General features: G+C 47.4%; 2 protein-coding genes and 2 pseudogenes across 3 annotated transcripts; all 4 read left to right on the forward strand.

Moving 5' to 3' along the window:
• Positions 1 to 8148: 8148 nt before the first annotated feature.
• Positions 8149 to 18082, forward strand: LOC132245650 (olfactory receptor 6N1-like). Of its 2 annotated transcripts, none has more exons than XM_059718338.1 (3): positions 8149 to 8228; positions 11585 to 11825; positions 14670 to 18082. In XM_059718338.1, the coding sequence occupies exon 3, from the start codon at positions 14827 to 14829 to the stop codon at positions 15793 to 15795; it is 969 nt and encodes a 322-aa protein (XP_059574321.1). In that variant the 5' UTR covers positions 8149 to 8228; positions 11585 to 11825; positions 14670 to 14826; the 3' UTR covers positions 15796 to 18082. The 2 variants fall into 2 exon arrangements, with proteins under 2 accessions (XP_059574321.1, XP_059574322.1); XM_059718339.1 differs by having other exon boundaries at positions 11585 to 11721.
• A 38-nt stretch (positions 18083 to 18120) lies between these two features.
• LOC132245543 (olfactory receptor 6B1-like) lies at positions 18121 to 23417 on the forward strand (annotated as a pseudogene).
• A 17004-nt stretch (positions 23418 to 40421) lies between these two features.
• On the forward strand, positions 40422 to 46810 carry LOC132245670 (olfactory receptor 6N1-like). Its single transcript, XM_059718355.1, has 2 exons — positions 40422 to 40553; positions 43398 to 46810. The coding sequence occupies exon 2, from the start codon at positions 43555 to 43557 to the stop codon at positions 44521 to 44523; it is 969 nt and encodes a 322-aa protein (XP_059574338.1). The 5' UTR covers positions 40422 to 40553; positions 43398 to 43554; the 3' UTR covers positions 44524 to 46810.
• A 38-nt stretch (positions 46811 to 46848) lies between these two features.
• LOC132245544 (olfactory receptor 6B1-like) lies at positions 46849 to 52146 on the forward strand (annotated as a pseudogene).
• Positions 52147 to 71585: the final 19439 nt, after the last annotated feature.

Here is a 71585-nt window from a genome sequence, read left to right on the forward strand (position 1 = left end):
GAACATCCATCAAGCAAAGTGGCTACCCCAGAGGGATCTTCAGAGGTCGACCCCTCCACTGGTATTACATTCAAAGTTGTGGCAGGTGAGTTCAGGGGTGGCCTCCGAGGTGATCAAGGTCCTTCTCAGTGGTCACACAAAGCTTCAGCACATCCACCACCCACCGCGCAAGCCAAGGTGGCATGTGAATGGGAGTTCAAAGTCACGCAGGCATACTGTTTTCAGTTTTGAGCCCCCCGCTACAAAAAGGATGCAGACAAATTGGAGAAGGTTTAGCAGAGGGCAACAAAAATGGTTTGGGATGGAACAATCCCATGCATCAGTACAGGCTTGGGGCTGACTGGCTGGGCAGCAGATCTGCACATAAAGACTTGGGTGTTACAGTGGACAAAAGGCTGAATATGAGTGAGTAGTGTGCCCTTGTTGCCAAGAAGACCAATGGCATACTGGGCTGCATTGGTAGGAGTGTTGCCAGCAGGTCAAAGGAAGTGATTCTTCCCCTCTATTCAGCACTGTTGAGGCCACATCTGAAGTATTGTGTTCAGTTTTGGGCCTCCCACTACAAAAAGGATGTGGACAAATTGGAGAGGGTCAAGCAGAGGGCAACAAAAATTGTTTGGGTGCTAGGGCACATGACTTATGAGGAGAAGCTGAGGGAACTGGGCTTATTTAATCTGGAAAAGAGAAGACTGAGAGGAGATTGAATAGCAGCCTTCAACTCCCTGAATGGGGGTTCTAAAGACAATAGAGTTAGACTGTTCTCAGTGGTGGCAGATGACAGAACAAGGAGCAGCTGTCTCAGGTTGCATCCTGGGAAGTTTAGGCTAAATATTAGGAAGAATTTTCTCACTAGGAGGGTAGTAAAAAATTGGAACAGGTTCCCCAGAGAGGTGGTGGAAGCTCCATTCTTGGAAGTTTTTAAGACCCAGATAGACAAAGCCTTGGTTTGGATTCTCTAGTTGGGGGTGCTCCTGCTTCCAGCAGGAAGTTGGATTAGATGACCTCCCAAGGTCCTTTCTGTTAGGGTGACAGTATTTGAATCTTGGGGAGCACTGGATTTGCAGCTGAATAAAGGCTTTTTTCTGTCTCTCAGCAAAATTGCTGACCACAAGGCAAAATGATATATTAAAAATAACCTTGCAAATGCTTAGGCAAGTAGGTTCCTAACAATGGGATAGTGTGTAGAGTATATGGTGTAAGAAGAACAAGATGCAGCCCACCAGCTATCATCAGAGATAAAGTAGAAGCGAAACCTTGGAGAGGCTGTTGAAGTCAGCAAGAAACCAGAAAGTACCAGCAAGTGACTGGGAGAAGCTGAGTTCATGGCCTTACACATGCGCTCTTAGCAGAGAGACACGTAAATGATTGAAATGCCTAGACAATTCCATGTTAATGAAGTAAACAGTAAACAAATGCAGAGTTTGAAATCGGACGAGAAATGGGTGAAATGCAATTCCATGTTAATGAAGTAAACAGTAAACAGAGGTGGAGCTGGAAGTGGGAGGAGAAATGGGTGGGACAGAAGGAGGGACAAAGGTGGAATGAATGGTAATGAGCATGAGCCAAGATGTATAAAATGTGAAAAGAACTAATGTTCAGTGCAGATCCCTGGTTTGTTGGTTTTTTTGGGACCTTTGCCCAAAGCTGTCTCCATCCTGAATAATGCTGTTGCGAGCAATGGGTGCAAGTAGCGCTTGCTCCCTGCTTGTTCTGGCTAATGAGGAACAGGCTCCATGAGCAATTGGATCGTCATCTCCCTAGACAATGGGCACCGGATGAAGTCGGGGTCTAACACCGTCCAACCCTATTTTTTTATGATTCTATTATTTGGGAATAAAAATAGGTTAATGGGAACTGAGTGTTAAAATATTCTGGTGCACAGGCTTCCAGCCTAAACAAATTAAGTTCTCCCGTACCCATAAGAATGTTTGTACTGTCCTAGTCATCGGCGTTCCAGACTGGTGTAAAAGCAGTGGAGAAATAAAGATGCATGACAGGCATGAATGCTACCGAGTAGTATGTAACCAACTGTGATAAAAGGTGCCTTGCATGTTGCACTGCCTCTCAGGTGTGTAGCCCTTCCCCTCAACTCGTCTGCCACGACTTGATACTATTTTTTTAAGGAGAGAGGGTTCAATGGAGATCTTCTTGCCAGAAGACCAATTGCCCAGGAAACGGCAGTACTCACAATTTAGGCACGATGTTCCACGGGGCTCCACCTCCCCTACACCCCGTCCACTCACCAACCAGATGGGCGTCAGCACAATGGCGGTTCAGTCTTGCTGGCTTGACCACAGCTTGCCTCAAGGGGAATCCCACGTCTGAGTGGGCTCAGTTGATATTTGTCCCTCCTGCCTTGATGCATAGCCTTCCCTCCCTCGAGGCTGTCAGGCTATCTAGACGTAATGTCACGCCCACTGCAATGCCTCTGAGGAGGGCACTTTGTTCTTACGCCTCTTCTCCCTCGCTCTTTTTTGTTTCTTTTTCTTTTTTTTCAAAAGAAATAGACTCGTGAGGAGGAGAGGGATGTGGAGTTGCCTCCTTTGCCCCAGCCTCCTACAGGGGGCTCAAATGTTTCCCCTGCTCTGCCTTCTACAAGGGGCTGAAAAGCCTCCCCTGCTCTGCCTTCTCGTGCTGCACCAGCTGGGCTGCTCCTCTCCCATGCAGAAGCCTCAGCACATCTGGCGTGCTGCACACCAGCGCATTCGCTCTCCAGCTCCCTTCTTGCCCGGGTTCTGGTGGGGCTTTTAAAACTTCCCACAGTGACCAGCATGGACACTACAATTGGTCCAGTTGTTCCCCACCTGGGAAACAGCTGATTAAACAGCCAGTATAAAACTGGCTCGCACGGCCGCGGCCGCAGCCACGGTTCCTGCTCCTGCTCTGGCTGCCCTGCGGGAGGTAATTTTCCACACTGGGGGGCACTGTTTCTGGGGTTTGGGGCCCATGGGGATTATACTCTCCCCTTCAGGAGCCTGTGGAGGTGCCTCGCCGCCACACCAACAGTTCACATTTTGTATTCCAGTTTTCTTCTGGGGAGTAAGAGTGAGTCTACAGTCTTGTGGATAGAGAGTTGACTTGAGAAAGAAATGTGGCTTTTGGTTCCAGCTCCAAATTGGACATGAAATTACAGGCCAATTACTGAGACCTCAATCCCTGGTAACATTGTGGAGAATATTATCAAAGAATACATTACACACAGGCTAACTGATTAGTATTCTAATTGATAGCCAACATGGCTTCATAATGGGCAGGTCATGCCAGACCAATCTCATTTCCTTCTGCAATCAGGGAACTTGCCACCTGGATAGGGGAAATGAGGATAATGTCATATATTTGGACTCGAAAAAGGCCTTTGAGCTGGTCTCCCATGATGTCCTCATGGTCAAACTGGAAGAATGCAGCCTCAACTACTTTATGGTCCAGTGGCTAGGCAACTGGCAATGCGGTAGGACACAAAGGGCGTTGATTGACAGACTTGAGTCATCATGGTGGAAGGTGAGCAGTGACACCTCACAGGGCTCAGTACTCAGACCAGTGCTCTTCAACATGTTCATTGACCATTTGGATTCAGGTATCATAAGCAAACTTGCAAAGTTCACTGACAACGCCAAGACATTTTGTGAAAGAGATATTGAAGTACGTGATTTGGGGTCAAACTGGCATCTATTCAGTAAAGATCTGGAATCAGTTCTAACGCCAGGAGGAGGAGCAGACGACCACACAGTGGCTGCTGCAGGGCTCTCACATTTTCTGTTGGAGCTTCTCACCATTGGTATGATGATATGAACAGCACAAAACTGACCTTCAGTCTGGCTCAATATGACAGCATTTCTTCCTTTCTTCCCTGCCTACCCTTCACCTCTATTTCCTTTTCTCTCTCTCTCTCACTCCCTAATTAGTATGGTGTCTTTTTCTACTGCTTACAATCTGCAGGCATTCTCTCTCTGTCTCTCTCTTTTTCAAGGTAATATAGTCTCCTATGAAGCTACATCATGCAAAAAAACAGTTTTGAGGGAAGATTGGGTTATTTCATCACTTCTGAAGTTTCCCTGGAGCTTCAGTCTCCAAAGAACTTCCCAGGAATGCTGAAAATTACCATGGGCAATTTACCATGGGCAAATTACCATGATCAGAGACTTGCAAGACAAATCATATGAGGAAAGGCTGAGGGACCTGTGACTCTTCAGCCTGAAAAAAAGAAGGCTGAGAGGGGACTTGGTAGCAACAAGTGCCCCCCCAGCAGCCAGTCATCGATGGGAGGTGGGGTCCCCGCACTGTCAATTACGCTGACCTGGCAGTGGCAGCGGCACCACCACTCCTGCCTGCCCCCTGTGCCCAGAACGCTGGTGTCAGAGGGTGCACGTGCACCCCCATGCATCCCCGATGCATTGCCACTGACCTACCCTGGGAATCTTCAAGAGCAGACTGGACGGTCACCTTGCTGGAGTCACATGACTCCAGTTGTCTTTCATGTCTAGTGCAGGGGGCTGGACCCGATGATCTCACGAGGCCCCTTCCAGCCCTTACAGTCTATGAACGTCCAGATTTTTATTTACATTGTTGTTGTTATTAGACTTTCATTAATGGAACAAATATCAGCATGGGGATGCTGATTTTTTACACGAGCCAAGGATGACAATCACTGCGATGATGAAAGCTGCTGTCCCAACTATGTGCGTGTCTGTGCAAGACAGGATTATTCAGGAATCTATATGGCACCAGAAATTGTTAATGATATTAGGACCACAGAAGGACAACTTGCCAATTAGAAATGCTATTATTGAGATAACCAGGAAACCACCCACCCAACATGCAATGGCCATCTGAGTAGATAAGGTGTTATTCATAATAGAGCTATAGCACAGTGGGTGGCAAATGGCTAACTAGCGATCATAGGCCATGACAGCCAAGAGGAAATGTTCTGTGCAGCCAAAGGAAAACATAAGGTACATCTGCAGGAGGCAGCCATGGAAGGAAATAGTCCTGCTTTTCCCTAAGAAAAGGGCAAGGGTCTTGGGAACAGAAGCTGTTGTGTACCATAGTTCTAGAAAAGAGGTTGCAGAGAAAAAGTACATGGGGGTGTGAAGCCGGTGGTTGGTCATCACAAGGGTTACGATAGCCATGTTTCTGGTGACAGTTAGGATGTACACAAGAAAGAAGAACATGAAGATGGAGATCTGCAAAGAGAAGGATCCAGGGAAGCCCAGAACAATGAATTCCATCACAGTGGTTACATTTTGTTTTCCCATTTGGTCCTTTTACCTGATGAAACCAATAAAGTATAAAGGGAGAGATTACCAGATATGACAAGCCATTGTTTCCAGGTCAGCTAAGGGGTCATTTCTGGCAGATACTTGTCCAGAAAAATTGCATCACTCGAAAACTAGACCAAAACTAGACCAAAACATGCAGGCTGGCAAAGAATGAGGGAGAGGGTCTTTTCCAATTCTTAGTATTCTATACTTTGTCTGATGCAGCTGAATTGTTGGGACGTTCATCCTGGAAGCCTGAGGACCTAGGTTTTAGGCCCCGTCATGCAGAGAATATTGGATTTTGGTCTCTCTGACTTCCAAGTATAGTACTGTAAGCACAAATCCAGCATTCCCACAAACCTTTCCTGGCCCACCTTTTCAAAGTAAGCCACAAACATAATAATTAAAGAAAAAAGAAAAAGGGTAGAGGGGGTAATTTGTGCCTCCCTAGGAAGAAAAAATAAGTCTATGTAAAAAACCTAGGCTTTTCTCCCTCCAAGTCAGCAGTCACTTTACGAAGCTATTCACTCTCAGACTTAATTTAGTGTGCTCTGACCATCCAAGATCTTCAATATACCTTGTGCCCGTGGCTGCCCAGTGGGCCAGCTTTAGAAGGAGTGCCAGCGAGACAGGGAAAAATGCCTTACCTGTGCTGTGCTGATTAGAGCTTGGCTGTAGGAAATCAGTTGAAATCCAAATTGAAGACTCTGCTAGGTGAGGGAGGAGCAGAAACCTGGTCCTTAGTCTACACGGCGAGTGTCTGCATATTTGATTGTCCACAAGTGCAGAACTATCTGTCCAGGAAGATAATTCCTCGGGTCACGTAAATTCTGATGAAAGAAATGACTATTTACAGAGTCAGGAAGGGAAAGGAATGCTAGTTTAAATGTCTCTTACTTTCCTTTCAAACAGCATTGATTCTGCTTGGTCCTATCTTCAATAGTAAATCAGATGGCACAAAGCTGAGATTAGAAACCATACATTCATAGTCCTAATTTCATAGTTAAAAGAGTAGAAACTGCTCCCTCTGGAAAGCGGAATAGAGTCCTGGCCTGGCATTCTCTAAGAAGCACTGTTATGTAACCAGGTCCTTCGTGTTAGGAGTAAGAGTTGGAAAATTAACTTCCTAGGTTTCCTTTGGCCATCCAAGCTGCTAGGAACAGCTAAAGCCCATTTATAGAACAAGGAGTTAGAGACAAGACTCTTGACTTGCAGTGTGAGAAGTGGAAGAAATATGTTCACATCTTCACATTTGCTTTGTGCCGTGGCTATATTTTTAATGTTTAGAAATCAAAAATAGTGTTCTACACAAATGCAGACTTGTGTCCTTTTGTGCAAGCAGCAGGGGACAAAATACTTGAGACCAGTAAGTCATTGAGGCAGAGAATTACAAAGCAGCCCCTTACAAGCTGCTGTTATAAGCTAGTTCCCAGAAAAGCAGCTCATGAGACTGAATTCATCAATATAGCAGTAGTTACAGACATTAGACCTTGTGTCATTCCACTGTTTTCAGATTATGATCTCATGACACTATTACAAAACCCATTACATTTAGCATGTATAATTGCTTGAAGCATGGGACATAGTTTGCCAACACTGCCTTCGCTCTGTTGAATTCCTAGGGACAATAGAAATGACAATTTTTGAACTTTTTCCCCTCTACAATTCCTCACTTGTAAGTCTGACTAGCTATTGAGAGCAAATAAGAGGAGGGAGAGGGGAACGATTTATATCTTCACTGTTAGACCCCGACTCCATGAGTCGCCCAATGACTAGGGAGACGAAGATCCAATTGCTCAGGGGTCCAGTTGCTCAGGGAGCAAACAGGGACCAAACACCAGCACACATTGCTGGACAACAGCTTTATTGAGAATGGAGACAGCTTCAGGCCAGGTCCAAGTAACTGAGGATCTGCGCTAAACATGAGTTTTTTTCCATATTCATGCACTTTGGTTTATACTCATTAACATTTACTCTACCTTTGCCCCTCCTTTGTTCCACACATATCTCCTCCTATCTGAAGCTCCACCTTTGTTTACTTCATTAGCATGGAATTGCCTATGCATTTCACTAATTTACATGACTTCTTGCTAAGTGCGCATGCTTAAAACCGTGAACCCGGCTTCTCCCGGTCAATTGCCTTTCCTTCGTGACTCCTTCTTCATCTCCAAGGTCTTGCTTCTGCTTTATCTCCTGAGGATAGCTGGTGGGCTGCATCTTGTTCTTCTTACACAACAGGCTATAAATCTACCACACTACTATATTGTTAGGAAAATGCTTGCCTAAGAGACTTGCAATGTTACTGTTAATATATCATTTTGCCTTGTGTTCAGCAGCTTTGCTGAGAGGCAGAGTAAAGCCTTTATTCAGCTGCAAAACCAGTGCTCCCCAAGATCCAAATATTGTTACCCTAACACTTCCTAAAATGATCCCTTACTTTGTTAAAACTGACACATTGTATCTGATATCATGCACTATAATGAACTAAGCAAGGACTTTTGTGGTACAAGAAGCTCTTTAGGAAAATCCAGGGTTATATTATGAATGCATTTACTCTAGTATAAATAGACATTACAGCATAGCCTGGGAAGGAAACCCATATCTTAGAGAATGTAGTCACATTTGGTTGGGTTTGCTGAGCAGTAGTAACATCTTGAACTTGAAAGGTATTTAATTTGACAAAAAATATGTAAAGAGCTGATCTGCCAGATTTAATCATGAGTAGATAAGATTATTTTTAAACAAAGTGTTTGATTCATAAATATACTAAACTTTAAATTAGACAGAAACCTTGGTGTGGCAGAGCACAGGGTGTCTCTGCCACTTTAAGGGCCTGGAGCTGGCAGCCTCCAGGTGCCTGATTAGGGCAGCCATTTTAGAGACATGGGCTGCCTATATAAACAAGGCAGTTTGGCTGCAGGAAGCCAGGCAGCAACATTGCCTGGCTGTAGGGCTGCTGTGAGCAAACTGGAGGTAAGGGGGAGCTGCAAGGGGTTGGCAGGAGGGTCCTGGTCCTGGTCCTGGTCCTGGTCCTGGTCCTGGTCCTGGTCCTGGTCCTGGTCCTGGTCCTGGTCCTGGTCCTGGTCCTGACCTGAAACTGCACCCTGCCGGGAGCGGGTGGCCTGGTGGGGCTCTCAGTGGTGCAGGAGCCCCCAGGAAATGCCAGGCCAGTGATCACCCCAGTGAAAGGTGGGTTGGGGCGCCTTAACCCCTAGCTCCCACCACCACCAGGTGGGTGACCCATGCGTATGTTGGAGGGCCTAGAGGGCCAGTGTTGTGAGGGGCCCAGAGAGGGCGGACCCCGAGAGTGGAAGTGATGTGGGCATGGTGCTGCGGTTGCCCCTGGGAGGACGGGGAGTAGTGGCACAGTGAGGCCCAAGGAGATAGAGTGAGCGGCTAGAGAGACCCAGCCCGACTGGCCCATGCTGGGGCCAGGACCAGAGGGGGTCAAAAGGGCCGGGGGCCCACCGCGAGGGATGCCCAAGAGCTGGGGGCCTGGGGTCCCGACTGGCCTGGAGGTGGGCCGGGGCAAGTGGCCAAAGGTTCTGGGGGAACCACACCCGAGAGGGGAACATGGCTTCAGGGGGGGGAAGGTAGCTCAGATGAAGGTGGAGAGGCCGCCTGATCAGGAGGGATCATAGTGGGGTTGTGTGGGATGATTCTGGGGCCCAGTGTGGGGCCGGTGATGAGGAACACCATGATGCCTTCTGCGAGGCTTGGGCTGTGGTATTAGGGGAGGTCGGAGCCGCAGAGCGCCCCTGGCATCGGGGCACTACAATGGGTAGCCTCCCGCTTAACTGACATTGATATATGAATGAATTATCATCAAAGGCGTGGTGGGCCAGATAAGCGGGCGGTTGCCCAGAGACAGGTGGGCGGGCCACGAGTAGGCTCTGAGTAGGCCTGCTGTCACGGTGACAGGCGGGCGGGCTGCAGAGCTCGGCCCCGGGAGGCCCCCTGTCACACTTGGGCTCTTGACATATTTAGTATCATACTACTCCTTTTCTTACTTAGTAAAAAAAGATAGGACAAATTAAAATTTCTCTCTCCCTCTCTTTCGCTCTTTCCATGTGTTACTGTGTGTATTTTTTAGGCTTGTGCGAATAAGCAGTTATTCAATTTGGATTTTGGATTTGGCCAATTTGGATTCGGCCAATTCAATTCAGAGATTTGAATTGCTTTTCCAATTCAATTAGGCCGAATCGATTCCAAAAACATTCAGAGTCTATTCTGAGAGATTTGGAGATCCGGCCATAGGGTATAATGGGGAATCAGTTAAATTTCTGTAACTTTGTTGTTTTTTTGTTTGATTGAGGTGAAACTCACAGGGGTGCTAGTTTCAAGGCGATAGGTGCAGGGGTTTCTGAGGAACAGCACCTTAAATTCCTGAAAGCAAAACGTGTGTGTGTGTGTTAAGCTACAGCAGAGTGAAAACTGCAGGGATGGTAGCTCATGCTGAGGCAACAAAGTCTGCCAAGTTTCAAGGAGATAGATGCAGGGGTTTCTGGGAAATTGCACCTCAACCTGCTGACAAGCCAAACTCATGACATAGGTGACACTGTGTGTGTTAAGGCACAGGGGTGGTGAAAACTGCAGGCCTCCTAGAGCCTGCTGTGACCACAGAGCCTGCCAGCTGTCAAGGAGGAGTCTGGGTTCTGGGTGTTTCTGGGACTGTGTGTGTGCTCAGGTGCACCCTTCCTGGCACTGGGGCCTCTGCACAACATGGCAGTGTGCCCCAATGAGGGCTCCTCCTCCCCTACATCCTTGGTCCAGTCCACCACTGTAAATGATGGCAGGTCAAAATAACTCAGCTGGCTCAACACCAATAGCACCAGCAGCTTCACAGGTACCCAGGCAGAACTGTCACAGCCTTTCTTCTGATAAAGGAATTGCCAGCAAGAAGTAAAGATGTTGTGTTGGATATATGTTACTGTCAGCAGTACATATGCGTGCCAGGCCAGCCTCTGGCTTCTTTACTGTTCCTGCCATCCAGGACCAGCAGACAACCAACTGCAGGTGTTTCCTCAGCCTGACAAAGGGTTTTTCAACCCAAAAGCTTCCTAAGATATATTTTTATAACTATGTTGGGGTTTTTTCATAATAAACCTATAAACATAAAAATGGAAGATAAGCCATCACACACCATGAGTGTGGCAATGGACAGGCGGAGCAGGCAGGAGCACCTGTGCCCCCCGTGCAAGAGCCACCCAATCTCTGCAACCACACCCTGAAGCGGCTGCAGGGATCAGCCACAGCAAATTGGTTGAAGGAACACCTTCATCTGAACCCTTATGTAACAAGGGTTCAGCTTGCCATGGGATCTGGCCCTTTTAAAGTACTCTGAAGCCATGCTCTTCTGTAAGGGAATAGCTGTCAGTCACGGGAAAAAAAATGGTCACTTGTGTCAGCACCCAGAGTTGGTGCAGGGCCTGATCTGATGCAGAGAACTGGCAATGGCTGATGAAGCTGAGTGAGGTGAACCAGACATCAAGTGTAATGAACTGGAAGACACCACTCTATTGCAATCAAACTTGAAAATACATCTGATTAAATAGACTCCTGCATCCCCCGATGATTTGAGCATCCAAAGCCATCAGAGGGGGTTCTCTGAGCACTATTTATCATTCAAGATATTCTGAAAGCATTTATCAAGATGGCATGAAAATGCTGTATAAATACCCAATGCTGACTAAGACCTTAGTCCTGATTACCCTTAACTTGAGTTCAATTTAAATTGTCCTGGCAGTGCTATGATAAAGGAAAGTGGGACCAAATATTACTTTGGAGTAAAGGGGCCTTCCGTGTGAATGAGAAATGGCCCCCTATATCTTGATTTCAGCTCTCATATCCATGTATTGGTATTTCCCATGTTTCGCATGTATCATGAAATAATATTTAAAAAATGATGTGCAACCCGGTCCAGGGGAGATTCCCGTTCCATGGAAATGTGGAGATCTGGGTTCTACTTCTGGATCTGCCACTGACTTCACGGGTGCTCATTGTCAAAGCACTTTGCAGTTTTTGTGCTCCAGTTTCCCAATCTGTAAAATGGGGCTGATACTTATCTGTCTTTGAAGACAGACCACAAAAACCAAGGATCAAAATGGCCTCATAAGTATTCTATACAATTATTAACATGATGCATGTTTTTTTCTCACTTATTTTGGCTCTTGGTACAATATCACTTTACATTACAGAAAGAGACATTTCTTTTGAGTCTTGAATTAGAACGGCAGAGGATTCGATGTTTACGCTCTTAAACAAATGCCACAAAGTTAATTCCCTTGTGAATTAAATAGCTAAAAGTGATCATTATCTGCAATCCCAAGGAAAGTTTCATCATGAACGCCTGGTGGTGAGAAGCTGCTTTCTTATAAACCTGAGCGAATGCCGAACGGGGGCAGTGGCGCTGGGCGTGGACACACAGCAACATCCAACAGGCAAGACAGCAAGATCCTTCCAGCTGGTGAGTAGCATGTAGAGAGACTCTGTGACACTGCGAGGAGCAGAGTGATGGGGTCCACGACACTGATCCCCACACCCCACCACTACAGATGGAGAGGATTATAGGTAAGTGTTATGTTATGGCTGCTTGGTCTAACCACAAGGAGGCTGACAGGACAGAGTGAGAGCTACCGTCTTGTATCCTTGGATCCTGCCTGCAGTCCTACCCAACCGACTCCTACATGTCAGGTGGCCAGCACGGTATAGCTGGGGACAGAACAGATGTGCTTTTTTTCTGGTTCCTTGTCCTTTTCCTCATCCAAGCAACCTCTTTCTCTTATACATCTTCATTCCAGGGATATCCTATCCTCTCCCCTTTCTTTCTGAAACTCATCTTCAAACGTTGGCAAATGCAAGGGCTGGGTTTTCTAGGTCCATCCTGTGCCCCCCTTGCATGCTCCAAGCTGCACTCAGGAGAGGGATCCAATCCTTACAGCAGAAGCACGCACAGCAGTGATGAGTTAGCAGCCCTGCATTTGTCCCTGATGCATGCCGTGTTTGGAGAGCTATTGATCCAGCTTGCTTTTCATTCTCCCCTTCACGCATTTCATCACAGCTCCTGCGTCTGAGGCACAAGACAGCATAGTTGGCAGTTGTGAGTAGGAGCTGCTCTGTTGCAGCTCTACCTGTTACGCTCCCCTCCACGTTTAACTTTCTCCTCTCTCTCTCCCACTGCAAAATCCACCTAACCAACCTCCTAGCCCCCTCGCATGCCCTGAATCAGCTGCTTTTCTTGCCCTCCTGCTGTAGAGCATTTCTCACAGGAATCCCATGACCCAGCTTATCTCTTCCTCTACTAATTCTTTCTCCTTGTTCAGTTCTGCCTCTCCAGCTTCATCAAAGCTGACATCATGTCTCTGGTGCTTTTCACCATCATTGCTTTGTTCTTCAAGCTCTTCCTTCTTCATATCCCCACAGGTTCTTGCTGGTTTCTTCCAAGGGAAAAAGACATCATATTATATAAATTCCCACCTTCCCTCAGCTCATCTCCCTTGCACCTCTCCCCTTCCTACACTTATTTCCTCCTTTTCCTTAGCCTGAAATGCAGGATTTCATATAATCTCTTATTTCCTAATGCCATCCCTTGCACAAGTTGGCCCCATCATATACCCTGCTCAGCCGTGTGACTTCTCATCACTTCCCTTTTCTTTAATTCTTCTAATTAAATTCTTCTCTTTTTTCTTACGCTTACCCCTCATAGTACACACATCTGTTAGGTGTCCTCATCTTGAAAGGAAACAAAATAGCATAAAAATAAAGTATTCAACCCACATCCCTATTCAGTTAGTGCCTGTCTCCCTGAAAATCTGACCTCTGGGAAAGCGGTCTAGAAAACTATAGTTTTTTTTAGGGTGATGGCCCATAGATCTTCCACACACAGCTCTTGTTCCATCCAGACTAAAGCACCCACCTGTCCCTTTGACATCTTGTCTCTCTACTTTGCCTCTGTATCCTCATATTGAAGGTCTGACTTTTCTTGCAGAACTTTTCTTCTTAACACCTGTAAGATATGGCCACTGATCTCCCTCCACACAGCTAGAATTCATTCTGACACCTTTTAGTTTGTCAGCCTTTCTTTGGGCTTCAACCAATGCAACTGTACGTATTTATTTAATGTATTCAATTTATATGACACTTTTCCTAACAAAGGCTCAGTGGCTCAAGCTAAGAGGACAGAATAACTTACAAAAGCTTTCTAGAGCCCCAAACCCAAATGCCCCCCTCCATCTGCCCCAACACTGAACCCCGTAAACCCCCACTCTTCCCCTCTTCCTCCCCAGCTCCCTGACCCCAAAGACCCCTCCCTAATTTCCCCCCTTGAACACCTTCCCATCCCCTCTCCAAAACATGAGAAGGGGGCAAGGAAAGTTCTCCCTGCACTTGCCCCAGAGGTGAGGCTGCTCATCTGAGTGCAGTCATTGGTGGGTGCTGAGGGTGTAGGTGTGCTTGAAGCACTACCTGCACTGTAGGCGGACTTGCTGGTCCCTTGTGTGGATGTGCAGGTGTCAGGCCAGGTTAGTGGTCCCAGTGAAGCTCTTCCCATACTTGGCACACTCATGGCCCTGCTGCTTTCCATCTTGCCCCTCTTCTTTCCATTCTGAAATCTACTGGAAAGTTACTGGAAGCCAGTTCTCCATGTTTGTTACTCTTTCCACTCTGTAGCTTATTGACTATAAACCAATTGCTGTCACTCTACAAAATCTCTCTGGAGCTCCAGATGTTCTTTCTCATTTCCTATAAGACACACCCAGGATGCCAGCGAGCAAGACAGAGATTTGATGGAGATTTGAAAGCCCCAAGGAAGGGGATGGTTATAGGCCTGAGGACTAAGGGGGTGCCACTAATGAGGCTTGAATGAGTTTATTGCTGAGCTTACTGTGGAAGTCATGAAGGGTCATTAATATTGAGGTTGATGATGATTACGGTAACTATGATGATGAAGTATTTATAACTACAGAAAAGAGAAGAAGGAATTTCTGAAAGCATCTGCTTGGGACATTTCCTTTTTGGATGCATTTCTCTTAAAAGCTGCTGGGTATGATTAGGCAGTAGGACTGGCTAGACAAAGCCTTGTCTCGGATGATATAGTTGGGAAAGGTCCTGCTTTGAGCAGAGGGTTGGACTGATGAGGTTGCTTCCAACCATAATTATCTATGATTCTGTGACCCTAAGCCCATTAAACCTGCATGCAATGCCATGGGCAGAAGGGCATTAAATAACTGTGGAGCTGGTACCTGGGGCAGGTGGGTAGGAAATTGCAATTCCACAGCCCTGAGCAAAACCTGAGCAAAGACAACATAAACTGTTCCCTGAGGCTGAACAATCATAGTATTGATGCAATGTACATCTCCCTGGTGGAACTATATAGTAAACTTTCAAAGATCATTACTTTTTTTTTTCATTTTCCAGGAATAACCCACTAGAATAGTGACCTGATGAAAAATGCTTGTGTTCAAAAGCTTGTCTAACTTAATCCAGACCATGAAAAAGGTCCAATAAAAGATATCACCCACAAAAATCCTTGCTTCTCACTAGAAGAGTGAAAGGAAAAACCCAGCTACACCTCATGGAGGAAGTAGGAGGAGACAATCACACATCTATCACAGAATTCCTCCTTCTAGGATTTGGGACCATTCCACAGCTACAGATTTTTCTCTTCCTGCTGTTTCTAGTGATCTATATGTTGACCGTGACTGGGAACATCCTCATCATTGTGCTTGTTGTTGCTGATCCACAGCTTCATACCCCCATGTACTTCTTCCTGGGAAACTTGTCATACTTGGAGACTTGCTACACCTCCACCGTGCTGCCCAGGATGCTGGCCAGTCTCCTGACAGGGAACAGAACCATTTCTGTTAGGGGCTGCATTACTCAGTTTTATTTTTTTGCAAGCCTGGCAGGTACAGAGTGTTGTCTCCTAGCTGCAATGTCTTATGATAGGTATTTAGCAATTTGTAAACCACTGCTCTATGCAATGTTAATGAATGGCAGAGTCTGTCTACTGCTAGCAACTGGATGTTGGCTAGGAGTATTGCTGTTTTCTACATTATTAATAAGTTTTATGTCACAATTAACTTTCTGTGGGCACAATGAGATTGACCACTTCTTTTGTGACTTCACTCCAGTGATACAGCTCTCCTGCAGTGATACGAGGCTGGTCATTCTTATTAGTTTTATAACTTCCTCCTTGGCTGCCCTTTCCCCATTTCTCTTAACTCTGGCATCCTACATTTGTATCATAGATGCCATTCTGAGAATCCCTTCTGGGAGGGGAAGACAAAAGGCATTTGCTACCTGCTCCTCCCACCTCATTGTAGTAACCATTTTTTATGGGACCATATTGATTGTATATTTCTTACCAAAAAACAACATGCTGAGATACTTGAACAAAGCATTTTCTGTTTTCTACACAATCCTTACACCCCTGATCAATCCCCTTATCTACAGTCTGAGGAACAGAGAAGTGAAAGAGGGCCTGAGAAAAGTTGTCAGCAAATTTAGGATCCTGGGAATTCAAACTACCAGGCTGATATGAGGATAAGTGAAAGAAACAGTAATTGTGCGGTTTGGGTTTCAAGAGTCTTCTGCACAAGCGTTGTATCTTTACGTTTGTTAAAGGTGAACCTGGTTGAAAGGCAGTATATTCTTGTAAACAGTTAAAACTTTATCTTTCCTTCCCCTCTTTGAGGTGGAACGTTCTGAACATGAACCCCCCCCCTCCACCCCACACACACAATTTCAGGCTCCTCTGTACTTATGCTAATAATATGTATTATTTCTCATGGGTTTTGTAGAACTAATAAAAGTTCTTCCAGAGTAAAAGTGACTAGGTTGATACAACCCTCGATGTGAGGTGCTTGATAATCCTAAGAAGTATATTATCATCTATTACCTATATCCTGTTGTACTGCACTTGGCTTGGTATTTTCCAGACAAATGGGAACAAATAGTTTCTGCTCCTGATGAATGTCAGCCATCAAGCCTGAACCTTTGTCTCTACCAGCAGCTCTGCCAGAAGCTTCATCTCCATCAACAATTTCTAGAGAGAGGGCATGTCTCCCTTATCTCTAAAGGGCATATCTCCCTTATTTCTAGAAAGAGGACATGTTGCCTTATCGTGATGTTATTGTCCAGTGCTTTAGTACTTCCTGTTGGAAGTACTAAAGCAAGGTGCAGTAACAGCCTTTGCATGCATGGTGCATGGTTATTTTTAGCAGATACTTCACCATAACAGTGTACTATAATGGAAGGGGTGAGAGGGGTGGAAATTGCTATGGCAGAGTAGCTGCTCATCATGTGTAGACACCGATGGACACTACACTGCTGCATCATGAAGGTACCAAATTGATAGGCGATTAGTTGCAGTGCAGTAATGCATGTGTAGAGGCATTACCGTGCAGTAATGTGGGAGCCTCCAGGCTGGGTCTGCCCAGTCACTATGGAGCCAGCTGGAGGCTGGCCTTAGGGCTCCTGCCTTACCCCCTCTCCTGGAGCTGCGCTCAGCTGCTTTCTGTCAGCTTCTAGCTGCAGGGTATAAAAGGCTGAAGCTACTTTGTGCCTTGGGGCACACACCACAGGGAGCTGGCAGGAGCTACTCTCTGTCCACGAGTCAAGCAGGCCCTGTGTGCCCCTCTGGACAGCCTGCAGGCAATATTTGCCTGGGCTGTCACCCTCCTGAGCTGGTACCTGGCCATAAGTGAGCATTACAAAGGTCTCTTTTTGCTGCATCCATTGCGCAGGCCTATGATCCTATTTGGGCTAGTGGCCTTTTTGGCTGTGCTAGAAGAAGCAGCACCTGCTCCCCACTGCTTCTCAACCCCACATCTGTCTCCTCCAAGGACTAAAGTGAAGCACCTCAACCATGTGGCTGTGACTCCCTGGCCAATCCCCTGTTGGGCGTCATGCTGTCAGCCCTCAAGGGCCAGCATCACAGGGCCAGTGGCATGGGGGCCCAGTCAACCAACAAGGGGCATGACATCATCCTCCTCCCCTGTGTCCAGCCCTAGCCCCATCCACGTGTGCCCACCTATCTGGAGCCCCAGAGGCCCAAACTGGATCCAGGAGGATGTGTGCACCCCTAGGGCACTGTGGGGTGAGGAAGACATCCTGAGGCAGTTTGTCCAGGGTGGGCACTTGAATGTCCATCCTTATGAGGCCCTGGTGGCTGAGATGCATGTATGGGGCCACCCCCAGTCGTTATGCAAATAGCATAAATACCAGCTTGATGTTAGATAAATAACATGGAAATAGAGTTTTGCCTATTGCTTTTAAGCTTATGTATTTTCCTGAGTTTTGCATTGCCTTGAGAATCTCCGTTTTGTATTGCTCTGTAGTTTGACATAAGTACTTGACCTTTTCCTCTTTTGTATGCTGTATGGGTGAGAGTGTGTTTGTGGAAAAGGAAAACATCATCTGGCGACTGGCTGAAGAATGCAGAGAAATAAAAGAGCAAACAAGAAGAATCTGCCCCAGAACAGCGAGAGAACACCGACAATCCACCTTCAAGAAAGAACACAGTGATAACCTAGCAAAAGCCCAGAGGACTGGATGAATGGACAAGGCTATAAAAGATGGGGCAAGACATATCAATTTTAGGTCTTGTTCTGCATGTCATCCTGGAGCATCGGTTCATTGGATGAGATGGACTGGCAGGAGCCCTGCTCCCACTCGGATCAACTTGGCTGGCCATTAATTTGATCCAAGCACCGATAAAACTGGTAACGTATAGCAGTGCAGGACAGAAACTGGGGTATGAACTTGGTATGTGTGTGTATTAAGTGCTTAACCAATAAACGCAGCACTTTGCCTTATCCCCCGCAAAAGGTCTCGCTCGTAATTTGATCAATTGGCAATTTGTGTAATGCAGTTGGTGTGGCAGTGCCACATTAAGGTCAAGGACCTGCAGGTCCAGTGCATGGGTGTAAATGGCCACAATCGTTGGTCTGGTGGGGCCTCCAAGACCATTCCCTTCATGCAGGAGCTGAACCCCATTCGGGTCCCCAAGGAGCCTGCACCCATGTCCCAGCCTGTCACCTCCAGTGACACATCATTGGAGGAGGGGACCTCAGGCCTTCAGTACCCTGCCCTGAACTCCTCCCCAGCTATTGCCATCACTGGTAGCCCAGGGAGCCCTGGCCAGCAGCTGCCTTGGCCTTAGCCTCACCCTGCAGCTGCCCATGAGGAGTGACTGACCATACCACTTTCAGCAGCCAGCAGCACCAGCTTCTCCCTGGGGAGGTGGAGGGGAGCATGGCCAAGTGTCAGCACCTAGCCCACAGGAGGCCACAGACACCAGGTGGAGCTGGATGCGTCCTGGCATGGGGATCCCCATGCTGAGCTTCCAGCCTCACTGACCCCAGGCCCATGCTAAGTCCCACACTGGAGGGTGGCTTCTACCAGTCTCATTCTCCACCCCCACCTGCCCCTACCCCAGCTCCGGTCCTGACCCCTACTCCTTGCCTTGCCCTCCCACACTCTCCTGGCTCCAGGACATGTAGAGAGTTGGGACACCTACCACACATTTATTGAGCAGCCTAAGTCCTTGTAGCTGGGCAAGCATGGGCTTCCCATTCACTGAGGAAGGCATTGATCTCAGTAGCCATCTCTTCCTCAGCAACTGGGGGCAGACATATTTCGAGCTGCCACAGATAGCCCTACAGGCAGCAGCGGCCATTCCAGGGCAGGCCAGACTTATGCCCCACGGTATTATAGCTCAGGGTTGCGATCCATGAGTGCAGGGTGTGACCGGGGCACTGGTCATTGCTGGGAGGGGCCGAGCTGAAGCAGCAGGGTGCTGGATGCTGCTGGTAGGGGCAGAGGCAGGGGCAGGTACAGGGATGGTGTGAGGAGGTTGGGTGGGCAGGAAGGAAGCTGCTTCATGCTTTCTCTGCACTTGACATGCAGCCCCCGGGCAGGGGAGGAGCTGGCCAGGGATCAGAGGGTCTGGCAGGGGTGCTTGTAAGACAGCTGTCACGTGCTGACAGATGCCTCTGGCATCAGCATGTTTGCCAAGTGCTGGCAGCCATGTGACCGGAGGCTGGAGCTCCCCTCGGTGGCCCCAGAGGCACAGGACAGGCTGCTCTGATTTGGGACTAAGTCTAGTCCCAGGTTGACTGCACGTGTAGGCACTGGCCCTATTCCCACTTACTCTGCAGTAACTGTACAGTAACTTTAATGTGCAGGAAATGCACATGTAGACACGCTCCCAGTATAGCAGCACAGCCCCAGTGACCTGGATCCTCGAAGCCTTGGTAGCCTTTTCTCATGGTGAGCATTCCCCAGAGCACTTGACCTTCGGCACATGAGTTCTGTGGCTCTGAAACAATGTACAAATTGGAATCACAGACCATGGAAATGTGTCAACCCATTTTATGAGTCAATCTGCATGGCTCTTGGACCCATATTTGTAGAATCTAGATACCTGGCCTAGTATAGTACAGACGGCTGGCAGCTTCAGAGCCACTGACTGCTCGTACAACTTCAGTCCAGCAGCACATAATGCTGGTATCAGCACACATTTCTAGGAACAAGTGAAACTTAGGGATGTGTGAAAGAATGGTTTATAATTGTGCCATTATTGTGAGTTACACCAGGCGGAGCCAGTGCGCACCGGCCTATGGGGTATTTTGTGTTCCTTTTTACTCTGCAAACTAATCTAATCTCTGAAGAAATGTTATGTTGTTAGTTCTGCAATGGAGTTGCTTTTGAGGGGAGCTGTTGCAAGCACAAGGGGAATATTCTCTCTGGGTGAACCTCTGTAACTAGAGTCAATTTGGGTATCAGAGTTGCTCCAAATATTTGGTGCTAACATTTCTGAAAGAGGTGTTTGCTTTCAAGACGTTTGTAGCCACCTCTGGTCCAGGATGTAAACATCTTGCATAGGTAGGCTAGTAACATTAAAAAACCAGCTAGATTGAACATCAATGGCTTTTCCTCCAATAAGAAAACATCTTACCTCCTCCTGCTTTTTTAAAATAGTTAGGGAGGTGTAAAGCAATTAATGAATAAGCATTGAAACATTAAACAGTAATTCAAATGATACAGTTCATTGAGTTTGTGTTTGTGCATGAGTGAGAGAGAGAGTATACATAAGAAAGGGAGATCTTTTGGTTGTTTCCTTCGTTTGCCTTGAATTTCAATTCAGTTTCCTGTGTGTTTATTAAACCACCTGGCTGGACTTCTTATCTTGCTTGTCACCTCTTACAAATTATTACTCAATGACAGTATTGATGTAATTAAAATCATTTAGAAAAGTCAGTCTGTTTGACAAAACATTAAATGAATGTCGTGTTAAATTGGTCCCTGTATAACAATAATCCCAGACAGCAGGTACGTATGTCCCATACAGATGTCCTCTGGGGCCTCTGGTAGTTTATAGTCAGAAAATAAGTCCGTCACTCCCTAGGCTTAGCCCCACCAGAAAGGTAAGCAGCGGAGATAGTAAGGCTCCATGCTGAAGGATACAAACCTTAGGGGACCTCTGAATTTTGTTAATAGAAGGAAAAGAGCAAATTCCAAGCAAGACTGCAGCACCAGCTCTTCTCTTCAGGGGGGGGCAGATCTATTTACTGGGTGAATCCACATTCAGTGATGAGAGATGAGGAGCTCTGGTGAAGAAGCAGAACCTTGGTCAATGTCTCATTAAAAATAAAAGCCAATCAATTGAAGGTTGCAGTATCCTGGGGTTCCAGGTAGGTGCTAACTCTCCATCTGCTACCTTGCTCCCTTGTCATAGCAAACTGAAGTACCGTACCATTTTCCTGAGAGGGACAGAAAATCTATTGGTGCACATTAGCATTTTTCAATCACACATTCCCACAATCTGGAAGTGTTAATGTCCCCATGAAGCCATGGTGCCTACAGAAAACTGAGCGGGGGTTTAGACTGCAGGAGTATTGAGATGGCAGCAGTCACTATGAGCTGCGTCTTGTCTCTATCTCCTTGCACTTGCTCTTCTGTTTGTCTGCTAGCATTTACAGTCTCTTGTTTTTACTTAGATTTACCATGGGTGACTGCTGCCACCTTATTTAAGGGAGGCATATGCCCCCCCAGTGACCGAGCTTGCCGACTGGGGGTCCTTCCATGGCCAATCTCACTGACCGGGGGCATGCCCCCACAGCTAATCTCACCCACTGGCTTCCACGAGCGGCTGTGGCACTTCCGGGACTGGCCACGGTGCTTCCAGGAGTAGCAGCTGCGCTTGCAGTCCCCAGCTGGCACTCGCAGGGCGGGGACACCGGCGCTCCTGTTGGCCCCCCATGCCTGTCACCAAAGTGGGAGTGCAGACAGTCTGGGGGTACACCAGCACTCTCAGGGGTGCATGTGCACCCCCGTGTATGCCTACGCATCGCCACTGACATTTACCATGCATTTACTTACATGAATGTAGAGGCTATATTTTCCTTTTTGTGTTTGCATAGTGCCTTACCAGTAGGTCTATAATTTAATCTCTAAGGATCAATAACAGTAACAATAGTGGAGGTATTACTACTAACATGTAATGTCAAGAGAAAACCAATCAAAACCCTCTTTCAAAGGGCTTAGAAGGTGGAGTTTTGACTCACAGAAATTCATTCATAGAGTGTTATTTTCTGTCAGAGAAGAAAGTTTGGGAAGTCCTAAACAATTTGATTTCCACATAGAAAGTGTTGTATTTACAAGTGAAACAGGCACGTGTGACTGTTGAGATTGTAAGACCCCTATGTGTCAGAATCCCCCGGAGACCTTGCTACCTTGTCATAGCAAACAGTAGTGTTAGCTCTTTGGAGCAATTTGGGGTGGGGAAAGGATATTATCTGTTTTTAGGGATAGATTCAGTAGGGATAGATCTGAGAGAGCTGACTGATTTTCAGGTTTTGCTCACTGATTTTGGGATTTCATCAAACTCCACTGTGTGAATACCCTCCCTCCAAGCTGTGTTTCCAACACACTGTTTGTGCAGGTAAGCTTAAGGAGAGGGAGTATTAATACATAAGGGAAAGAGTGCAAGGTAAGGTCTGCTATAATAGAACTACGAATGGATTAAGGACTGTGTTACACAGCAGGGCAGATGACATTATAATAGTAGCCCATCCTAGCCTTGCAGTCTACAACTCCAACTCCATCCACAACATGGAGATTTTAACTTTAATAGGCTTAAACTAAAATTGTGGGGCTGTTGTAACATTTCCTTTTTTCAGCAATAGATATCATCTTCATGATTAACACCAGAAGAAAAAAACAAACTTCTGTCACAGAATTCATCCTCCTGGGGTTTGGCAATAAATATGAACGGCAAGCTCTTGTCTTCATGCTGTTTCTAGTGATCTACGTTGTGACTGTGGCTGGGAACATCCTCATCATTGTGCTGATTTTGACTGATCAGCACCTTCACACCCCCATGTATTTCTTCCTGGGGAACTTGTCCTTCCTGGAGACCTGTTACAGCTCCACCACCCTGCCCAGAGTACTGATGAGTACCCTGACTGGTGAGAACCACATTTCCTTCACAAGTTGTATCACCCAGTTATATTTCTTTGGTGGCCTGGCAGCTACAGAATGCTTTCTCTTCTCTGTAATGTCTTATGATCGTTATCTGGCAATATGTAAACCTCTGCATTATATGGCTATTATGGATAGTAAGCTTTGCTTGCAACTAGCAGCCGTCTCTTGGATAAGTGGCTTTGTGGGTAATACCGTAACTACTCTCTCCATAACACAGTTGACTTTCTGTGGTTCCAATGTAATTGACCATTTCATCTGTGATTTCATCCCCGTGATACAACTTGCCTGCAGTGATCTCCACCTGATGTACATTTTATTTTTATCTTCTCCATACTATTCACACTGATGCCATTTCTCTTAATCTTGACGTCCTATATTTGCATTATCACCGCTATCCTGAGAATCCCTTCTAATACGGGGAGGCAAAAGGCCTTCTCCACATGCTCCTCTCACCTGATTGTAGTGACAATTTTCTATGGGACCCTGATTATTGTCTATATGTTTCCAAGCACTCATTCACTGAGAGACCTAAGCAAAATGTTCTCAGTCACCTACACTGTTTTGACTCCCATGGTTAACCCCCTCATCTATAGCCTGAGAAATAAGGAAGTGAAAGAGGCCCTGAAAAGGCTGCCTAAAATGTGTAGATTTTACAACAACTGCAATTTTTTTTAATAAGACCCCTTAGTAAAAAGAAGATTTGCATTTGTTATAATGTCAGATCTGTTGTTATGTCTAGGTCTGGCAAGATCTTTGGTAGTCTTCCTTAGTCTTTGGTAATCTGTATCTCTGGTATCTGAGGATCTGAAAATATTGGAAAGCTTTGGATCAGATAGATTTGGGATCTTTCTAGTCAGACTACATTTGACTTCTGCTATATCTAAGGGACTGTCATGTTAGTAAAATCCATGTGCTACCCAAAGTAAAAATGATATGAATATAAAATAAAAAATTCAATCTAAAGGTATAACAACTTGGACTAAAATTTTCAAAAGATATTAAGAATCTTATTTTGCTAGGATTCTGGTGCCCACATCCTATAAGTAACCTACACATAGCATCTGAGGTAGACGTGCCCAGTCAGAACATGTAAGTGAACATTGGTGTGCTGAGAGGATCCATGTAAAAATTACACGGTTGACAAAACACATGAGTCTCAATATGCTATTAAATATTTTCCATGGAATTATTCAAATATTTGTATTCTTTGGCATTGCCATTTAACAATTTTGAAAATGGTTAACTCTTCCACAATCCAACCAATGAGGATATTTTATGGGGATTTCTCCCCCACAATCAATCTGAATTCTTTACTTTTACTCCCCTGGTTTGAACAAGTACGTAGTTGTCTACATTATGTCCCTCTTTTTCTAATACCCAGTTTCTGTGTACCTTCCATCTAGCATGTAAATGCTTATTAGCTGAAATGCTCTGATTTTCAATAAACAATCATCACTTTGAAAGATATATTTTTAAACTAATTAAGAATGACATATGTCATTGCCAAAGCTACCATGGAGCTGAGGATGGCAACCCAAGTAAAGGACAACAAGAAATTGTTTTTTAGATATATTGGGAGTAAAAGGAAGGCCCAGGGAGGAATAGGACCCCTGCTAAATGGGCAGCAGAAATTGGTGACAGATAGAGGGGACAAGGCTGAACTCCTCAACGAGTTCTTTGCCTCAGTGTTCCTAAGCGAGGGGCAGGACAAGTCTCTCACTGGGGTTGTAGAGAGGCAGCAGCAAGGCGCCAGACTTCCATACGTAGATCCTGAGGTGGTGCAGAGTCACTTGGAAGAACTGGATGCCTTTAAGTCGGCAGGCCCGGATGGGCTCCATCCGAGGGTGCTGAAGGCACTGGCCGACATCATTGCAGAGCCACTGGCAGGAATATTCAAATGCTCGTGGCGCACGGGCCAAGTCCCGGAGGACTGGAAAAGGGCTAACGCGGTCCCCATTTTCAAAAAGGGGAGGAAGGAGGACCCGGGCAACTATAGGCCGGTCAGTCTCACCTCCATCCTTGGTAAAGTATTTGAAAAAATTATCAAGGCTCACATTTGTGAGAGCCCGGCAGGGCAAATTATGCTGAGGGGAAACCAGTATGGGTTTGTGGCGGGCAGATCGTGCCTGACCAACCTAGTCTCTTTCTATGACCAGGTTACGAAACGCCTGGACACAGGAGGAGGGGTGGATGTCGTATACCTGGACTTCAGGAAGGCCTTCGATCCGGTATCCCACCCCATACTGGTGAACAAGTTAAGAGGCTGTGATGTGGATGACTGCACAGTTCGGTGGGTGGCGAATTGGCTGGAGGGTCGCACCCAAAGAGTCGTGGTAGATGGGTCGGTCTCGACCTGGAAGGGTGTGGGTAGTGGGGTCCCGCAGGGTTCGGTCCTTGGACCGATACTCTTTAATGTCTTCATCAGCGACTTGGACGTGGGAGTGAAATGTACTCTGTCCAAGTTTGCAGATGACACAAAGCTATGGGGAGAAGTGGACACGCCGGAGGGCAGGGAACAGCTGCAGGCAGACCTGGATAGGCTGGACAAGTGGGCAGAAAACAACAGGATGCAGTTCAACAAGGAGAAATGCAAAGTGCTGCACCTAGGGAGGAAAAATGTCCAGCACACCTACAGCCTAGGGAATGACCTGCTGGGTGGCACGGAGGTGGAAAGGGATCTTGGAGTCCTAGTGGACTCCAAGTTGAACATGAGCCGGCAGTGTGACGAAGCCATCAGAAAAGCCAATGGCACTTTATCGTGCATCAGCAGATGCATGACGAATAGGTCCTGGGAGGTGATACTTCCCCTCTATAGGGCGTTGGTCAGACCGCAGTTGGAGTACTGCGTGCAATTCTGGGCACCGCACTTCAAGAAGGATGCGGATAACCTGGAGAGGGTACAGCGAAGGGCAACTCGTATGGTCAAGGGCCTGCAGACCAAGCCCTACGAGGAGAGACTAGAGAAACTGGACCTTTTCAGCCTCCGCAAGAGAAGGTTGGGAGGCGACCTTGTGGCTGCCTATAAGTTCATCACGGGGGCACACAAGGGAATTGGTGAGGATTTATTCACCAAGGCGCCCCCGGGGGTTACAAGAAACAATGGCCACAAGCTAGCAGAGAGCAGATTTAGACTAGACATTAGGAAGAACTTCTTCACAGTTCGAGTGGCCAGGGTCTGGAACGGGCTCCCAAGGGAGGTGGTGCTCTCCCCTACCCTGGGGGTCTTCAAGAGGAGGTTAGACGAGTATCTAGCTGGGGACATTTAGACCCAGCACTCTTTCCTGCTTATGCAGGGGGTCAGACTTGATGATCTGTTGATGTCCCTTCCGACCCTAACATCTATGAATCTATGAATCTATGTCACTCTCATAAGCTAATGAACTAGGGACTTATCCAAAACAGAACCAGGCAAAACCTGGCCCCCAAAGTCTATTATCACAATCCAAAAAACTTTTATTCATCATCTATCCTCAATTTGCTATGATCTACCCTGTTTGCCCAGAAAATTCCCACTATTACTGCAGTTTTCACTTCCATACATACCCAGAACTGCCCTGGCACCTTCCTTTGGCTCAAGCCCCATTTGGAGCTAGAAGTTAGGCCAACTTCCTTTCAAGTTGTCTGAAGAGCTAATCCAGTAGACATGCTCAGAAATAGTTAAGACACATCAACAGCTTTGGGTCTTGCAAAATGCAGGCTTAACTGCTTCCTGTTTAAATAATGGGGAAATAAAGTAGATGGAAGTTCTTTCCTTGCAGACCTGATTCGAGCACCAGTTCCAGGAGAAGCAGGATTTCAGCCACATCCAGGGTTTACGACTATTTATTAGCTAGCTTCCAGCAACTCCCTGCCTGGTCCTTTGACTTACCCATTTCCTTCATGAAATGCATATGGAACCTCGGTGCCTAAAACTGGGGCTCCACTCTAGGGCACACTTAAATTTAGGGTTTGTAGCACCTGTCTTGCAGGCACGCAAGTTATTTCTTCTATCTGGCCTTTACTCTTTCATTAGAAACTATTTCCTATTCTCAATGAAAAAGCCTCTGTCAAATAGTTAAGCAAAACTGATTACATTCCCACATTTGAACATACAAACATTGCAGCTACAGAGGCTTGGTCCAAACCAAGACATCTCAGATGAATGATTCTGTATCTGTGAGTGACTGCTTGGACTAATAATCTTCTCAAGTAAAGGAAATGTAGATTACTCTGTGTTGTGTTTGCAGACTGAATACACCCAACACATGGAAAGAATCTTACTGTAATACCTGGCTTCATCCTCTAGTGATTTTCAAATCTGCTCAACCTGCAGGGTTGGCCCTTCACGTTTTCCCCTGGCTGCCATGCCCTATGCTTGCTATATCGCCATATGTAACCCTTCACATAACATAATCATCATAAATATGGAGGTTTGATTTAAGCTTATAGCCTGGTCGTGGACTGTCTAGGCAAACATGTTTTGTGCTTGCTTTGCCATTTTGTGAGTTTCATGAAATTGACCATTCGTCTGTGACACCTCGCCTCTCCTGGACGTGTCTTCCATAGACAGCTCTTGCAACAAAATGGCTGTCTATATAGCTGTTCTATTAATACTCATCCCATTTTTTCTTGAGAGTTATTTCTTATATTAAAAATGTTAACCCCATTCTGATGCCATGAGTTCAAGGCAGATATAAGGCCTTGCCCCCTTGCTTTTCACACCGCTGTGTGGTGCCACTATGCTATGGTTCTGCAACTATTGCGTATTTAAGGTCCAAGTCAAAGGATCTAGAGGGCAATTAAAATGGTTGAGGGGCTGGGGCACATGACTTATGAGGAGAGGCTGAGGGAAATGGGCTTATTTTGTCTGCAGAAGAGAATACTGGGGGGGAATTTGACAGCAGCCTATAACTACCTGACGGGTGGTTATAAAGAGGATGGAGCTAGGCTGTTCTCATTGGTGGCAGATGACAGAACAAGGAGCAATGGTCTCAAGTTGCAGGACGGGAAGTTAAGATGGATATTAGGAAAAAAAAAAACTTTCTCACTAGGAGGGTGGTGATGCACTGGAATGGGTTCCCTAGAGAGGTGGTGCAATCCCCATTCTTGGAGATTTTTAAGGCCTAGCTCAACAAAGCCCTGGCTGGAATGACCTAGTTGGGGATGGTCCACCTTTGAGCAGGGGGTTGGAGTAGATGTCACCTCCTGAGGTCCTTCCAACCCTCATTTTCTATGATTCTATGATTCAATCCATACTGGCTAACTCCTCTCTGACACCAGTGTTTAACCCCATCATATATAGTCTTAAAAACAGGGAAGTGACATTTGCTTTAAGGAAATTACCAGAACCAGAAAATTATTTTAAGAAATGCTGCATATTTCTAAAATGCTGTTTGAAAATATTCTATATTATTCAGACAGGTATAGACATTGTTGATTCAACTGGTTCATCTATAGAATATTTAGATATTAGAAGAAATATTTTAGGCTGCTTGAAGACTGTACCATAACTATCCATATCTTGCAGAAAGAAATTTCTTACTACAGAGTTAAGATTTTGTTTGTTTTTCCTTATACTTTCTACAAAAGAAATCACAAGGAGAATGTAGAGGCATAAGAAGCGCCGTACTCGGTGGGACCCATGACCCAGTTCACCCACTACCCTGCTTCCCACTCAGGGTTTGGGACAAGGCCACTTTCTACTTCCTCTGGTCTTGATGGAGGTGGGAGCAAGAGCAAGGAGCTGTTAACTCCAGGTGAGGCCTCACCAGTGCTACCAGAGGGGAAGAATCACTCCCCTTGATTCGCAGGTGATACACCTGTTAATACAACTCAGCATGCTGTTGAGGTTTATTTTTCAACAGGAGCACACACTTAGCTCATATCCAGCTCATCATCAGTTTTACTTAACTATTAACAAAGGCTTTTATTGATAATAAGAAATAGTTTCTAATGAAAAAGTAAGGCTGAATATGGTCTTAGAGTGTGCTCCTGTTGAAACCCCTTCCCCACCCCAAAAAAACCAGCTTCCTCTCTGCAGTATCACAGACTTGCCACTCATTCCCTGGTTTGTATTTTTTCAGATTGATTGTGGACCATTTCTCCAAGTTTTCCTGGTCATTCTGGATTATAGCCCTATCTCCTGGAGGATCTGCAACTCCATCCAGTTTGGGCTGAAAACAGATGTTGCCCTTGTCCCAGCAAGGCCAAGGAAACAGATACCCGTGCCCCTTGGCTGAATATGAGTGAGTAGTGTGCCCTTGTTGCCAAGAAGACCAACGGCATACTGGGCTGCATTGGTAGGAGTGTTGCCAGCAGGTCAATGGAAGTGATTCTTCCCCTCTATTCAGCACTGTTGAGGCCACAGTCTGAAGTACTGTGTTCAGTTTTGGGCCCCCCACTACAGAAACAATGTGGACAAATTGGAGAGGGTCAAGCAGAGGGCAACAAAAATTGTTTGGGTGCTAGGGCACATGACTTATGAGGAGAGGCTGAGGGAACTGGGCTTATTTAATCTGGAGAAGAGAAGAGTGAGAGGGGATTGAATAGCAGCCTTTAACTCCCTGAACGGGGGTTCTAAATAGGATAGAGCTAGACTGTTCTTAGTCATGGCAGATGACAGAGCCAGGAGCAACCATCTGAAGTTGCAGCAGGGGAAGTTTAGGCTAAATATTGGGAAGAATTTTCTCACTAGGAGGGTAGTAAAACATTGGAACAGGTTCCCCAGAGAGGTGGTGGAAGCTCCATCCTTGGAAGTTTTTAAGACCCAGATAGACAAAGCCTTGGTTTGGATTCTCTAGTTGGGGGTGCTCCTGCTTCCAGCAGGAAGTTGGATTAGATGACCTCCCAAGGTCCTTTCTGTTAGGATGACAGTATTTGGATCTTGGGGAGCACTGGATTTGCAGCTGAATAAAGGCTTTTTTCTGTCTCTCAGCAAAATTGCTGACCACAAGGCAAAATGATATATTAAAAATAACCTTGCAAATGCTTAGGCAAGTAGGTTCCTAACAATGGGATAGTGTGTAGAGTATATGGTGTAAGAAGAACAAGATGCAGCCCACCAGCTATCATCAGAGATAAAGTAGAAGCGAAACCTTGGAGAGGCTGTTGAAGTCAGCAAGAAACCAGAAAGTACCAGCAAGTGACTGGGAGAAGCTGAGTTCATGGCCTGACGCATGTGCTCTTAGCAGAGAGCCATGTAAATGAATGAAATGCAATTCCATGTTAATGAAGTAAACAGTAAACAGAGGTGGAGCTGGAAGTGGGAGGAGAAATGGGTGGGACAGAAGGAGGGACGAAGGTGGAATGAATGCTAATGAGCACAAACCAAGATGTATAAAATGTGAAAAGAACTAATGTTCAGTGCAGGTCCCTGGTGTGTTGGTTTTTTGGGACCTTTGCCCGAAGCTGTCTCCATGCTGAATAAAGTAGTTGTGAGCAATGTGTGCAAGTGCAATGTGTGCAAGTAGCGTTTGCTTCCTGCTTGCTCTGGCTAATGAGTAACAGGCTCCATGAGCAACTGGATCGTCATCTCCCTAGACAATGGGCACCGCATGAAGTTGGGGTCTAACACCGTCCAACCCTATTTTTTTATGATTCTATGATTTGGGAATAAAAATTGGTTAATGGGAACTGAGTGTTAAAATATTCTGGTGCACAGGCTTCCAGCCTAAACAAATTAAGTTCTCCCGTACCCATAAGAATGTTTGTACTGTCCTAGTCATCGGCGTTCCAGACTGGTGTAAAAGCAGTGGAGAAATAAAGATGCATGACATGCATGAATGCTACCGAGTAGTATGTAACCAACTGTGATAAAAGGTGCCTTGCATGTTGCACTGCCTGTCGGGTGTGTAGCCCCTCCCCTCAACTCGCCTGCCACGACTTGATATTATTTTTATAAAGAGAGAGGGTTCAATGGAGATCTTCTTTCTGGGAGGGCTTCCCCAGGAAACGGCAGTACTCACGATTTAGGCACGATGTTCCATGGGGCTCCACCTTCCCTACACCCCGTCCACTCACCAACCAGATGGGCATCAGCACAATGGCGGTTCGGTCTTGCTGGCTTCACCACAGCTTGCCTCGAGGGGAATCCCACGTCCGAGTGGGCTCGGTTGATATTTGTCCCTCCTGCCTTGATGCATAGCCTTCCCTCCCTCGAGACTGTCAGGCTATTTAGACGTCATGTCACGCCCACCGCAATGCCTCTGAGGAGGGCGCTTTGTTCTTACGCCTCTTCTCTCTCGCTCTTATTTTTTTTCTTTTTCTTTTTTTTCAAAAGAAATGGACTCCTGAGGAAGAAAGGGATGTGGAGCTGCCTCCTTTGCCCCAGCCTCCTACAGGGTCCTCGAATGCTTCCCCTGCTCTGCCTTCTACAGGGGGCTCAAAAGCCTCCCCTGCTCTGCCTGCTCGTGCTGCACCGGCTGTGCTGCTCCTCTCCCATGCAGGAGCCTCAGCATGTCTGGCGTGCTACACACCAGCGCATTCGCTCTCCGGCTCCCTCCTTGCCCGGGTTCTGGTGGGGCTTCTAAATCTTCCCACAGTGACCAGCATGGACACTACAATTGGTCCAGTTGTTCCCCACCTGGGAAACAGCTGATTAAACAGCCTGTGTAAAACTGGCTCGCACGGCCGCGGCCGCAGCCACGGTTCCTGCTCCTGCTCTGGCTGCCCGGCGGGAGGTAAGTTTTCCACACGGGGGGGCTGTTTCTGGGGCTTGGGGCCCACGGGGATTATACTCTCCCCTTCAGGAGCCTGTGGAGGTGCCTCGCCGCCATACCAACAGTTCACATTTTGAATTCCAGTTTTCTTCCTCTTCTCTCTCTCTCTCACTCCCTAATTAGTATTGTGTCTTTTTCTATTGCTTACAGTCTGCAGTCATTCTCTCTCTGTCTCTCTCTTTTTCAAGGTAATATAGTCTCCTGTGAAGCTACATCATGCAAAAAAACAGTTTTGAGGGAAGATTGGGTTATTTCATTGCTTCTGAAGTTTCCCTGGAGCTTCAGTCTCCAAAGAACTTCCCAGGAATGCTGAAGATTACCATGGGCAATTTACCATGGGCAAATTACCATGATCAGAGACTTGCAAGACAAGCCATATGAGGAAAGGCTGAGGGACCTGGGACTTTTCAGCCTGAAAAAGAGAAGGCTGAGAGGGGACTTGGTAGCAACAAGTGCCTCCCCAGCAGCCAGTCAGCGATGGGAGGTGGGGTCCCCCCACTGTCGATTACGCTGACCTGGAAGTGGGAGCGGCACCACCACTCCTGCCTGGCCCCCCGTGCCCAGAACACTGGTGTCAGAGGGTGCACGTGCACCCCCATGCATCCCATATGCATTGCCACTGACCTACCCTGTGTTACGTCTCAGCTGTGTGTTCTTGGGCAACCCTGGCACAGGATGCAGTCTGTCTGACTCACAAAGGACTCACCCCCCCCCACATAAACGAAACTGATTAAGATGCAGTGAGAGACACACCTAAGACCCTCAAGATAAGGGTGACAAGAGTGAACCAACTGCCTTAGGTCTCATCTGCATCCGAGATGGAACCAGATGACCATTCATTTACATGACAGATGGAGAACAGAAAGCCTGAAGCAGAAACTGCAGTGAATTCTGGGACCAGAGAAGCAGGGGAGCACTGCATGATGGGCAATCTGTGCTCCAAAAGTTAATCAACCCATGTTCACACACACCCAGCTCAGCATTTATCAGACCAGTTCTAATCTGGATTTACTAAGGACTTTTCCCCCCCAGACACACACACACCTCTAAGTTTAATAGGCATCTCGGCCCGTACATTCCCCGGTCCCACTATGGGAGGCCTATTTAAACTTGATTGACTAAAACTCGGTTGCCAGGTTAGGGAATGCTGAGGCAAGAGACCGAGTCCGAGGGGGTACGGGCAACATTTGAACAATGGTTAAGGGTTCATCACAGCATCCAGCCTGCTGGAGCCCTAATCACAGGTGTTGTCATACCTTTCCCGAGACGACTGGTGGGAGTCCTCTCCACAAAAGGTTATGAGCACCCCAATAATTGTCTTAAGTCTGTTAAAAGACTATAGTAAGATCTGGAAAAGTCATGCTAAGCTGAGGCTTGTGCATAACAAGTAAAAATCCAAAATCCTGATGCTGCAAGCTATCTATTGTTCCTGAAGAAACCGTGAGATATCTGCCATCCATAGGAATCTCAAGCTGGCTCCCAAGTATTTTGTTACTCCCTAATCTTAAGTGTTTCCTGATTATCAATCAGTTTCTTGAGATGTTCCAAACCAGATAACCCCTTGTCAATAGAAAAGACAATGATTTACACAATTAAGGGTGCTTCAAAGCAGCTGAACTGAGGGTAAAAATCTGTAAAAGGTGTGTGTGTTTCAAGGAGAAGAAGAGAAGAAGAAAGAAAAGAAGAAAGAAGAAGAAAACTCCTGTGCTGACACCATCCCCTGTCGTTCTTGGGACGCTGGAAGAACAGATCGTCTCTCTCTTCAAGGATTGTGCTACGGACTGTGCCTGTCAGCTTTGCAGCCTGAGTACCTTGGACTAGGTGAGATCCCAGCGCTCTCTCTCTCTCTCTCTTCTCTTTAGGCATAAACTTCTGAACCTGAACTGTATCAGTTAAGCTTGAGCTAAGTTTCCCCAAATACTTAGTAAAACCAGGGTAGTATTGTCATTGTTTGTGTTTGTTTTTCTTTTGCATGTTTATTATGATTAGTACCATTATATATTTCATATGCTTAGCAATAAATAACTTTTATAGGCAAACTGGTAGTAATTGGGTATATTTTTCCTTCTCTGCTTCTCTTTCCTCCTGTGCTCTGCAGCAACGCTTCTTTTACCTAAGCTAAAGATCCCTGTGAAGCCCAAAAATATTGTGGGGTCTGCTCACCAAGAGGCCAAAGATTGGGATGTGCTGAGTTTGAAACACATAAGGGGATCAGCTTGTATAGGCTGATTGACCCAGTTTGACTCAGACGTGCCCTTATGAACTGAATGCTGGCCCATGAGGGTGTCAGCTGGACACCCAGCCGGATTCAGAGGGATTCTGGTCACCTGTGTGCTTGTGTCTGACTGCATTTTATTGTTGCTCTTATGAACTCATTCTTGGCATATGAGGGTGTCAGCCTGTCCATGCTGATCAGCCCAGCCAGGTCAGGCGTGTCACGTTAATTTGTGTGTGTTTGTGTGTATGACTGATTTGGTGACTGGAGGAACCTAGTCCCATTGAGATTGAGTCCTGCAAGATAGCTCCTCTGGGGGTGAGGGCTTGCAGAAGGGAGAGATACAGCTCCGTATAGTAACACAAGCAGCACACTGACAGAATCACCAAGACCCTAGAAACTATCCCTAATAAATGAGCACACCCCAAAGTAATGGGCAAATTTGGTAACACCTGGGAATCTTCAAGAGCAGACTGGACGGTCACCTTGCTGGAGTCACATGACTCCAGTTGTCTTTCATGTCTAGTGCAGGGGGCTGGACCTGATGATCTCACGAGGTCCCTTCCAGCCCTTACAGTCTGTGAACGTCCGGATTTTTATTTACATTGTTGTTGTTATTAGATTTTCATTAATGGAATGAATATCAGCATGGGGACGCTGATTTTTTACGTGAGCCAAGGATGACAATCACTGCGATGATGAAAGCTGCTGTCTCAACTATGTGTGTGTCTGTGCAAGATAGGATTATTCAGGAATCTATATTGCACCAGAAATTGTTAATGATATTAGGACCACAGAAGGACAACTTGCCAATTAGAAATGCTATTATTGAGATAACCAGGAAACCACCCACCCAACATGCAATGGCCATCTGAGTAGATAAGGTGTTGTTCATAATAGAGCTATTAGCGCAGTGGGTGCCAAATGGCTAACTAGCGATCATAGGCCATGAAAGCCAAGAGGAAATGTTCTGTGCAGCCAAAGGAAAACATAAAGTACGTCTGCAGGAGGCAGCCATGGAGGGAGATAGTTCTGCTTTTCCCTAAGAAAAGGGCAAGGGTCTTGGGAACAGAAGCTGTTGTGTACCATAGTTCTAGAAAAGAGAGGTTGCAGAGAAAAAGTACATGGGGGTGTGGAGCCGGTGGTTGGTAATTACAAGGGTTACGATAGCCATGTTTCCGGTGACTGTTAGGATATAAACAAGAAAGAAGAACATGAAGATGGAGATCTGCAAAGAGAAGGATCCAGGGAAGCCCAGAACAATGAATACCATCACTGTGGTTTCATCTTGTTTTCCCATTTGGTCCTTTTACCTGATGAAACCAATAAAGGGAGAGATTACCCGGAATGACAAGCCATTGTTTCCAGGTCATCTAACCGTCATTTCTGGCAGATACCTGTCCAGAAAAATTGCATCACTCGAAAACTAGACCAAAACTATATACATGCAGGCTGGCAAAGAATGAGGGAGAGGGTCTATTCCGATTCTTAGTATTCTATACCTCGTCTGATGCAGCTGAATTGTTGGGACATTCATCCTGGAAGCCTGAGGACCTAGGTTTTAGGCCCCGTCACGTAGAGAATATTGGATTTTGGTCTCTCTGACTTCCAAGTATAGTACTCTAAGCACAAATCCAGCATTCCCACAAACCTTTCCTGGCCCACCTTTTCAAAGTAAGCCACAAACATAATAATTAAAGAAAAAAGAAAAAGGGTAAGAGGGGGTAATTTCTGCCTCCCTAGGAAGAAAAAATAAGTCTATGTAAAAAACCTAGGCTTTTCTCCCTCCGAGTCAGCAGTCACTTTACGAAGCTATTCACTCTCGGACTTAATTTAGTGTGCTCTGACCATCCAAGATCTTCAATATACCTTGTGCCCGTGGCTGCCCAGTGGACCAGCTTTAGAAGGAGTGCCAGCGAGACAGGGAAAAATGCCTTACCTGTGCTGTGCTGATTAGAGCTTGGCTGTAGGAAATCAGTTGAAATCCAAATTGAAGACTCTGCTAGGTGAGGGAGGAGCAGAAACCTGGTCCTTAGTCTACCTGGCGAGTGTCTGCATATTTGATTGTCCACAAGTGCAGAACTATCTGTCCAGGAAGATAATTCCTCGGGTCACGTAAATTCTGATGAAAGAAATGACTATTTACAGAGTCAGGAAGGGAAAGGAATGCTAGTTTAAATGTCTCTTGCTTTCCTTTCAAACAGCATTGATTCTGCTTGGTCCTATCTTCAATAGTAAATCAGATGGCACAAAGCTGAGATTAGAAACCATACATTCATAGTCCTAATTTCATAGTTAAAAGACTAGAAACTGCTCCCTCTGGAAAGTGGAATAGAGTCCTGGCCTGGCATTCTCTAAGAAGCACTGTTATGTAACCAGGTCCTTCGTGTTAGGAGTAAGAGTTGGAAAACTAACTTCCTAGGTTTCCTTTGGCCATCCAAGCTGCTAGGAACAGCTAAAGTCCATTTATAGAACAAGGAGTTAGAGACAAGACTCTTGACTTGCAGTGCGAGAAGTGGAAGAAATATGTTCACGTCTTCACATTTGCTTTGTGCCGTGGCTATGTTTTTAATGTTTAGAAATCAAACATAGTGTTCTACACAAATGCAGACTTGTGTCCTTTTGTGCAAGCAGCAGGGGACAAAATACTTGAGACCAGTTAGTTGTTGAGGCACAGAATTACAGAGCAGCCCCTTACAAGCTGCTGTTATAAGCTAGTTCCCAGAAAAGCAGCTCATGAGCCTGAATTCATCAATATAGCAATAGTTACAGTCATTAGACCTTGTGTCGTTCCACTGTTTTCAGATTATGATCTCATGACACTATTACAAAACCCGTATGTATAATTGCTTGAAGCATGGGACATAGTTTGCCAACACTGCCTTTGCTCTGCTGAATTCCTAGGGACAATAGAAATGATAATTTTTGAACTTTTTCCCCTCTACAATTCCTCACTTGTAAGTCTGACTAGCTATTGAGAGCAAATAAGAGGAGGGAGAGGGGAACGATTTACATCCTCACTTAGACCCCCACTCCATGAGCCGCCCAATGACTAGGGAGACAACGATCCAATTGCTCAGGGGTCCAGTTGCTCAGGGAGCAAACGGAGCAAACACCAGCACACATTGCTCGACAACAGCTTTATTGAGAATGGAGACAGCTTCAGGCCAGGCCCAAGAACCTGGGGACCTGCGCTAAACATTAGTTTTTTTTCCATATTCATGCACTTTGGTTTATACTCATTAACATTTACTCTACCTTTGCCCCTCCTTTGTTCCACACATATCTCCTCCTATCTCAAGCTCTGCTTCTCTTTACGGTCTACTTCATTAGCAAGGAATTGCCTATGCATTTCACTCATTTACATGACTTTTTGCTAAGTGCGCGTGCTTAAAACCGTGAACCCGGCTTCTCCCGGTCAATTGCCATTCCTTCGTGACTCCTTCTTCATCTCCAAGGTCTTGCTTCTGCTTTATCTCCTGAGGATAGCTGGTGGGCTGCATCTTGTTCTTCTTACACAATAGGCTATAAATGTATCACACTACTATATTCTTAGGAAAATGCTTCCCTAAGAGCCTTGCAATGTCACTGTTAATATATCATTTTGCCTTGTGTTCAGCAGCTTTGCTGAGAGGCAGAGTAAAGCCTTTCTTCAGCTGCAAATGCAGTGCTCCCCAAGATCCAAATTTGTCACCCTAACACTTCCTAAAATGATCCCTAACTTTGTTAAATCTGATACATTGTGTCTGATATCATACACTATAATGAACTAAGCAAGGACTTTTGTGGTACAAGAAGCTGTTTAGGAAAATCCAGGGTTATATTATGAATGCATTTACTCTAGTATAAATAGACATTACAGCATAGCCTGGGAAGGAAACCAGTATCTTAGAGAATGTATTCACATTTGGTTGGGTTTGCTGAGCAGTAGTAACATCTTGACCTTGAAAGGTATTTAATGTGACAAAAAATATGTAAAGAGCTGATCTGCCAGATTTAATTGTGAGTAGATAACATTCTTTTTAAGTAAAGAATTTGATTCATAAATATACTAAACTTTAAATTAGACAGAAGTCTTGGGCTCTTGACATATTTAGTTATCATACTACTCCTTTTCTAACATTGTAAAAAAAAAAAATAGGACAAATTAAATTCTCTCTCTCTCGCTCTCTTTCGCTCTTTCCATGTGGTACTGTGTGTAATTTTTAGGCCTGTGTGAATAGGCAATTATTCAATTTGGATTTGGCCAATTTGGATTCGGCCAATTCGATTTGGAGATTCGAATCGCTTTTCCAATTCAGTTTGGTCGAATCAATTCAGAAAACATTCGGAGACGATTCTGAGAGATTTGGAGATCCGGCCATAGGGTATAATGGGGAATCAATTAAATATCTCTAACTTTGCTGTTTTATGGCTGACTCAGATGAAACTCGCAGGGATGGTAGTTTCAAGGCGATAGGTGCAGGGGTCTCTGAGGAACAGCACCTTAAAGTCCTGAAAGCAAAACTCATGTCATGTCTGTGTGTTAAGCCACAGCAGGGTGAAAACTGCAGGGATGGTAGCTCTTGCTGAGGCAACAAAGACAGCCAAGTTTCAAGGAGATAGATGCAGGGGTTTCTGAAAAACTGCAGCTCAAGCTGCTGACAAGTAAAACTCATGTCATGTGTGTGTGTTAAGCCACAGTGGGGTGAACACTACAGGGCTGGTAGCTCTTGCTGAGGCCAGAAAGCCTGCCAAGTTTCAAGGAGATAGGTGCAGGGGTTTCTGGGAAGCTGCACCTCAACCTGCTGACAAGCCAGATTCATGACATAGGTGACACTGTGCGTGTTAAGGCACGGGGGGGGGGGGGGGGTGAAAACTGCAGGCCTCCTAGAGCCTGCTGCGACCACAGAGCCTGCCAGCTGTCAAGGAGGAGTCTGGGTTCTGGGGCCTGCACCTGTGGCTGCAGGCAGGCAAAACTCGTGACATGGGTGCTTGTGGGACTGTGTGTGTGCTCAGGTGCACCCTTCCTGGCACTGGGGCCTCTGCACAATACGGCAGCGTGCCCCCATGAGGGCTCCTCCTTCCCTATGCCCTCGGTCCAGTCCACCACTGTAAATGATGGCAGGTCAAAATAACTCAGCTGGCTCAACACCAATAGCACCAGCAGCTTCACAGGTACCCAGGCAGAACTGTCACAGCCTTTCTTCTGATAAAGGAATTGCCAGCAAGAAGTAAAGATGTTGTGTTGGATATATGTTACTGTCAGCAGTACATATGCGTGCCAGGCCAGCCTCTGGCTTCTTTACTGTTCCTGCCATCCAGGACCAGCAGACACACCAGCTGCAGGTGTTTCCTCAGCCTGACAAAGGGTTTTTCAACCCAAAAGCTTCCGAAGATATATTTTTATAACTATGTTGGGGTTTTTTCATAATAAAAATGTAAACGTGAAAACACAAGATAAGCCATCACACACCATGAGCATGGCAATGGACAGTGGGGGCAGGTGGGAGTGCTCGTGCCCGCCCTGCAAGCACCAGCCAATCACTGCAACCACTCCCAAAAGTGGCCACAGCCACTCCCTGAAGCAGCTGCAGTGATTGGCTGCAGCAATCAGTTGAGGGAACACCTTCATCTGAACCCTCAATGTAACGAGGATTCAGCTTGCCATGGGATCTGGCCCTTTTAAAGTACTCTGAAGCCATGCTCTTCTGTAAGGGAATAGCTGTCAGTCACGAGAAAGAAAAGGTCACTTGTGTCAGCACCCAGAGCTGGTGCAGGGCCTGATCTGATGCAGAGAACTGGCAATGGCTGATGAAGCTGAGTGAGGTGAACCAGATATCAAGTGTGATGAACTGGAAGACACCACGCTATTGCAATCAAACTTGAAAATACATCTGATTAAAGAGACTCCTGCATCCCCAGGTGGTTTGAGCATCCAAAGCCATCACAGGGGGTTCTCTGAGCACTGTTTATCATTCGAGATATTCTGAAAGCATTTATCAAGATGGCATGAAAATGCTGCATAAATACCCAATGCTGACTAAGATCTTGGTCTATTTTACCCTTCACTTAAGTTCATTTTAAATTGCCCTGGCAGTGCTATGATAAAGGAAGGTGGGACCAAATATTATTTTGGAGTAAAGGAACCTTCCATATGAATGAGAAATGGTCCCTTACATCTTGATTTTGGCTCTCATATCCATGTATTGGTATTTCCCATGTTTTGCACTCATTAAATAATATTTAAAAAATGATGTGCAACCCGGTCCAGGGGAGATTCCCGTTCCATGGAAATGTGGAGATCTGGGTTCTACTTCTGGATCTGCCACTGACTTCACGGGTGCTCATTGTCAAAGCACTTTGCAGTTTTTGTGCTCCACTTTCCCAATCTGTAAAATGGGGCTGATACTTATCTGTCTTTGAAGACAGACCACAAAAACTACAGATCAAAATGGCCTCATAAATATTCTATACAATTATTAACACGATGCATGTTTTTTCTCACTTATTTTGGCTCTTGCTACAATACAGATCGTACCTTATGGAAAAAGACATTTATTTTGAGTTTTGAACAAGAAAGGCAGAATCCGCGATGTTTACTCTCTTAAACAAATGCCACAAAGTTAATTCCCTTGTGAATTCAATAGCTAGAAGTGATCATTATCTGCAATCCCAAGGAAAGTTTCATCATGAACGCCTGGTGGTGAGAAGCTGCTTTCTTATAAACCTGAGCGAATGCCGAACGGGGGCAGTGGCGCTGGGCATGGACACACAGCAACATCCAACAGGCAAGACAGCAAAATCATTCCAGCTGGTGAGTAGCATGTAGAGAGACTCTGTGACACTGCGAGGAGCAGAGTGATGGGGTCCACGACACTGATCCCCACACCCCACCACTACAGATGGAGAGGATTATAGGTAAGTGTTATGTTATGGCTGCTTGGTCTAACCACAAGGAGGCTGACAGGACAGAGTGAGAGCTACCGTCTTGTATCCTTGGATCCTGCCTGCAGTCCTACCCAACCGACTCCTACATGTCAGGTGGCCAGCACGGTATAGCTGGGGACAGAACAGATGTGCTTTTTTTCTGGTTCCTTGTCCTTTTCCTCATCCAAGCAACCTCTTTCTCTTATACATCTTCATTCCAGGGATATCCTATCCTCTCCCCTTTCTTTCTGAAACTCATCTTCAAACGTTGGCAAATGCAAGGGCTGGGTTTTCTAGGTCCATCCTGTGCCCCCCTTGCATGCTCCAAGCTGCACTCAGGAGAGGGATCCAATCCTTACAGCAGAAGCACGCACAGCAGTGATGAGTTAGCAGCCCTGCATTTGTCCCTGATGCATGCCGTGTTTGGAGAGCTATTGATCCAGCTTGCTTTTCATTCTCCCCTTCACGCATTTCATCACAGCTCCTGCGTCTGAGGCACAAGACAGCATAGTTGGCAGTTGTGAGTAGGAGCTGCTCTGTTGCAGCTCTACCTGTTACGCTCCCCTCCACGTTTAACTTTCTCCTCTCTCTCTCCCACTGCAAAATCCACCTAACCAACCTCCTAGCCCCCTCGCATGCCCTGAATCAGCTGCTTTTCTTGCCCTCCTGCTGTAGAGCATTTCTCACAGGAATCCCATGACCCAGCTTATCTCTTCCTCTACTAATTCTTTCTCCTTGTTCAGTTCTGCCTCTCCAGCTTCATCAAAGCTGACATCATGTCTCTGGTGCTTTTCACCATCATTGCTTTGTTCTTCAAGCTCTTCCTTCTTCATATCCCCACAGGTTCTTGCTGGTTTCTTCCAAGGGAAAAAGACATCATATTATATAAATTCCCACCTTCCCTCAGCTCATCTCCCTTGCACCTCTCCCCTTCCTACACTTATTTCCTCCTTTTCCTTAGCCTGAAATGCAGGATTTCATATAATCTCTTATTTCCTAATGCCATCCCTTGCACAAGTTGGCCCCATCATATACCCTGCTCAGCCGTGTGACTTCTCATCACTTCCCTTTTCTTTAATTCTTCTAATTAAATTCTTCTCTTTTTTCTTACGCTTACCCCTCATAGTACACACATCTGTTAGGTGTCCTCATCTTGAAAGGAAACAAAATAGCATAAAAATAAAGTATTCAACCCACATCCCTATTCAGTTAGTGCCTGTCTCCCTGAAAATCTGACCTCTGGGAAAGCGGTCTAGAAAACTATAGTTTTTTTTAGGGTGATGGCCCATAGATCTTCCACACACAGCTCTTGTTCCATCCAGACTAAAGCACCCACCTGTCCCTTTGACATCTTGTCTCTCTACTTTGCCTCTGTATCCTCATATTGAAGGTCTGACTTTTCTTGCAGAACTTTTCTTCTTAACACCTGTAAGATATGGCCACTGATCTCCCTCCACACAGCTAGAATTCATTCTGACACCTTTTAGTTTGTCAGCCTTTCTTTGGGCTTCAACCAATGCAACTGTACGTATTTATTTAATGTATTCAATTTATATGACACTTTTCCTAACAAAGGCTCAGTGGCTCAAGCTAAGAGGACAGAATAACTTACAAAAGCTTTCTAGAGCCCCAAACCCAAATGCCCCCCTCCATCTGCCCCAACACTGAACCCCGTAAACCCCCACTCTTCCCCTCTTCCTCCCCAGCTCCCTGACCCCAAAGACCCCTCCCTAATTTCCCCCCTTGAACACCTTCCCATCCCCTCTCCAAAACATGAGAAGGGGGCAAGGAAAGTTCTCCCTGCACTTGCCCCAGAGGTGAGGCTGCTCATCTGAGTGCAGTCATTGGTGGGTGCTGAGGGTGTAGGTGTGCTTGAAGCACTACCTGCACTGTAGGCGGACTTGCTGGTCCCTTGTGTGGATGTGCAGGTGTCAGGCCAGGTTAGTGGTCCCAGTGAAGCTCTTCCCATACTTGGCACACTCATGGCCCTGCTGCTTTCCATCTTGCCCCTCTTCTTTCCATTCTGAAATCTACTGGAAAGTTACTGGAAGCCAGTTCTCCATGTTTGTTACTCTTTCCACTCTGTAGCTTATTGACTATAAACCAATTGCTGTCACTCTACAAAATCTCTCTGGAGCTCCAGATGTTCTTTCTCATTTCCTATAAGACACACCCAGGATGCCAGCGAGCAAGACAGAGATTTGATGGAGATTTGAAAGCCCCAAGGAAGGGGATGGTTATAGGCCTGAGGACTAAGGGGGTGCCACTAATGAGGCTTGAATGAGTTTATTGCTGAGCTTACTGTGGAAGTCATGAAGGGTCATTAATATTGAGGTTGATGATGATTACGGTAACTATGATGATGAAGTATTTATAACTACAGAAAAGAGAAGAAGGAATTTCTGAAAGCATCTGCTTGGGACATTTCCTTTTTGGATGCATTTCTCTTAAAAGCTGCTGGGTATGATTAGGCAGTAGGACTGGCTAGACAAAGCCTTGTCTCGGATGATATAGTTGGGAAAGGTCCTGCTTTGAGCAGAGGGTTGGACTGATGAGGTTGCTTCCAACCATAATTATCTATGATTCTGTGACCCTAAGCCCATTAAACCTGCATGCAATGCCATGGGCAGAAGGGCATTAAATAACTGTGGAGCTGGTACCTGGGGCAGGTGGGTAGGAAATTGCAATTCCACAGCCCTGAGCAAAACCTGAGCAAAGACAACATAAACTGTTCCCTGAGGCTGAACAATCATAGTATTGATGCAATGTACATCTCCCTGGTGGAACTATATAGTAAACTTTCAAAGATCATTACTTTTTTTTTTCATTTTCCAGGAATAACCCACTAGAATAGTGACCTGATGAAAAATGCTTGTGTTCAAAAGCTTGTCTAACTTAATCCAGACCATGAAAAAGGTCCAATAAAAGATATCACCCACAAAAATCCTTGCTTCTCACTAGAAGAGTGAAAGGAAAAACCCAGCTACACCTCATGGAGGAAGTAGGAGGAGACAATCACACATCTATCACAGAATTCCTCCTTCTAGGATTTGGGACCATTCCACAGCTACAGATTTTTCTCTTCCTGCTGTTTCTAGTGATCTATATGTTGACCGTGACTGGGAACATCCTCATCATTGTGCTTGTTGTTGCTGATCCACAGCTTCATACCCCCATGTACTTCTTCCTGGGAAACTTGTCATACTTGGAGACTTGCTACACCTCCACCGTGCTGCCCAGGATGCTGGCCAGTCTCCTGACAGGGAACAGAACCATTTCTGTTAGGGGCTGCATTACTCAGTTTTATTTTTTTGCAAGCCTGGCAGGTACAGAGTGTTGTCTCCTAGCTGCAATGTCTTATGATAGGTATTTAGCAATTTGTAAACCACTGCTCTATGCAATGTTAATGAATGGCAGAGTCTGTCTACTGCTAGCAACTGGATGTTGGCTAGGAGTATTGCTGTTTTCTACATTATTAATAAGTTTTATGTCACAATTAACTTTCTGTGGGCACAATGAGATTGACCACTTCTTTTGTGACTTCACTCCAGTGATACAGCTCTCCTGCAGTGATACGAGGCTGGTCATTCTTATTAGTTTTATAACTTCCTCCTTGGCTGCCCTTTCCCCATTTCTCTTAACTCTGGCATCCTACATTTGTATCATAGATGCCATTCTGAGAATCCCTTCTGGGAGGGGAAGACAAAAGGCATTTGCTACCTGCTCCTCCCACCTCATTGTAGTAACCATTTTTTATGGGACCATATTGATTGTATATTTCTTACCAAAAAACAACATGCTGAGATACTTGAACAAAGCATTTTCTGTTTTCTACACAATCCTTACACCCCTGATCAATCCCCTTATCTACAGTCTGAGGAACAGAGAAGTGAAAGAGGGCCTGAGAAAAGTTGTCAGCAAATTTAGGATCCTGGGAATTCAAACTACCAGGCTGATATGAGGATAAGTGAAAGAAACAGTAATTGTGCGGTTTGGGTTTCAAGAGTCTTCTGCACAAGCGTTGTATCTTTACGTTTGTTAAAGGTGAACCTGGTTGAAAGGCAGTATATTCTTGTAAACAGTTAAAACTTTATCTTTCCTTCCCCTCTTTGAGGTGGAACGTTCTGAACATGAACCCCCCCCCTCCACCCCACACACACAATTTCAGGCTCCTCTGTACTTATGCTAATAATATGTATTATTTCTCATGGGTTTTGTAGAACTAATAAAAGTTCTTCCAGAGTAAAAGTGACTAGGTTGATACAACCCTCGATGTGAGGTGCTTGATAATCCTAAGAAGTATATTATCATCTATTACCTATATCCTGTTGTACTGCACTTGGCTTGGTATTTTCCAGACAAATGGGAACAAATAGTTTCTGCTCCTGATGGATGTCAGCCATCAAGCCTGAACCTTTGTCTCTACCAGCAGCTCTGCCAGAAGCTTCATCTCCATCAACAATTTCTAGAGAGAGGGCATGTCTCCCTTATCTCTAAAGGGCATATCTCCCTTATTTCTAGAAAGAGGACATGTTGCCTTATCGTGATGTTATTGTCCAGTGCTTTAGTACTTCCTGTTGGAAGTACTAAAGCAAGGTGCAGTAACAGCCTTTGCATGCATGGTGCATGGTTATTTTTAGCAGATACTTCACCATAACAGTGTACTATAATGGAAGGGGTGAGAGGGGTGGAAATTGCTATGGCAGAGTAGCTGCTCATCATGTGTAGACACCGATGGACACTACACTGCTGCATCATGAAGGTACCAAATTGATAGGCGATTAGTTGCAGTGCAGTAATGCATGTGTAGAGGCATTACCGTGCAGTAATGTGGGAGCCTCCAGGCTGGGTCTGCCCAGTCACTATGGAGCCAGCTGGAGGCTGGCCTTAGGGCTCCTGCCTTACCCCCTCTCCTGGAGCTGCGCTCAGCTGCTTTCTGTCAGCTTCTAGCTGCAGGGTATAAAAGGCTGAAGCTACTTTGTGCCTTGGGGCACACACCACAGGGAGCTGGCAGGAGCTACTCTCTGTCCACGAGTCAAGCAGGCCCTGTGTGCCCCTCTGGACAGCCTGCAGGCAATATTTGCCTGGGCTGTCACCCTCCTGAGCTGGTACCTGGCCATAAGTGAGCATTACAAAGGTCTCTTTTTGCTGCATCCATTGCGCAGGCCTATGATCCTATTTGGGCTAGTGGCCTTTTTGGCTGTGCTAGAAGAAGCAGCACCTGCTCCCCACTGCTTCTCAACCCCACATCTGTCTCCTCCAAGGACTAAAGTGAAGCACCTCAACCATGTGGCTGTGACTCCCTGGCCAATCCCCTGTTGGGCGTCATGCTGTCAGCCCTCAAGGGCCAGCATCACAGGGCCAGTGGCATGGGGGCCCAGTCAACCAACAAGGGGCATGACATCATCCTCCTCCCCTGTGTCCAGCCCTAGCCCCATCCACGTGTGCCCACCTATCTGGAGCCCCAGAGGCCCAAACTGGATCCAGGAGGATGTGTGCACCCCTAGGGCACTGTGGGGTGAGGAAGACATCCTGAGGCAGTTTGTCCAGGGTGGGCACTTGAATGTCCATCCTTATGAGGCCCTGGTGGCTGAGATGCATGTATGGGGCCACCCCCAGTCGTTATGCAAATAGCATAAATACCAGCTTGATGTTAGATAAATAACATGGAAATAGAGTTTTGCCTATTGCTTTTAAGCTTATGTATTTTCCTGAGTTTTGCATTGCCTTGAGAATCTCCGTTTTGTATTGCTCTGTAGTTTGACATAAGTACTTGACCTTTTCCTCTTTTGTATGCTGTATGGGTGAGAGTGTGTTTGTGGAAAAGGAAAACATCATCTGGCGACTGGCTGAAGAATGCAGAGAAATAAAAGAGCAAACAAGAAGAATCTGCCCCAGAACAGCGAGAGAACACCGGCAATCCACCTTCAAGAAAGAACACAGTGATAACCTAGCAAAAGCCCAGAGGACTGGATGAATGGACAAGGCTATAAAAGATGGGGCAAGACATATCAATTTTAGGTCTTGTTCTGCATGTCATCCTGGAGCATCGGTTCATTGGATGAGATGGACTGGCAGGAGCCCTGCTCCCACTCGGATCAACTTGGCTGGCCATTAATTTGATCCAAGCACCGATAAAACTGGTAACGTATAGCAGTGCAGGACAGAAACTGGGGTATGAACTTGGTATGTGTGTGTATTAAGTGCTTAACCAATAAACGCAGCACTTTGCCTTATCCCCCGCAAAAGGTCTCGCTCGTAATTTGATCAATTGGCAATTTGTGTAATGCAGTTGGTGTGGCAGTGCCACATTAAGGTCAAGGACCTGCAGGTCCAGTGCGTGGGTGTAAATGGCCACAATCGTTGGTCTGGTGGGGCCTCCAAGACCATTCCCTTCATGCAGGAGCTGAACCCCATTCGGGTCCCCAAGGAGCCTGCACCCATGTCCCAGCCTGTCACCTCCAGTGACACATCATTGGAGGAGGGGACCTCAGGCCTTCAGTACCCTGCCCTGAACTCCTCCCCAGCTATTGCCATCACTGGTAGCCCAGGGAGCCCTGGCCAGCAGCTGCCTTGGCCTTAGCCTCACCCTGCAGCTGCCCATGAGGAGTGACTGACCATACCACTTTCAGCAGCCAGCAGCACCAGCTTCTCCCTGGGGAGGTGGAGGGGAGCATGGCCAAGTGTCAGCACCCAGCCCACAGGAGGCCACAGACACCAGGTGGAGCTGGATGCGTCCTGGCATGGGGATCCCCATGCTGAGCTGCCAGCCTCACTGACCCCAGGCCCATGCTAAGTCCCACACTGGAGGGTGGCTTCTACCAGTCTCATTCTCCACCCCCACCTGCCCCTACCCCAGCTCCGATCCTGACCCCTACTCCTTGCCTTGCCCTCCCACACTCTCCTGGCTCCAGGACATGTAGAGAGTTGGGACACCTACCACACATTTATTGAGCAGCCTAAGTCCTTGTAGCTGGGCAAGCATGGGCTTCCCATTCACTGAGGAAGGCATTGATCTCAGTAGCCATCTCTTCCTCAGCAACTGGGGGCAGACATATTTCGAGCTGCCACAGATAGCCCTACAGGCAGCAGCGGCCATTCCAGGGCAGGCCAGACTTATGCCCCACGGTATTATAGCTCAGGGTTGCGATCCATGAGTGCAGGGTGTGACCGGGGCACTGGTCATTGCTGGGAGGGGCCGAGCTGAAGCAGCAGGGTGCTGGATGCTGCTGGTAGGGGCAGAGGCAGGGGCAGGTACAGGGATGGTGTGAGGAGGTTGGGTGGGCAGGAAGGAAGCTGCTTCATGCTTTCTCTGCACTTGACATGCAGCCCCCGGGCAGGGGAGGAGCTGGCCAGGGATCAGAGGGTCTGGCAGGGGTGCTTGTAAGACAGCTGTCATGTGCTGACAGATGCCTCTGGCATCAGCATGTTTGCCAAGTGCTGGCAGCCATGTGACCGGAGGCTGGAGCTCCCCTCGGTGGCCCCAGAGGCACAGGACAGGCTGCTCTGATTTGGGACTAAGTCTAGTCCCAGGTTGACTGCACGTGTAGGCACTGGCCCTATTCCCACTTACTCTGCAGTAACTGTACAGTAACTTTAATGTGCAGGAAATGCACGTGTAGACACGCTCCCAGTATAGCAGCACAGCCCCAGTGACCTGGATCCTCGAAGCCTTGGTAGCCTTTTCTCATGGTGAGCATTCCCCAGAGCACTTGACCTTCGGCACATGAGTTCTGTGGCTCTGAAACAATGTACAAATTGGAATCACAGACCATGGAAATGTGTCAACCCATTTTATGAGTCAATCTGCATGGCTCTTGGACCCATATTTGTAGAATCTAGATACCTGGCCTAGTATAGTACAGACGGCTGGCAGCTTCAGAGCCACTGACTGCTCGTACAACTTCAGTCCAGCAGCACATAATGCTGGTATCAGCACACATTTCTAGGAACAAGTGAAACTTAGGGATGTGTGAAAGAATGGTTTATAATTGTGCCATTATTGTGAGTTACACCAGGCGGAGCCAGTGCGCACTGGCCTATGGGGTATTTTGTGTTCCTTTTTACTCTGCAAACTAATCTAATCTCTGAAGAAATGTTATGTTGTTAGTTCTGCAATGGAGTTGCTTTTGAGGGGAGCTGTTGCAAGCACAAGGGGAATATTCTCTCTGGGTGAACCTCTGTAACTAGAGTCAATTTGGGTATCAGAGTTGCTCCAAATATTTGGTGCTAACATTTCTGAAAGAGGTGTTTGCTTTCAAGACGTTTGTAGCCACCTCTGGTCCAGGATGTAAACATCTTGCATAGGTAGGCTAGTAACATTAAAAAACCAGCTAGATTGAACATCAATGGCTTTTCCTCCAATAAGAAAACATCTTACCTCCTCCTGCTTTTTTAAAATAGTTAGGGAGGTGTAAAGCAATTAATGAATAAGCATTGAAACATTAAACAGTAATTCAAATGATACAGTTCATTGAGTTTGTGTTTGTGCATGAGTGAGAGAGAGAGTATACATAAGAAAGGGAGATCTTTTGGTTGTTTCCTTCGTTTGCCTTGAATTTCAATTCAGTTTCCTGTGTGTTTATTAAACCACCTGGCTGGACTTCTTATCTTGCTTGTCACCTCTTACAAATTATTACTCAATGACAGTATTGATGTAATTAAAATCATTTAGAAAAGTCAGTCTGTTTGACAAAACATTAAATGAATGTCGTGTTAAATTGGTCCCTGTATAACAATAATCCCAGACAGCAGGTACGTATGTCCCATACAGATGTCCTCTGGGGCCTCTGTTTGTTTATAGTCAGAAAATAAGTCCGTCACTCCCTAGGCTTAGCCCCACCAGAAAGGTAAGCAGCAGAGATAGTAAGGCTCCATGCTGAAGGATACAAACCTTAGGGGACCTCTGAATTTTGTTAATAGAAGGAAAAGAGCAAATTCCAAGCAAGACTGCAGCACCAGCTCTTCTCTTCAGGGGGGGGCAGATCTATTTACTGGGTGAATCCACATTCAGTGATGAGAGATGAGGAGCTCTGGTGAAGAAGCAGAACCTTGGTCAATGTCTCATTAAAAATAAAAGCCAATCAATTGAAGGTTGCAGTATCCTGGGGTTCCAGGTAGGTGCTAACTCTCCATCTGCTACCTTGCTCCCTTGTCATAGCAAACTGAAGTACCGTACCATTTTCCTGAGAGGGACAGAAAATCTATTGGTGCACATTAGCATTTTTCAATCACACATTCCCATAATCTGGAAGTGTTAATGTCCCCATGAAGCCATGGTGCCTACAGAAAACTGAGCGGGGGTTTAGACTGCAGGAGTATTGAGATGGCAGCAGTCACTATGAGCTGCGTCTTGTCTCTATCTCCTTGCACTTGCTCTTCTGTTTGTCTGCTAGCATTTACAGTCTCTTGTTTTTACTTAGATTTACCATGGGTGACTGCTGCCACCTTATTTAAGGGAGGCATATGCCCCCCCAGTGACCGAGCTTGCCGACTGGGGGTCCTTCCATGGCCAATCTCACTGACCGGGGGGGGTGCCCCCACAGCTAATCTCACCCACTGGCTTCCACGAGCGGCTGTGGCACTTCCGGGACTGGCCGCGGTGCTTCCAGGAGTAGCAGCTGCGCTTGCAGTCCCCAGCTGGCACTCGCAGGGCGGGGACACCGGCGCTCCTGTTGGCCCCCCATGCCTGTCACCAAAGTGGGAGTGCAGACAGTCTGGGGGTACACCAGCACTCTCAGGGGTGCATGTGCACCCCCGTGTATGCCTACGCATCGCCACTGACATTTACCATGCATTTACTTACATGAATGTAGAGGCTATATTTTCCTTTTTGTGTTTGCATAGTGCCTTACCAGTAGGTCTATAATTTAATCTCTAAGGATCAATAACAGTAACAATAGTGGAGGTATTACTACTAACATGTAATGTCAAGAGAAAACCAATCAAAACCCTCTTTCAAAGGGCTTAGAAGGTGGAGTTTTGACTCACAGAAATTCATTCATAGAGTGTTATTTTCTGTCAGAGAAGAAAGTTTGGGAAGTCCTAAACAATTTGATTTCCACATAGAAAGTGTTGTATTTACAAGTGAAACAGGCACGTGTGACTGTTGAGATTGTAAGACCCCTATGTGTCAGAATCCCCCGGAGACCTTGCTACCTTGTCATAGCAAACAGTAGTGTTAGCTCTTTGGAGCAATTTGGGGTGGGGAAAGGATATTATCTGTTTTTAGGGATAGATTCAGTAGGGATAGATCTGAGAGAGCTGACTGATTTTCAGGTTTTGCTCACTGATTTTGGGATTTCATCAAACTCCACTGTGTGAATACCCTCCCTCCAAGCTGTGTTTCCAACACACTGTTTGTGCAGGTAAGCTTAAGGAGAGGGAGTATTAATACATAAGGGAAAGAGTGCAAGGTAAGGTCTGCTATAATAGAACTACGAATGGATTAAGGACTGTGTTACACAGCAGGGCAGATGACATTATAATAGTAGCCCATCCTAGCCTTGCAGTCTACAACTCCAACTCCATCCACAACATGGAGATTTTAACTTTAATAGGCTTAAACTAAAATTGTGGGGCTGTTGTAACATTTCCTTTTTTCAGCAATAGATATCATCTTCATGATTAACACCAGAAGAAAAAAACAAACTTCTGTCACAGAATTCATCCTCCTGGGGTTTGGCAATAAATATGAACGGCAAGCTCTTGTCTTCATGCTGTTTCTAGTGATCTACGTTGTGACTGTGGCTGGGAACATCCTCATCATTGTGCTGATTTTGACTGATCAGCACCTTCACACCCCCATGTATTTCTTCCTGGGGAACTTGTCCTTCCTGGAGACCTGTTACAGCTCCACCACCCTGCCCAGAGTACTGATGAGTACCCTGACTGGTGAGAACCACATTTCCTTCACAAGTTGTATCACCCAGTTATATTTCTTTGGTGGCCTGGCAGCTACAGAATGCTTTCTCTTCTCTGTAATGTCTTATGATCGTTATCTGGCAATATGTAAACCTCTGCATTATATGGCTATTATGGATAGTAAGCTTTGCTTGCAACTAGCAGCCGTCTCTTGGATAAGTGGCTTTGTGGGTAATACCGTAACTACTCTCTCCATAACACAGTTGACTTTCTGTGGTTCCAATGTAATTGACCATTTCATCTGTGATTTCATCCCCGTGATACAACTTTCCTGCAGTGATCTCCACCTGATGTACATTTTATTTTTATCTTCTCCATACTATTCACACTGATGCCATTTCTCTTAATCTTGACGTCCTATATTTGCATTATCACCGCTATCCTGAGAATCCCTTCTAATACGGGGAGGCAAAAGGCCTTCTCCACATGCTCCTCTCACCTGATTGTAGTGACAATTTTCTATGGGACCCTGATTATTGTCTATATGTTTCCAAGCACTCATTCACTGAGAGACCTAAGCAAAATGTTCTCAGTCACCTACACTGTTTTGACTCCCATGGTTAACCCCCTCATCTATAGCCTGAGAAATAAGGAAGTGAAAGAGGCCCTGAAAAGGCTGCCTAAAATGTGTAGATTTTACAACAACTGCAATTTTTTTTAATAAGACCCCTTAGTAAAAAGAAGATTTGCATTTGTTATAATGTCAGATCTGTTGTTATGTCTAGGTCTGGCAAGATCTTTGGTAGTCTTCCTTAGTCTTTGGTAATCTGTATCTCTGGTATCTGAGGATCTGAAAATATTGGAAAGCTTTGGATCAGATAGATTTGGGATCTTTCTAGTCAGACTACATTTGACTTCTGCTATATCTAAGGGACTGTCATGTTAGTAAAATCCATGTGCTACCCAAAGTAAAAATGATATGAATATAAAATAAAAAATTCAATCTAAAGGTATAACAACTTGGACTAAAATTTTCAAAAGATATTAAGAATCTTATTTTGCTAGGATTCTGGTGCCCACATCCTATAAGTAACCTACACATAGCATCTGAGGTAGACGTGCCCAGTCAGAACATGTAAGTGAACATTGGTGTGCTGAGAGGATCCATGTAAAAATTACACGGTTGACAAAACACATGAGTCTCAATATGCTATTAAATATTTTCCATGGAATTATTCAAATATTTGTATTCTTTGGCATTGCCATTTAACAATTTTGAAAATGGTTAACTCTTCCACAATCCAACCAATGAGGATATTTTATGGGGATTTCTCCCCCACAATCAATCTGAATTCTTTACTTTTACTCCCCTGGTTTGAACAAGTACGTAGTTGTCTACATTATGTCCCTCTTTTTCTAATACCCAGTTTCTGTGTACCTTCCATCTAGCATGTAAATGCTTATTAGCTGAAATGCTCTGATTTTCAATAAACAATCATCACTTTGAAAGATATATTTTTAAACTAATTAAGAATGACATATGTCATTGCCAAAGCTACCATGGAGCTGAGGATGGCAACCCAAGTAAAGGACAACAAGAAATTGTTTTTTAGATATATTGGGAGTAAAAGGAAGGCCCAGGGAGGAATAGGACCCCTGCTAAATGGGCAGCAGAAATTGGTGACAGATAGAGGGGACAAGGCTGAACTCCTCAACGAGTTCTTTGCCTCAGTGTTCCTAAGCGAGGGGCAGGACAAGTCTCTCACTGGGGTTGTAGAGAGGCAGCAGCAAGGCGCCAGACTTCCATACGTAGATCCTGAGGTGGTGCAGAGTCACTTGGAAGAACTGGATGCCTTTAAGTCGGCAGGCCCGGATGGGCTCCATCCGAGGGTGCTGAAGGCACTGGCCGACATCATTGCAGAGCCACTGGCAGGAATATTCAAATGCTCGTGGCGCACGGGCCAAGTCCCGGAGGACTGGAAAAGGGCTAACGCGGTCCCCATTTTCAAAAAGGGGAGGAAGGAGGACCCGGGCAACTATAGGCCGGTCAGTCTCACCTCCATCCTTGGTAAAGTATTTGAAAAAATTATCAAGGCTCACATTTGTGAGAGCCCGGCAGGGCAAATTATGCTGAGGGGAAACCAGTATGGGTTTGTGGCGGGCAGATCGTGCCTGACCAACCTAGTCTCTTTCTATGACCAGGTTACGAAACGCCTGGACACAGGAGGAGGGGTGGATGTCGTATACCTGGACTTCAGGAAGGCCTTCGATCCGGTATCCCACCCCATACTGGTGAACAAGTTAAGAGGCTGTGATGTGGATGACTGCACAGTTCGGTGGGTGGCGAATTGGCTGGAGGGTCGCACCCAAAGAGTCGTGGTAGATGGGTCGGTCTCGACCTGGAAGGGTGTGGGTAGTGGGGTCCCGCAGGGTTCGGTCCTTGGACCGATACTCTTTAATGTCTTCATCAGCGACTTGGACGTGGGAGTGAAATGTACTCTGTCCAAGTTTGCAGATGACACAAAGCTATGGGGAGAAGTGGACACGCCGGAGGGCAGGGAACAGCTGCAGGCAGACCTGGATAGGCTGGACAAGTGGGCAGAAAACAACAGGATGCAGTTCAACAAGGAGAAATGCAAAGTGCTGCACCTAGGGAGGAAAAATGTCCAGCACACCTACAGCCTAGGGAATGACCTGCTGGGTGGCACGGAGGTGGAAAGGGATCTTGGAGTCCTAGTGGACTCCAAGTTGAACATGAGCCGGCAGTGTGACGAAGCCATCAGAAAAGCCAATGGCACTTTATCGTGCATCAGCAGATGCATGACGAATAGGTCCAGGGAGGTGATACTTCCCCTCTATAGGGCGTTGGTCAGACCGCAGTTGGAGTACTGCGTGCAATTCTGGGCACCGCACTTCAAGAAGGATGCGGATAACCTGGAGAGGGTACAGCGAAGGGCAACTCGTATGGTCAAGGGCCTGCAGACCAAGCCCTACGAGGAGAGACTAGAGAAACTGGACCTTTTCAGCCTCCGCAAGAGAAGGTTGGGAGGCGACCTTGTGGCTGCCTATAAGTTCATCACGGGGGCACACAAGGGAATTGGTGAGGATTTATTCACCAAGGCGCCCCCGGGGGTTACAAGAAACAATGGCCACAAGCTAGCAGAGAGCAGATTTAGACTAGACATTAGGAAGAACTTCTTCACAGTTCGAGTGGCCAGGGTCTGGAACGGGCTCCCAAGGGAGGTGGTGCTCTCCCCTACCCTGGGGGTCTTCAAGAGGAGGTTAGACGAGTATCTAGCTGGGGTCATTTAGACCCAGCACTCTTTCCTGCTTATGCAGGGGGTCAGACTTGATGATCTGTTGATGTCCCTTCCGACCCTAACATCTATGAATCTATGAATCTATGTCACTCTCATAAGCTAATGAACTAGGGACTTATCCAAAACAGAACCAGGCAAAACCTGGCCCCCAAAGTCTATTATCACAATCCAAAAAACTTTTATTCATCATCTATCCTCAATTTGCTATGATCTACCCTGTTTGCCCAGAAAATTCCCACTATTACTGCAGTTTTCACTTCCATACATACCCAGAACTGCCCTGGCACCTTCCTTTGGCTCAAGCCCCATTTGGAGCTAGAAGTTAGGCCAACTTCCTTTCAAGTTGTCTGAAGAGCTAATCCAGTAGACATGCTCAGAAATAGTTAAGACACATCAACAGCTTTGGGTCTTGCAAAATGCAGGCTTAACTGCTTCCTGTTTAAATAATGGGGAAATAAAGTAGATGGAAGTTCTTTCCTTGCAGACCTGATTCGAGCACCAGTTCCAGGAGAAGCAGGATTTCAGCCACATCCAGGGTTTACGACTATTTATTAGCTAGCTTCCAGCAACTCCCTGCCTGGTCCTTTGACTTACCCATTTCCTTCATGAAATGCATATGGAACCTCGGTGCCTAAAACTGGGGCTCCACTCTAGGGCACACTTAAATTTAGGGTTTGTAGCACCTGTCTTGCAGGCACGCAAGTTATTTCTTCTATCTGGCCTTTACTCTTTCATTAGAAACTATTTCCTATTCTCAATGAAAAAGCCTCTGTCAAATAGTTAAGCAAAACTGATTACATTCCCACATTTGAACATACAAACATTGCAGCTACAGAGGCTTGGTCCAAACCAAGACATCTCAGATGAATGATTCTGTATCTGTGAGTGACTGCTTGGACTAATAATCTTCTCAAGTAAAGGAAATGTAGATTACTCTGTGTTGTGTTTGCAGACTGAATACACCCAACACATGGAAAGAATCTTACTGTAATACCTGGCTTCATCCTCTAGTGATTTTCAAATCTGCTCAACCTGCAGGGTTGGCCCTTCACGTTTTCCCCTGGCTGCCATGCCCTATGCTTGCTATATCGCCATATGTAACCCTTCACATAACATAATCATCATAAATATGGAGGTTTGATTTAAGCTTATAGCCTGGTCGTGGACTGTCTAGGCAAACATGTTTTGTGCTTGCTTTGCCATTTTGTGAGTTTCATGAAATTGACCATTCGTCTGTGACACCTCGCCTCTCCTGGACGTGTCTTCCATAGACAGCTCTTGCAACAAAATGGCTGTCTATATAGCTGTTCTATTAATACTCATCCCATTTTTTCTTGAGAGTTATTTCTTATATTAAAAATGTTAACCCCATTCTGATGCCATGAGTTCAAGGCAGATATAAGGCCTTGCCCCCTTGCTTTTCACACCGCTGTGTGGTGCCACTATTAAAATGGTTGAGGGGCTGGGGCACATGACTTATGAGGAGAGGCTGAGGGAAATGGGCTTATTTTGTCTGCAGAAGAGAATACTGGGGGGGAATTTGACAGCAGCCTATAACTACCTGACGGGTGGTTATAAAGAGGATGGAGCTAGGCTGTTCTCATTGGTGGCAGATGACAGAACAAGGAGCAATGGTCTCAAGTTGCAGGAAGGGAAGTTAAGATGGATATTAGGAAAAAAAAAAACTTTCTCACTAGGAGGGTGGTGATGCACTGGAATGGGTTCCCTAGAGAGGTGGTGCAATCCCCATTCTTGGAGATTTTTAAGGCCTAGCTCAACAAAGCCCTGGCTGGAATGACCTAGTTGGGGATGGTCCACCTTTGAGCAGGGGGTTGGAGTAGATGTCACCTCCTGAGGTCCTTCCAACCCTCATTTTCTATGATTCTATGATTCAATCCATACTGGCTAACTCCTCTCTGACACCAGTGTTTAACCCCATCATATATAGTCTTAAAAACAGGGAAGTGACATTTGCTTTAAGGAAATTACCAGAACCAGAAAATTATTTTAAGAAATGCTGCATATTTCTAAAATGCTGTTTGAAAATATTCTATATTATTCAGACAGGTATAGACATTGTTGATTCAACTGGTTCATCTATAGAATATTTAGATATTAGAAGAAATATTTTAGGCTGCTTGAAGACTGTATCATAACTATCCATATCTTGCAGAAAGAAATTTCTTACTACAGAGTTAAGATTTTGTTTGTTTTTCCTTATACTGTCTACAAAAGAAATCACAAGGAGAATGTAGAGGCATAAGAAGCGCCGTACTCGGTGGGACCCATGACCCAGTTCACCCACTACCCTGCTTCCCACTTAGGGTTTGGACAAGTCCACTTTCTACTTCCTCTGGTCTTGATGGAGGTGGGAGCAAGAGCAAGGAGCTGTTAACTCCAGGAGAGGCCTCACCAGTGCTACCAGAGGGGAAGAATCACTCCCCTTGATTCGCAGGTGATACACCTGTTAATACAACTCAGCATGCTGTTGAGGTTTATTTTTCAACAGGAGCACACTCTTAGCTCATATCCAGCTCATCATCAGTTTTACTTAACTATTAACAAAGGCTTTTATTGATAATAAGAAATAGTTTCTAATGAAAAAGTAAGGCTGAATATGGTCTTAGAGTGTGCTCCTGTTGAAACCCCTTCCCCACCCCAAAAAAACCAGCTTCCTCTCTGCAGTATCACAGACTTGCCACTCATTCCCTGGTTTGTATTTTTTCAGATTGATTGTGGACCATTTCTCCAAGTTTTCCTGGTCATTCTGGATTATAGCCCAATCTCCTGGAGTACCTGCAACTCTATCCAGATTGGGCTGGAAACAGATGTTGCCCTTGTTCCAGCAAGGCCAAATTAACAGATACCCGTGCCCCTTGTTACACCACAAATGCCAAAAAATTGCTGCCGCAGGAGAGCTGTGGGACTCTGCTAACTCCTCCTGGGGGTGCAGAGATCCCAATCAGCCAGCAGCACCAGCCTCCTGTCATCTGGCAGGCAGATCTGGGGCTTGCCCACACCCCTGGGAGGGCTGTAGGCCTGTACCAGACTGCTCCTGCGCGTGTGGGCCCCCAATCTGCCTGCCGGATGACAGGAGGCTGGTGCTGCCAGCTGGGGCCAGCGGCAGCACCAATCGTCCTCATGCTGTGTGCAGAATAGCCTATTGGCAAAACGTCAAAACGGCATCGAAACAGTGAAACAGTTTTGATGAATCAAAATAGAACGGTGCTTTCAAAACGAAACCAAACTGAAAATGAAACACTGTTCTGTAAAAACATCAAAATGGAAGTGGAAGCAGAACGGTGCTGTTTCACACAGCCCTGCTGCACAGTAACTCAAGGCAGCGGCATGAGAATTAGATGTGACAGTACCTGAGACTAAAGTGACCTGACTGTATTCATGGCTTTGCCACCGGCTTTCCAGGGGGTCATGGACAAATTGCTGAACCTCTGACAGAAAATCCCAGTATAACATCTCTGAGCTTCAGTTTCTCCAGCTGCAGAATGGGAATAATGATGGTGGGTGCATCCACACATGCATTTCATTCGGGTCAGTTTACTCATGAGTAAACTGCTCCTGCTTCCTGAGGTCCTGCAATGGGCCTCTGCCAGCACCCTGGGGAGCTCTGAGTGCAGGCTCCCCCTGGGTGGTAGCCCAGGGGCTGGCAGGGAGCACTGGGTCGAAAGATAGCTCTCTCCAGGCAAGGCACCGGTGACGCATATGGGTGCATGTGCACCGCCTGAGCATGTTGGCGCATCCCTGTGAAAAGGCGCTACTGACACTGTCGGCAGTGCCTGAGGGTGGTCGCCACACAGCACTGCCCCGCCTTGCTGCCAGCACCGCTGCCACTGCCTGTGGGAGCTCGCTGTACCACCCCAGCCTCCAAGGGCATGCAGTGTTCATGTGGTAAGGGCTGGGACATTACACCCTACCCCTGGGGGCTGCCTGCTGCTGGGGTGGGGACAATGTCTCCCTGTCCTGGATCCCTGATTACGGGCACAGGACTTGGAAAGAGCTGCAGGGGAGGGGCAAGTCCTGGGACCTTGCCAGATCTACCAGTGGGGCAGCTAGCAGTTACCTCACTGTTATCTGCCCCAAGGGGCTGGGACCTACCCCATCCCTCCAGGTTTGATTTTTTATTTTTTTTGCCTTTGACACGTGTGTCAAGAAATTATTTAAATATCCATATTTAGTATCAAAAAGAAGGTGACATCTTCCCCTCACAATAGTGAACCTCAGCTGCTGCTCCTCTACTATGCATGACCACTGCTTCCCTGCCCTTTCTGCTGGTGAAGCCAGAGCTGCTGTACAGAAGGTTCAGGGTGCTGTGAAAAGCAGAGGGCGGGGGGGCGGTTAGGGTTAGGGTCAGGGTTAGGGTGAGGCACTGTCCAAACTTAATTCTAGCATCCCCGCTCTTAGGCAGTGCCCAGGGCTCATGCTCTGCTCACCGCCCTCCCGCCCCCCACCCATTGTTATGTTATTGGTCGCTGATCAAAACAATATAGAATATCTGTGCGCTGAAAAATATTCTAAACAAATCCTAAATCCAGTGAGTCCTAGTACTTCTTCATGTTTAACTTATCATGTAGTATTGTGGTATTGAGAACACAAGGATTGGCACACTATTCTTGCTGGGTGAATATCTCAGAGAAGCATCTAAAAATCAAGAATATTATGCAATGTTTTGTTTGAGCTCTGCAATTTCAGCAGTGCTGTAGTAATTCTACAGTGTCCAGCCAATTTCCTGACTATAATTTATTGACTAAGTGGGAAATCTCCACTTCAATATCTATCTATCTATCTATCTATCTATCTATCTATCTATCTATCTATCTATCTATCTATCTATCAGAAAGTCAGCCTCCTCAAAACACTTACATTTTTCTTCTGAAATATCTGGTGGCAAGATCGTGAATCTATTTGTTCTTTTGGTCCTTTCATATATGTTCAGTAGTGAAGATATTCCACAAAAATGCCACCAGAAACATCCTGGTTTTCAAACTGCATTTTCACACACATATATATATAATGCATTTAGACAAGGTCAGAAAATATCAGGGAAGCATGGGGTCAAAGCTGAGGTCCAAAACCTGACAAATCTGCAGCCTGCCAGTTTTTCACTCACAAGTTGCCCCCAGGCATCCTACACCAGGAGTTGGCAACCTTTATGATTGGCAAGCCTCATCTTGTGACCTGACTATGACTGTGGGTGCCAATACCCAGATGCCACCCCAGCAAAACCTACTATCTTTCTCTGTTTCATGCTCCTCTACAGTCACCATTTACAGTCACCCCCAAGTGCTGAAGCTTTTGATGATCAACAGCCAGGCTGAGGGGGAATTTTAGGTCAAGAGGAAAGAATTGGTAGGGCTGGAGTTTTGCAGGTCCACAAGGAATCCATTTCTAAAAACTCAAAAGAAAAGAAGGTGATTAGGAACAGTCAGCATGAATTCACCAAGGGCAAGTCATGCCTGACCAACCTGATTACCTTCTTTGATGAGATGACTGGCTCTGTGGACATGGGGAGACCAGCACATATGGCATACCTCGATTTTAGGAAGACTTCTGATACAGTCTCCCAGGCAAGCTAAGGAAGTATGAGCTGGATGAATGGACTTTAAGATGGATAGAAAACTGGCTGAAACATTGGGCTCAAAGGCTAGATGTCTACCTGGCAGCCAGTATCAAGTGGAGTGTCCCAGGGGTCAGCCCGGGGGCTGATTTTGTTCCATATTTTCATCAACAACCTGGAAGGTGGCCTAGAGTGCACCCTCAGCAAGTTTACAGATGACACCAAGCTGGGAGGAGTAGTTGATATGCTGGAGGGTAGGGCTAGGATTCAGAGTGACCTAGACAAATCGAAGATTGTGCCAAAAGGGATCTCATGAGGTTCAAGAGGGACAAGCACAAAGTCCTGTACTTAGGATGGAACAATCCCATGCACCAGTATAGGCTTGGGGCTGACTGACTCTGGAGTAGATCTGCAGATAAGGACCTGGGTGTTACAGTGGAGAAAAGGCTGAATATGAGGGAGCAGTGTGCCCTTGTTGCCAAGAAGACCAGCGGCATACTGGGCTGCATTTGTAGGAGTGTTGCCAGCAGGTCAATGGAAGTGATTCTTCCCCTCTATTCATCGCTGTTGAGCCCACATCTGAAGTACTGTGTGTCCCGGTGGCACTAACTTGGGGGAACACAAAACCGCGCTCTCAGGGCACCTCAGGACGGGGAACATATACAGAAATAAAGAAAACCCCAAACAAAGTCACTTACCTGCAATAGGGCAACCAACACTGAGGAAACAAAGAACAGAGCCTGTGTGGTTCACAAACCATGCCTTTATCCAGCTGGAGCAAGCAGGTGATGTCACAGGCAATCACCGACCGGCGAAGATAAAAGGGGATGCCAAGAGAGAAGTGAGGAGAGTGGGAGAGGTGGTGGATGCTCTCCACGCTGACAGCAGCCAGTGCCGGCTTGAAGAAGGATGATCTGGGTAGGGAGTAGCAGCAGACGCTACGGGAGCTCCCTACTCCAGCAACAAATGGCCCTGGCACAGGGAGATAGAGCGCGCTTGGGGTGGAGTACCCCGAGTGGCGATGGGGGAGCACAGCGTAGGGCACCCCACCCATCGGTGTGAAGACTACAACGGCACTGGAGAAAGGGCCGTAGCAGACCTGGAGAAGGTGGAATTTCACGACCCCAGATACTCAGATATCAGGTCATGGAGGCAGGCTGGCAGAAGCAACAAAGGGGAGACTTCGGAGGAGCAGTATCGAGGGAACACCATCAAGCCCTAGCAATGGGACTAAAGGAGCAACCTGAGAGTCCACCCAGAGCTTTACTTCTTTTTTCTTTTGTGGAGCCTGCGCCTCACTCCGCCTGGCCTATCGGGGTGTTGCCCCTCCCCCTCAACTCGCCTGCCACGACTTGGATGTACTCAATTACCTTCGGAGGGGTCTCCAGTGGAGATCTTTATCCTGGGTGGGGCCTCCTGATAGACAGTGTTACTCACGGTTATCGGACGCGGTGATCCACGGGGCTCCGCCTCCCCTACACCCCGTCCACACGCCAACCGCTGGGCGATGTATTCCAGATGTTGCCAGGCCCAGTATGATGGCCTCTGACCGGTTCCCCAGTTCCCGGTCATCCTCCCTCCTGCTGGGAGGGGTTTCTCCTTTCTCCTCCCTTATAGATAATACTCCTCCGAATCAGGGGGAGCTGGTGGGTGCTTCCCCTGGTTCCAGCCCCCTCCTGGGGCCTCCGCTGTCTCCCCTTTCCTCCCGTCCGCAGAGCGCTCCCCTGCCTCCTGGGCGTCTGCCGCTTCAGGACGCAGAGAGAGTGCCTCGGTGTGCACTCTCTGACTGCCTCTCGCTTGGCTGCTTGCAAAAGGCTTCCAGCTCTTGCCTAAACTGCCTGCTTGAGACCCGCAGGCAGGGTCCTCGCCGCTCCGTACGAGAGCCTGCAGCACGGGCAGCACACCCGTACTCTCTCTCCCTGGCTCTCCTCCCCTCCCTGTCCTGCTGGCGTTTTTAAATCTTCCCACAGCGGCCGCTCCGGCCGCTGGGATTGGCTCAGCTGTTCGCCACGCGGGGAACAGCTGTTGCCAGAGCTGGCGTAATGGTGGCTCACGCGGCTGGAGCCGCGGATGCGGCTCTTCCTCCCGCTGCCCCTCTGCTGGCACGTATGCCTTTCTGGGGGCTTGCTCTCGGGGTCTGGGGTCTGTGGGTCCCCTCTTCTCTCCCTCACTAGCCTGTGGGGGCGCTTCGCCGCCACAGACCTCCCCCCTTAAGTTGCCTTGTGGCGGCTGATTTTCTCTCGTGACAGCATGTGTCACCTGCGGCTCCTCCCTATGGATGTGGCCCATACCTTCCTCCGCATCGTCTGCGCCTCCCCACCTGGACAAGAAGTCAGCCACAAAGTTATCTCGGCCTGGACGGTGTATCACCATGAATTTGAATGGCTGTAAAGCCAAAGCCCAGCGGGTGATCCTGGTGTTCATGCTCCGTTTCTGTGTTAACCACTGTAGTGGTGCGTGGTCTGTTACTACCACGAATTCCCTCCCCATCAGGTAGTACTTAAAATATTCTATTGCCCAGCATATTGCCAGGCACTCCCTCTCGATGGTGGCATACCTGGTTTCTGCATGACTAAGTTTCCTGCTGGCAAAGGCAATTGGGTGCTCCTCCTGCCCGTGTTTCTGCAGTAACACTGCTCCCAGCGCCCGTCCTGATGCATCCGTCTGTAAACCGAAAGGGGCGTTAAAGTTAGGCGTGTGCACGACAACGTCATGGCACATTGCTTCTTTCAAATTCTGGAAGCTCTTTCGCATCCCCGGTGTCCATTTCAGTGGCGTCACAGATTTCCCAGCTAATGAGTCTGTAAGTGGTGTGGCGAGTGTCGCGAAGCAGGGTATAAACCGCCGATAATAGTTAATGAGTCCCAAGAAGGAATGCAGTTGTTTGCGGGTTCTCGGTTCCTGGAACTGCCTTATAGCCTCAATCTTATCTGTGAGTGGCCGAACTGTTCCTTGGCCTACTCGAAATCCTAGGTATGCTGTTTCTTTCCCCGCCAGTTTACATTTCTTTGGGTTGGCGGTCAGCCCTGCTGCTCGGAGTTCCCCCAGGACTGCTCTGAGGTCTTGGAGGTGTTGTCGCCAGCTGGCAGAAAATATAATGATGTCATCAATGTATGCCGCCGCGTATGCTGCATGGGGTGCCAATAGGTTGTCCATCAACCTCTGAAACATCGCAGCTGCTCCGTTGAGGCCGAAGGGCATCCGCGTGAATTCGAATAGGCCCCATGGGGTCCCGAAGGCTGTTTTGGCACAAACCGTGGGTCGCATAGGGATCTGCCAATATCCCTTTGCCAAATCAAGCATGGTTATATACTGTGCTTCCCCGATTTTCTCAACGAGGTGAGTGACATGTGGCATCGGAAAGGCATCAAACGTAGTCAGGGCATTGAGCTTCCTGTAGTCTATACATATGCGCAATGACCCATCCGGTTTGACGACGGGGACTATGGGGCTCCGCCATGGACTGCGGGACGGTTGTATAATCCCTTGTTCTTGCATTCTCATGATCTCTTGCCGTATTTCCTGTTGCCACCGCTGCAGTATCGGCCTCCATCTCTCCCTCACCAGTGCTCCCTGAGGGGTCCTGATTTCATGTTCTACTCCCGTTACTTGCCCCGGGATCTCTTGGAACACTGCCCTAAATTCCTCTATCAAAGCTAGTAATTCTTGCTGTTGGTGATGGCCCAACTCCTTACCCATCTGTACTGACCCCTCCTTCCCGGGTCTCCCTAACCCGGGACACATCGGTCCCAGGTCCTCCTTTGTATCCTTGTCTAGGGCCAACCAGCCCTGAGGAGTTTTCCACTCCTTGAGCAGATTTACGTGGTAAATCTGTCGTTCTCGGCGGTGACCTGGTTTAAGCAATTTGTAATCCATGGACCCTACTTGTCTCACCGCGGTAAATGGCCCCTGCCACATAGCCAGCTGTTTGCTGGAGGAGGTTGGCAGCGATACCAAAACTTTGTCCCCCGACTGGAACGTCCGTATTTTCGCCTTCTGATTGTAACGCCATTCCTGTATGCCTTGGGCGTCCCTCAGGTTTTGCCTGGCGATCCGTTGGGCCGTGGAGATTCGGTCTTGTAGCTCCTCCCGGTACCTCTCCGCCAACACCCCCAAGCCTATTGGCTTCTCCCATTCTTCCCTTACGATTTGTAGCAGTCCCCGAGGGCTATGGCCATACACCAACTGAAATGGGGAGTACTGGGTTGACTCTTGCGGCGCGTCCCTTATGGCGAACAGCAAGGGTGTCAAGATAGTATCCCACCTCCGCGGGTCTTCCTGGGCACACCGCCTGAGCATCCGCTTGATGGTCCCATTTAACCTTTCTACCAAACCGTTAGTTTGGGGATGGTAGACCGAGGTCTTTAGCTGGGTGATGCCGAGGGTTTTACATAAAACCTTCATTACCCCAGACATAAAGTTTGTTCCCTGGTCTGTGAGTATCTCCCGAGGTATGCCCACCCGTGCTATCCACTTAAGAAGTTCTTCCGCTACTCGAGTGGCAGTTATGGACCTTAGGGGCACGGCGTCTGGGAAACGGGTGGCATAATCTACCATCACCAGGATATATTGGTATCCGTTATGAGACCTGGGGAGGGGTCCTACTATATCCAGGGCGACCCGCGAGAACGGTGTCTCTACTATTGGCATGGGCTTCAGGGGTGCCCTTGGGGGCTTCCATTCCTGGGCCCTCTGACACTCTGGGCATGCGGCCCCCCACCTTTCCACATCCTCTTGGAGACGAGGCCAACAGAATTCTTGGGCCAGCCTCGCCCGGGCCTTGTTACGTCCCAGATGGCCACCCAGGGGTGAGTCATGGGCCAGTCTCCACACCACTTGGCGAAGTGAGGTCGGGACCACTAATTGTCTCCCCCGTATGGTACCCTCCTCACCCCGTTGGACCCGATATAATAGCCCCCCTGTTACCTCGAAGCCGAGACGCCCCTGTGCGGGTCCTTCCCCGGGGTCGGCGTCCCACATCCGCTGCAGTTCCAGGTCCTCATGTTGTGCCCTACGAAATTGGGCCGCGCTCACGAACTGTTCTAGGTCGATGTCGCCTGTCCTTGTTTCGTTGCGACGGGCTGGGCCCTCACCGGCCCATCCGTCGCCCCTCTTGATCCGGTTCCTTGCCTCCTGCGTAGCCCTCACTCGCTCAAGGACTGTATAGAATGGGCCCCTTTCTCGGCCTAGTATCATCTCACATGCCAGGGTCGGGGCAATTCCAACTCGGAGCTCTCCGCTAAACTCCATCACCCTAAGCGGGACATAGCAAGTCTGGAACCGCATCTCCCCCCCTAGTATGCAGGTCATCGTCAGGGGCCCCTCACTCTTCTGTTCCCTCTGCGGAGCGAGGTCTGCCCGAAGTAGGGAGTGGGAACACCCCGTGTCCAATGTGGCCTTAACCACCCTGTCTCCAACCCATGAGGTTACTACGGGCCGGTTCCATCCCTCGTTCTGGGTTGCCAACCCGAAACTGCAATCCATGGGTTCCCCTCTCTCCGCCTCTTTGCCTCTATCCCGGGAGGGTGGATATCCTGTAGGGGTGCGACTCAGCTCGCTCAGGCCTTCCCCACATTCACGGGAGATGTGTCCGGTTTGCCCACAGCGGTAACACACCACCCCTTTCGGTGGCCCTCGTCTGGAGACCGTTCGCCTTTCCCCTTCGATTGTGGGTCCCTCTTTCGTGCCTCGGGAGCCTCGTCCGTATCCCCATTCCCTTTCCGAATTCGCAAAGGCCTCCGCCAAGCGAAGTGCCTCCTTGCTAGTTTGCGGCTGGTGTCTGCGTACCCACCTCTGGGCATCCTCTTCCAAATCCCATAGGAATTGTTCTAACAGGATCTGGTCCATCACGCCTGCCCGGTCGAACTTGCCGGCTGGCAACCATTTGTTGAGTGAGTCCCTTAAAGCTTGCAACAACCCCTGGGGTCGCCTGGCCTCCTTGGACTTTCAGGCTCTAAAGGCCTGGCGATGACTTTCTGGTGAAATCTCAAGCCTGTAGAGGATTGCTGCTTTCACTGTCTCGTAATCACGAGCTTCGTCCCTTGATAGCACTCAGTAGGCCACTTGGGCCTGATCTATCACCAGCGCCCCCAGGTGGTGGCCCTACTGACCACGGTCTAACCCTGTCTGGATGGCTGTCCTCTCGAATGCCTCGATATAAGCTTCTGGGTCATCCTCCCTAGTCATCCGGGGCATTTTAAATAAAGCAGCATTTCACTGTATCCACTCCTGCTGGTGTGCGCCCTGTTGTTGCTGCACTGCCAGCACCTGCCCTATGGCCTGGATAGCCTGCGTAAGCAGCTCCGTGGGCGCGAGGGCTGGCTGCTGCATCGCTATCTGGTCCCGGGTCGGGACACTGTCCCTTTACCACCGTACAAGAATGATGTCTCTCCCGGCCAATGCACCACTGTGGAGCCTGCGCCTCGCTCCGCCTGGCCTATCGGGGTGTTGCCCCTCCCCCTCAACTCGCCTGCCACGACTTGGATGTACTCAATTACCTTCGGAGGGGTCTCCAGTGGAGATCTTTATCCTGGGTGGGGCCTCCCGATAGACGGTGTTACTCACGGTTATCGGACGCGGTGATCCACGGGGCTCCGCCTCCCCTACACCCCGTCCACACGCCAACCGCTGGGCGATGTATTCCAGATGTTGCCAGGCCCAGTATGATGGCCTCTGACCGGTTTCCCAGTTCCCAGTCGTCCTCCCTCCTGCTGGGAGGGGTTTCTCCTTTCTCCTCCCTTATAGATAATACTCCTCCGAATCAGGGGGAGCTGGTGGGTGCTTCCCCTGGTTCCAGCCCCCTCCTGGGGCCTCCGCTGTCTCCCCTTTCCTCCCGTCCGCAGAGCGCTCCCCTGCCTCCTGGGCGTCTGCCGCTTCAGGACGCAGAGAGAGTGCCTCGGCGTGCACTCTCTGACTGCCTCTCGCTTGGCTGCTTGCGAAAGGCTTCCAGCTCTTGCCTAAACTGCCTGCTTGAGACCCGCAGGCAGGGTCCTCGCCGCTCCGTACGAGAGTCTGCAGCACGGGCAGCACACCCGTACTCTCTCTCCCTGGCTCTCCTCCCCTCCCTGTCCTGCCGGCGTTTTTAAATCTTCCCGCAGCGGCCGCTCCGGCTGCTGGGATTGGCTCAGCTGTTTGCCACGCGGGGAACAGCTGTTGCCAGAGCCGGCGTAATGGCGGCTCGCACGGCTGCAGCCGTGGATGCGGCTCTTCCTCCCGCTGCCCCTCTGCCGGTACGTATGCCCTTCTGGGGGCTTGCCCTCGGGGTCTGGGGTCTGTGGGTCCCCTCTTCTCTCCCTCACTCGCCTGTGGGGGCGCTTCGCCGCCACATCTTTCTTGCCTTCTTTTTCCCTTTCACAGTCAAGAGCCCTCAGGTTTTTGTTTTTTTTGCTTTTCTCTGAGTCTAGTGATCTTGGGGGCTCTGTGAGCATTAGGAGTGAGCATATTAGTGGAGCATAGTTATTGTGTCTTCTTTTCCTTTTGTTTCCCTCTTCTCCGGTCCCAGGAGGCTCTTGTTGTACAGGTCCACCACAAAAGGGACCTGATTGCCACTATTTCATCAGGCAGCCCAGGTTTACTGGCTGGTCACAGTCAGCAAGAAGGAGAGAAACAACAGGCATGACCAGTAGACTGGTGGCCTAGTACAGAAAATAAAACCTTGGGAAACAAAGCCAGAAGAGGACATCAGGATCAAGAAACATCCACACCGGAGAGATGGCCGTTCCAAGACCTGGTGTCTTGCCGGAGGTTGGTGTAAGGCTGGGGTGTAGGGGTGTTGGAGCCCCATGAACATCCATCAAGCAAAGTGGCTACCCCAGAGGGATCTTCAGAGGTCAACCCCTCCACTGGTATTACATTCAAAGTTGTGGCAGGTGAGTTCAGGGGTGGCCTCCGAGGTGATCGAGGTCCTTCTCAGTGGTCAACACAAAGCTTCAGCACATCCACCACCCACCGCGCAAGCCAAGGTGGCATGTGAATGGAAGTTCAAAGTCACGCAGGCATACTGTTTTCAGTTTTGAGCCCCCCGCTACAAAAAGGATGCAGACAAATTGGAGAAGGTTTAGCAGAGGGCAACAAAAATGGTTTGGGATGGAACAATCCCATGCATCAGTACAGGCTTGGGGCTGACTGGCTGGGCAGCAGATCTGCACATAAAGACTTGGGTGTTACAGTGGACAAAAGGCTGAATATGAGTGAGTAGTGTGCCCTTGTTGCCAAGAAGACCAATGGCATACTGGGCTGCATTGGTAGGAGTGTTGCCAGCAGGTCAAGGGAAGTGATTCTTCCCCTCTATTCAGCACTGTTGAGGCCACATCTGAAGTATTGTGTTCAGTTTTGGGCCTCCCACTACAAAAAGGATGTGGACAAATTGGAGAGGGTCAAGTAGAGGGAAACAAAAATTGTTTGGGTGCTAGGGCACATGACTTATGAGGAGAAGCTGAGGGAACTGGGCTTATTTAATCTGGAGAAGAGAAGACTGAGAGGAGATTGAATAGCAGCCTTCAACTCCCTGAATGGGGGTTCTAAAGAGAATAGAGCTAGACTGTTCTCAGTGGTGGCAGATGACAGAACAAGGAGCAGCTGTCTCAGGTTGCATCCTGGGAAGTTTAGGCTAAATATTAGGAAGAATTTTCTCACTAGGAGGGTAGTAAAACATTGGAACAGGTTCCCCAGAGAGGTGGTGGAAGCTCCATCCTTGGAAGTTTTTAAGACCCAGATAGACAAAGCCTTGGTTTGGATTCTCTAGTTGGGGGTGCTCCTGCTTCCAGCAGGAAGTTGGATTAGATGACCTCCCAAGGTCCTTTCTGTTAGGGTGACAGTATTTGGATCTTGGGGAGCACTGGATTTGCAGCTGAATAAAGGCTTTTTTCTGTCTCTCAGCAAAATTGCTGACCACAAGGCAAAATGATATATTAAAAATAACCTTGCAAATGCTTAGGCAAGTAGGTTCCTAACAATGGGATAGTGTGTAGAGTATATGGTGTAAGAAGAACAAGATGCAGCCCACCAGCTATCATCAGAGATAAAGTAGAAGCGAAACCTTGGAGAGGCTGTTGAAGTCAGCAAGAAACCAGAAAGTACCAGCAAGTGACTGGGAGAAGCTGAGTTCATGGCCTTACGCATGCGCTCTTAGCAGAGAGACACGTAAATGATTGAAATGCCTAGACAATTCCATGTTAATGAAGTAAACAGTAAACAAATGCAGAGTTTGAAATCGGACGAGAAATGGGTGAAATGCAATTCCATGTTAATGAAGTAAACAGTAAGCAGAGGTGGAGCTGGAAGTGGGAGGAGAAATGGGTGGGACAGAAGGAGGGACAAAGGTGGAATGAATGGTAATGAGCATGAGCCAAGATGTATAAAATGTGAAAAGAACTAATGTTCAGTGCAGATCCCTGGTTTGTTGGTTTTTTTGGGACCTTTGCCCAAAGCTGTCTCCATCCTGAATAATGCTGTTGCGAGCAATGGGTGCAAGTAGCGCTTGCTCCCTGCTTGTTCTGGCTAATGAGGAACAGGCTCCATGAGCAATTGGATCGTCATCTCCCTAGACAATGGGCACCGGATGAAGTCGGGGTCTAACACCGTCCAACCCTATTTTTTTATGATTCTATTATTTGGGAATAAAAATAGGTTAATGGGAACTGAGTGTTAAAATATTCTGGTGCACAGGCTTCCAGCCTAAACAAATTAAGTTCTCCCGTACCCATAAGAATGTTTGTACTGTCCTAGTCATCGGCGTTCCAGACTGGTGTAAAAGCAGTGGAGAAATAAAGATGCATGACAGGCATGAATGCTACCGAGTAGTATGTAACCAACTGTGATAAAAGGTGCCTTGCATGTTGCACTGCCTCTCAGGTGTGTAGCCCTTCCCCTCAACTCGTCTGCCACGACTTGATACTATTTTTTTAAGGAGAGAGGGTTCAATGGAGATCTTCTTGCCAGAAGACCAATTGCCCAGGAAACGGCAGTACTCACAATTTAGGCACGATGTTCCACGGGGCTCCACCTCCCCTACACCCCGTCCACTCACCAACCAGATGGGCGTCAGCACAATGGTGGTTCAGTCTTGCTGGCTTGACCACAGCTTGCCTCAAGGGGAATCCCACGTCTGAGTGGGCTCAGTTGATATTTGTCCCTCCTGCCTTGATGCATAGCCTTCCCTCCCTCGAGGCTGTCAGGCTATCTAGACGTAATGTCACGCCCACTGCAATGCCTCTGAGGAGGGCACTTTGTTCTTACGCCTCTTCTCCCTCGCTCTTTTTTTTTTCTTTTTCTTTTTTTTCAAAAGAAATAGACTCGTGAGGAGGAGAGGGATGTGGAGTTGCCTCCTTTGCCCCAGCCTCCTACAGGGGGCTCAAATGTTTCCCCTGCTCTGCCTTCTACAAGGGGCTGAAAAGCCTCCCCTGCTCTGCCTTCTCGTGCTGCACCAGCTGGGCTGCTCCTCTCCCATGCAGAAGCCTCAGCACATCTGGCGTGCTGCACACCAGCGCATTCGCTCTCCAGCTCCCTTCTTGCCCGGGTTCTGGTGGGGCTTTTAAAACTTCCCACAGTGACCAGCATGGACACTACAATTGGTCCAGTTGTTCCCCACCTGGGAAACAGCTGATTAAACAGCCAGTATAAAACTGGCTCGCACGGCCGCGGCCGCAGCCACGGTTCCTGCTCCTGCTCTGGCTGCCCTGCGGGAGGTAATTTTCCACACTGGGGGGCACTGTTTCTGGGGTTTGGGGCCCATGGGGATTATACTCTCCCCTTCAGGAGCCTGTGGAGGTGCCTCGCCGCCACACCAACAGTTCACATTTTGTATTCCAGTTTTCTTCTGGGGAGTAAGAGTGAGTCTACAGTCTTGTGGATAGAGAGTTGACTTGAGAAAGAAATGTGGCTTTTGGTTCCAGCTCCAAATTGGACATGAAATTACAGGCCAATTACTGAGACCTCAATCCCTGGTAACATTGTGGAGAATATTATCAAAGAATACATTACACACAGGCTAACTGATTAGTATTCTAATTGATAGCCAACATGGCTTCATAATGGGCAGGTCATGCCAGACCAATCTCATTTCCTTCTGCAATCAGGGAACTTGCCACCTGGATAGGGGAAATGAGGATAATGTCATATATTTGGACTCGAAAAAGGCCTTTGAGCTGGTCTCCCATGATGTCCTCATGGTCAAACTGGAAGAATGCAGCCTCAACTACTTTATGGTCCAGTGGCTAGGCAACTGGCAATGCGGTAGGACACAAAGGGCGTTGATTGACAGACTTGAGT

The sequence above is a fragment of the Alligator mississippiensis genome, chromosome 15 (assembly GCF_030867095.1).
Source record: "Alligator mississippiensis isolate rAllMis1 chromosome 15, rAllMis1, whole genome shotgun sequence".
NCBI lineage: Eukaryota > Metazoa > Chordata > Crocodylia > Alligatoridae > Alligator > Alligator mississippiensis.

What these genes read in the sequence shown, in the direction of transcription:
- LOC132245650 (XM_059718338.1), top strand. Translation starts at nt 14,827, where the DNA reads ATGGAGGAAGTAGGAGGAGACAATCACACATCTATCACAGAATTCCTC.
- LOC132245670 (XM_059718355.1), top strand. Translation starts at nt 43,555, where the DNA reads ATGGAGGAAGTAGGAGGAGACAATCACACATCTATCACAGAATTCCTC.